General features: G+C 42.1%; 2 protein-coding genes and 1 long non-coding RNA gene across 7 annotated transcripts; 2 read left to right on the forward strand and 1 right to left on the reverse strand.

The window, feature by feature from the left end:
• Positions 1-32,757: 32,757 nt before the first annotated feature.
• LOC124256278 lies at positions 32,758-47,492 on the reverse strand. The gene is made up of 3 exons (XR_006892866.1): positions 47,463-47,492; positions 34,354-34,355; positions 32,758-32,872 (listed from the first exon to the last, which is right to left on the reverse strand). It is a non-coding gene; the product is annotated as an uncharacterized LOC124256278 (long non-coding RNA).
• Positions 37,866-56,905, forward strand: LOC124256275 (cationic amino acid transporter 4-like). 4 transcript variants are annotated; one of them, XM_046690247.1, is made up of 7 exons: positions 37,869-38,111; positions 44,852-45,077; positions 46,244-46,414; positions 48,570-49,768; positions 51,612-51,723; positions 54,199-54,276; positions 55,988-56,905. In XM_046690247.1, the coding sequence occupies exons 2-7, from the start codon at positions 44,885-44,887 to the stop codon at positions 56,029-56,031; spliced, it is 1,797 nt and encodes a 598-aa protein (XP_046546203.1). In that variant the 5' UTR covers positions 37,869-38,111; positions 44,852-44,884; the 3' UTR covers positions 56,032-56,905. The 4 variants fall into 4 exon arrangements, 3 of the variants coding, with proteins under 3 accessions (XP_046546203.1, XP_046546201.1, XP_046546202.1); XM_046690245.1 differs by having other exon boundaries at positions 37,873-38,111; positions 54,199-54,357; XM_046690246.1 differs by lacking the exon at positions 37,869-38,111 and adding an exon at positions 40,951-41,123 and having other exon boundaries at positions 54,199-54,357.
• A 2,406-nt stretch (positions 56,906-59,311) lies between these two features.
• On the forward strand, positions 59,312-61,216 carry LOC124256277. 2 transcript variants are annotated; one of them, XM_046690248.1, is made up of 3 exons: positions 59,312-59,435; positions 59,553-59,610; positions 60,404-61,216. In XM_046690248.1, the coding sequence occupies exons 2-3, from the start codon at positions 59,565-59,567 to the stop codon at positions 61,171-61,173; spliced, it is 816 nt and encodes a 271-aa protein (XP_046546204.1). In that variant the 5' UTR covers positions 59,312-59,435; positions 59,553-59,564; the 3' UTR covers positions 61,174-61,216. The 2 variants fall into 2 exon arrangements, with proteins under 2 accessions (XP_046546204.1, XP_046546205.1); XM_046690249.1 differs by having other exon boundaries at positions 59,322-59,435; positions 59,556-59,610.
• Positions 61,217-72,089: the final 10,873 nt, after the last annotated feature.

A 72,089-nucleotide genomic window follows, 5' to 3' on the forward strand; every position in this document is an offset into this window, starting at 1 on the left:
TCATTAATGATGCTATCAGTTATCATGGAATGTGGGATGCATGCAGCAAGGCTTTCATCTAGCGAAATCTATTTCATATTAATAGCATGAAACTGTGCATGGAAACGCTTAAAATTACAATACAGGCAAAATTATGAATATAAACTTATGGTGCTTATAAATTTCTGTTTCTAATGTTTGATTTATTAAATTCTGAGTAAATAGCAATTACTGCATTGGCTGAGTTTGTGAATAAATGAGAGTGGTATATTTTGTTTATTGATTCATGGGGTGATTCTGCTGAGATGTGTGTGTAAAGGTTGATTTTACATCACCAATTGCAAAAGAATATAAATAATAGACAAGACATGAAATGACAATTGAGTTTCAGTTGTGTTATTCCTTGCAAAGTACAAACAATGATTTAAGTATTTCATAGGGTTTGTCAAATGTTCATGAATGAAAACATTTATCATCATGTTGCCAAATACCCATTTGTGTTAGTTAATACAATGTACATTTCTTTCAGACCAGGGAACCCATTTCTAATAGCAGTAGAGCAGCACCCATCATGATTACTGATGACAATGAACGCACAGGGAGCATTTTTGCACCATGGATTCCACTGACAATGGCTGCAGTCAAGAAGTTAGTAATTGCTTTCTAAACTTAGCATACACTGCTGCATCTCCAGCTCTGCCATTGGCTCCCACATCTACAAATATAAATTTGCAATTTGCATCCACCAATGCCAATAGGATGATAATGAAAAATTTCTTAGTTGAAGAATTCAGATCCTGTATTGTTGGGTGCCCGAATTGCAATATGCTTGCCATCAATTGCACCAATTTCAATGGGGGAACTGCCACTTTGCCATGAATTCGTCCTGAATGTTGCCCCAGTCACGTTCAGTAGTAGGAACCTGAAAATAATATTATCAAATCGTGTATATCGTTGTCTTGTTTAACTCAATTAAACATTATAAACTTAAAAGTTTAACATCTTTTCAAGCATGTAAAAGATTGCATCTGACTTGTTTTCATAGAACTAACTCCTGACAACATATTTTTCAGACATCACACTGCAGTGGTAATGCAGAATCTGTGCCTGTTCAAGAAACAGACACGGCTCAACCACACCCCAAAAAGAGGAGGAATCAAGCAACAGGAAGTCCTGAATTAAAAAATCTAATGTACAAGACATTGGAATTGATATCCCAAAAGAAAGCCAAAAGGCCCCCTAGCCTTAAATTATGAACATTCTGTAACACATGTAAAATATAGCTCTCTTTAGCTGAAACACCATTCCCAACATTAAACGCTTTCGTTTGGATGAACATTAACATAAATGATTCAATTTATATCTACATATGCTTTATTTATGTCCCACTTCTTGTACTCATTTGAATAATACAGAGGTTCACTAATGACACCCATTTTATGATGCTTCGCTCACTCAAGAACATCTACTGATTATCCCTCCAAATACTTGATGCAGAGTGCTTTTTCTTTAGTTCAAGGTGGTCAACACGCGGAAGTAGGAATTGCCCTGTCTTCTGATAATATGTTGTACTGATACGTACTTGAAACCTAACAGAATAGTTGGAGTCTTTGCGAAATGAAACGGCAGTATCTGTGCTTCATTTACACACCACCTAACTTACCGCTTGCTAAATATCGTAATGTGAGTGCCAGGGAATACTGTTTGCCATGGGGGTACACTTCTTCTCGATGTATGAAGAAATTTTCTCCAACAAAATGTCAAAATTTGCTTTGTCCATACGGAGAAAATTCTTCAGTGACCTTGGATCTTCCTGTTCAAGCTCCCGAAGAAGCGAATTATACGCTCCAGCCCCGTTACGGACCCACACCGATTTAGGCTTTCTCTTCTTCTTGTTTAGTGACTGCGATATGTAGACCGACATTATCATGGCTAGCGTTTCTTCTTCACTCGACGAATCCATGTTGCAGAGTCATACGTGAGAATCTCGCGAGATACGAGTTGTATACGACTTAAAAAGTACACAAATAGCAAAGTCGTTACGATCTTTGTTGTTACTAAAAGTCGTATGCTACAAGTTGTTACTACAAGTCGCACCGTGAGAACGCACCTTTAGCACTATTTTACCCCTCTTTTTCATTTCCAACCTATTTGTTGAACGTTACTCATGATTAGAGTTTGGAATTGACATTTATTTTTTGAGTTTGAGCTATCAAACCAACATGGCCATCATACATTTTTCATGTGCAGAGACCATAACAACTTAAAAAAACATAAAAGTGTCTGGTCCCTCTGAGTGGTACCGAACATTGTCTGGCTCATGGCCTAAGATTACCAATCTTCTGTTGTCAAGCGTCTGAATGTTAGTGTAAGCACGATATCATGGCTTGCAGCTCGTTACAACCAAACGGGTATAACAAAAGACCGTTATGACAGATGACCCAAGATCGGTACATCCGGGTACTTCATTTTCGTGATCGTACTGCCACGGGTGAGAGCACTGCAGCTAGGGTGCCTGGACTTCGGAGGTTATCCTGTCAAAATGTAGGGAACAGGTTGAGAAAGATTGGACTGAGAGCCAGTAGACCCCACGTCGGGACCCTGCTACGTAGTCACCATCTCGCTCAACGTCTCTCTTATCTAGAATTATCCACTTGGTTGTATAGACATTTTCTTCTTCTAAACTGATGTAAATATTCATGTACTAAAGTCTATATGTGGACGAATTATACCTGTTTGAAAATACATAACCCAGAAATCTTTTGCGAAAATGTCGTGTTTCTTTTTCTCAATAGTATATTTAAGGCCTCCGGCCCACACACAAATATAAATCTACAAACAATTTACAACATACAAATAATATACAATAGACATAATAGAGAGAACAAAATGGCAGGCAATTGTAAAAATACTTTCTAGCGTTATAATTTTTGGAGAGTTCATTTCATAGTCTCGTATACTATGTTTGATAAATAATGACAGATTAAAAATAACATTATCATTTTGAGAGATCACTAAGGATATAAAGCTAAAGCAGGTGTTTTTTTACAAAAACGGGTGTGGAATGTATTTGGTTCTGAGAATGGAGAAGGATGGACAAACTAGCATAGAGTGGATTACATTCTCAATAACTGCGTATTTACACAACAGACAAATGCTCCTATTCTTTTCTATGGACATTTTCCTGCCTTCATTTATCATTCCATCTAATAGACCAAATCTAACTTTGAAAAAAATATTTTTTAAATGTGAAGAATATAAAATAGACAAATATTTTCAGGCTTAATTAAACTTATAAATGTTCTGTAGCAATCATTCCTTGAGCAATCATAAAGGGTAAAATGTCAATCTTGAAAGAACATATTAATAGCTGGGTTTTTAAAATTATAAGAAGAGACTGATATTTCCAGTGGTTTGATTCATCCAAATAAAACCAAAACAATGAAAGAACAAAAGGTTTCTTACATGGGATGCCCATGGGATTTTGACTATATGTTGTCAAGCTGGCGCAAAAGACAATATACGTCGAATCAAAAAGTTCAGATACCTTATGACTCAACTTTTCGTTTTTAAGAGTTTACGTTGAGATTCATATTTCACATCACTGAAGGAAAATATTACATTTACTTGTAAGTTGTTACAGCATATTTGGTACCGAAAACGTATTACTTCTGACATGATGAGCTTGAATTTTTGTGGTAGTATACATGTATATCGGTTACCGCAGCAAATTGTTCTTCATATATTGAGTGGTATTTCTGTGATGTTTGAATATTTTTGTATATTTTTCACATGTAACGAAATTAAAATATCAATGCCAACTACACATGCAACTCTGAGGCTGCTACACTGTTAAGTCTAATGGAAATTTACAACTGTGACACACAGTGTGCTGTCCATGCATACTTATGTATTGTTTACTCTTTCCGTATAGCAGCAACATGTAGCGCTGCCGCAGAACGTTCCAAAAGCAAAGGTTGCAATTCATTAGATGATATCACAATGTGAACAATTTAATATTAATGTATACACTGATTTGTTATTTTCAAAAGTAACATGCTCTGAATAGAGCGGATGTGTACATTCCTAGCTGAACTTCAATCTGCAAACAAATGCTGATAGAAAAATTGTCTTTGTTCTCAGCCACCCAAAGCAGTAAAACAAAGTCTTCGAATTCCCAATTATAGTCAACTACATGTATCTACACCAGTATTTGCATAAATAACTAACAATAATAACTTTTTGTTCAAATAAACGTGTACCCAATTACCTCTACAAATCAGGAAGCAGTATTGTGTTCATTTGCTTTTTGTTGTTTTGTCTTTGTTGTTGATTTTTCTCTGGTGTTTTTTTGTAGGGGGTGGGGGGGGCGGTTAGGCACATGAATGTGTATTTAGACCAAAGGTCAATCGCTTTTACATTCAATAATAAATCAACATGTGCAAATGTGCATAACATTTCTCACCCCGCCCACTCCTCTTTCCTCCCCTACCCTCGCCTCAAGGTGGCAGACCCTTAAGATACATAAAGATTCAAACAAATTCAACTATTTCTCCAGCACGTTTGTCTTGCAACAGCTCAACAAATTTAGCCATACTTGGATGTTTGTAAACTGACCTTGATATATATCTTTTTCTATAAAGTTCATATTTAGGACCAACCATCACAACATGGTATTCATCTTCAATGTCCTTCCAGCAAAATGGACATAGTCTTTCACTGAATTGTAATTTGGGAGTAAACCATCTACCCTTTTCAACCATTAAATTGTGAGAACTTAATCTAAATTTACTTAATGCAGTTCTATATTGAACAATATCAGTATCTACCAGATATCTTTCAAAACATAGACTGTGCTTAATATGAAAGTACAACCTTGTGTCACTTAATGAGGCTAAATTATGTCTCCACATTCGCTCATATATATCCCTAATTCTCAGACTAAATGATCTACGAAATCCTAGTAAGGGGGTGGTTGCATTAACATAAGTGGGCAAATAACATTTTTGCACGCAAACTATTCAGAGTTGCTACATTATGAATGTGTCAGACTTTGAGTAATTCGGTACGTAAATCCGAACATTGTCAAGGTCAATTTAAACTTACCAGGATTTTTAAACGAATTATTCTTGTTATTTTAATTTTGGCTTAAATTTCTTGCAATCGCCAGCAGCTGAAGTGTAAGACGACGTTGTGCCGTTATAAACGAATGACACTTAAAATTCATGGACATGGAAGGTATTTAAATAAATACAATGAACTGCCTGATTCATAAACTCACTTTAGGACTTTGTTCATAGTTTTCGTCACACCAAAACTGAACTTCATTGTTATTATTGTCTTTAAAACCTCAAGACTAACTGATGCGGGAGCATAGGAGCACATAGACTTGCACAAGTCTCTAAAGTAATAATTAATAGCTTCAATGATAATTTCGAAGAAAATATTAATATCCCTCTAGTAGACTGGTGTCCTTGTAATGTCCGCTTATATAGACTTGCCTTTTTAAAGGATTTGATGTTTGGGCCGGATGTTGCACATGGCAGTCGGTTCCTTACTATTCTGACATTTATTGGTCTCAACCCGGAATAATAATGTGTCATGGCCTCAATGGAATGTCATAAATTACATTTTCACACCTGTATTTAGACAAATTATGTGAACCAGTTCTGTGTTTCTCTGCATTTGTTGAATGTGCGACACGGGAGGACGGAAGTTGATATCTGTGGTATGCCTTCATTGTTTTCGACATTGTCAATATAACTGCATGTAAGATCCATACTGCGTAACGTCCACGTAAATATTAATCAAGATATTTTGCAAACTATATCAATATCATCTGCATATAGCATCAAAGTGACATTTACGCCACCAATTTCAATACCACAGTTCAGATTTTTCAACACAATTACAACTCCAAAAACACAATTATCAGGTCCTCTTCTTTCTGCCACTCCCTGCCTGGCGGTCAGGTGGATACTTCAGAAACGTTCCTAACTCTTTCTTGAAATTTGCTTCGGATGCATTCCCATCTCATTCCCTTGAGATAGGACACATTCTGAAATTTTATATTTAAATACATGAATAAGTTATATGGAAGATATATTGTCTTAAATGATTCAAGTATTTGTTTATTCAATCACTTGAAAGGTTCATTTCACTGCTGTAACTTGGCATGTGAACATATGAACAGCATCAATACAAAATATGACGAAAAGTGTAAACAATTTATATTTTCAACCGAAGGAATGGAAGTTTTCTTAAACATTTTCAAAGAAAATCCTCAATTGCAAGTTGATTATTCAATTAGACTATGAATTACCGGTAGGATGAATTAGACGATGCTTTACTGTCATATATTATTTGCTATGGTCATGATGAAAATGCTGAATACAACCTTGTATTCTTAAAAGAAAACTTGCCGTTATGCCCATCAACATTCATTCTTGACATCAAATTGTTTGACATTGTCCTGCAAAACAATGGAAGATTATTGCTATTCTGTCAAATTTAGTTTGAGGTAAGCCTGTGTGTGGAACATGTGAGGTACACCTGTGTGTGGAACATGTGAGGTACGTCTGTGTGTGGAGCATGTGAGGTAATACTGTGTGTAGAGCATGTGAGGTGAGTCTGTGTGTGGAGCATGTGAGGTGAATCTGTGTGAGGAGCGTGTGAGGCAAGTCTGTGTGTTGAGCATGGGAGGTGAGAATCTGTGTGGAGCGTGTGAGGTGAGTCTGTGTGTGGAGCATGTAAGGTGAATCTGTGTGAGGAGCAAGTGAGGTAAGTCTGTGTGAGGAGGATGTGGGGTGAGTCTGTGTGTGGAGCATGGGAGGTACGAATCTGTGTGTGGAGCATGTGAGGTACGCGTGTGTGTAGCATGTGAGGTACGCCTGTGTGTGGAACCTATAAGGTACGTCTGTGTCCGGAGCATGTGAGGTAACCCTGTGTGTGGAGCATGTGAGGTAAGGCTGTGTGTGGAACATGTGAGCTACGCCTGTGTGGAGCATGTGAGGTGAGCCTGTGTCTGGAGCATGTGAGGTGAGCCTGTGTGAGTAGCTTGTGGGGTGAGTCTGTGTGTGGAGCAGGTGAAGTGAGTCTGTGCGTGGAGCATGTGATGTGAGTCTCTGTGTGGAGCATGTGAGGTAAGTGTGTGTGGAACATGTGGGGTAAGACTGTGTGTGGAACATGTGAGGTAAGCCTGTGTGTGGAGCATGTGAGGTACGCCAGTGTGTGGAACATGTGAGGTAAGCCTGTGTGTGGAGCATGTAAGGTGAGTCTGTGTGAGGAGCATGTGAGGTACGCCTGAGTGTGGAGCATGTGAGGTACGCGTGTGTGTAGCATGTGAGGTGAGCCTGTGTGTGGAGCATGTGAGGTCCGCCTGTGTTTTGAGTATGTTAGCTAAGCCTGATTGTGGAACATATGAGGTAAGCCTGTGTGTGGAGCATCTGAGGTACGATTGTGTGTGGAGCATGTGAGGTAATCCTGTGTGGAGCATGTGAGGTAAGTCTGAGTGTGGAACATGGTAGGTGAGTCTGTGTCTGGAGGCATGTGAGGTATACCTGGGTGTGGAGCATGTGAGATAAGCCTGTGTGGAGCATGTGAGGTACGTCTGAGTGTGGAGCATGTGAGGTAAGCCAGTGTGTGAAACATGTGAGGTACGCCTGTGTGTGGAACATGTGAGATACGCCTGTGTGTGGAGCATGTGAGGTAAGCCTGTGTGTGGAGCATGTGAGGTACGATTGTGTGTTGAGCATGTGAGGTAAGTCTGTGTGTGGACCATGGTAGGTGAACCTGGCTGTGGAACATGTGAGGTACGCCAGTGTTTGGAGCATGTGAGGTGAGTCTGTGTGTGGAGCATGTGATGTACGCCTGTGTGTGGAGCATGTGAGGTGAGTCTGTGTGAAGGGCGTGTGAGGCAAGTCTGTGAGTGGAGCATGTTAGGTGAGAATCTGTGTGGAGCATGTAGGTAAGTCTGTGTGTGGAGCATGTGAGGTAATCCTGTGTGTGGAGCATGTGAGGTAAGTCTGTGTGTAGAGCTTGTGAGGCAAGTCTGTGTGTGGAGCGTGTGAGGTGATTCTGTGTGTGGAGCATGTGAGGTAAGTCTCTGTGTGAAGCATGTGAGGTAAGCCAGTGTGTGGAGCATGTGAGGTGAGCCTGTGTGTAGAGCATGTGAGAGAAGTCTGTGTGTGGAGCATGTGAGGTACGATTGTGTGTGCAGAATGTGAGGTAATCCTGTTTGAATCATGTAAAGTAAGTCTGGGTGTGGAACATTGTAGGTGAACCTGTGTCTGGAACATGTGAGGTACGCCTGTGTGTGGAGCATGTGAGTTACGCCTGTGTGTGGAGCATGTGAGGTACGCCTGTGTGTGGAGCATGTGTGGTAAGCCTGTGTGAAAAGCATTTGAGGCAAATCTGTGTGTGGAGCATGTGAGGTGAGTTTTGTGTGAGGAGCGTGTGAGGTAAGAATCTGTGTGTGGAGCATGTGAGATAAGTCTGTGTTAGAAGCATGTGAGGTGAGTCTGTGTGGAGCATGGGGGGTAAGTCTGTGTGTGGAGCATGTGAGGTGAGTCTGTGTGTTGAGCATGTGAGGTGAGTCTGTGTGAGGAGCATGTGAGGTAAGTTTGTGTGAGGAGCATGTGAGGTGAAACTGTGTGTGTAGCATGTGAGGTAAGAATCTGTGTGTGGAGCATGTGAGATAAGTCTGTGTTAGTTGCATGTGAGTTAAGTCTGTGTGAGGAGCATGTGGGGTGAGTCTGTGTGTGGAGCATGGGAAGCAAGTCTGTGTGGAGAGGATGTGAGGTGAGTCTTTGTGAGGAGCATGTGAGGTGAGTCTGTGTGTGGAGCATGTAAGGTACGCCTGTGTGTGGAACATGTGAGGTGAGCCTGTGTGCTGAGCATGTGTGGTAAGCCTGTGTGAAGAACATTTTGAAACAAATCTGTGTGGAGCATTTCAGGTGAGAATCTGCGTGGAGCGTGTGAGGTGATTCTGTGTGTGGAGCATGTGAGGTAAGTCTGTGTGTGGAGGATGTGAGGTGAGTCTGTGTGAGGAGCGGGTGAGGCAAATCTGTGTGTTGGGTATGTGAGGTGAGAATCTGTGTGTTGCATGTGAGGTGAGTCTGTGTGTGGAGCATGTGAGGTGAGTCTGTGTGTGGATCATGTGAGGTGAGTCTCTGTGAGGAACATGTGAGGTAAGTTTGTGTGAGGAGAATGTGAGGTGAAACTGTATGTGGAGCATGTGAGGTAAGAATCTGTGTGTGGAGCATGTGAGTTAAGTCTGTGTGAGGAGCATGTGAGGTGAGTCTGTGTGTGTAGCATGGGAGGCAAGTCTGTGTGTGGAGAGGATGTGAGGTGAGTCTGTGTGAGGAGCATGTTAGGTGAGTCTGTGTGTGGAGCATGTGAGGTAAGTCTGTGTGTGGAACATGTGAGGTAAGACCGTGTGTGGGACATGTGCGGTACGCCTGTGTGTGGAACATGTGAGGTACGCCTGTGTCTGAAGCATGAGAGGTAAGCCTGTGTGTGGAGCATGTGAGGTAAGTCTGTGTGAGGAGCATGTGGGGTGAGTCTGTGTGTGGAGCATGTGACTTGAATCTGTATGAGGAGCATGTGAGGTACGCCTGTGTGTGGAACATGTGAGGTGAGAATGTGTCTGGAGCATGTGAGGTGAGCCTGTGTGTGGAACATGTGAGGTGAGCTTGTGTGTGGAGCAGGTAAGGCAAGCCTGTGTTTGGAGCATGTGAGTTACGTCTGTGTGAGGAGAATGTGAGGTGAGTCTGTGTGAGGAGCATGGGATACAAGTCTGTGTGGAGAGAGGTTTCCTAAGAGAATTGGCTAAAGTGTTCGACCCATTAGGATTCCTGGCACCATTCATCATTACAGCCAAAATCATAATGCAGGAAATCTGGCTTAAGGGTTTAGATTGGGATGAAGAGCTGCAAACTGATTTGAAACAAAAGGCATTGCTTTGGCTCAGTCAAGTGAACGAGTTAGAAAGTTTTAGATTTCCAAGGTGCTTGCAGTACAGTTTGGACATTGAAGACAGGAAATTGCATGTTTTCGTTGATGCATCAGAAAGTGCATATGGGGCAGTCGTATACAGTGTGACTACCTATCAAAATGGGACATGGCCTAGTCGGTTGACAGCATCAAAGAGTCGAGTGGCACCTCTCAAATCAGTCAGCATTTCTCGAATGGAGTTGATGGCAGCAGTATTAGGAGACAGGTTGATCTTGATTGTTATTAAAGCTCTTGAAATGAATATTGCTGCTGTGACACTTTGGTCAGATAGTCAAAATGTGCTGTGTTGGATAAAAAACCATAGCCGCAAATTCAAAACATTTGTAGCCAATCGTGTAGCTTTTATCCAAGAACATACTATTCCCAGTCAGTGGAAGTACATTCCTTCTCTTCAAAATCCAGCAGATACTCTATCTAGGGGTGCAACAATTGCTAGTCTTAAAAGCAAAGTATGGATGTCAGGGCCTGACTTTCTGGTAGAGAATGTGTCGGCAGAACCGACACAAACGGTGATCACACAAGCATCAGATGACCAGGAAGCAAAAGTGCGCGTAGAAATGAAAAGGCTGTCATTTACAATAGTGACATCTGACTGGTGTTGGCGGCTTGATGCAAGGAGATATTCAGATTGGCAAAAACTACTGAGGATTACAGCATGGGTTTGTAGATTCGTGAACAACAGCCGGTCTGAACTAAGTTTGAGAATCTCAGGAGAACTTACTTATGAAGAGCTTCTTGATGCAGAGATCTATCACGTAAGCCGTGCACAAAAGGAAGAATTTAACAAGGAGGTTTCGGCTCTAGAAAATAGGAAACAATTGTCGGCAAGCAGTAAACTCCTTGGACTGGATCCCAGGCTTGATGAAGATGGGTTGATCAGATGTAGAGGTAGACTGCAGCATGCCACATTTCTACCATTTGATGCAAAGTTCCCCATAGTATTGCCAAGAAGAAACTGGGTAACTAAGTTGATAGTGAAGAAATGCCATGAAGATGGAAAGCACATCATTGGTACAAACCAGATCCTTGCTTTACTATCTGCACGTTATTGGATCATTTCTGCTCGCGAAGAGATCCGTGAATATGAAAAGGAATGTTCATGGTGTCGCAGACTTAAGGCAAAGCCTGTTGTTCAAATTATGGCTCCACTTCCACAGGTTAGACTGAAGTACTCGTTAAGGGCATTTGATCAAACTGGTGTTGATTTCCAGGACCTTTCATAACGATACAAGGCAGAGGAAAACAACGAGTTAAGCGTTATCTTTGTCTATTTACTTGCTTGGCAACGAGAGCTGTGCACTTGGAAATGGCATATAGTCTTGATAGCGACTCATTCCTCAATGCCTTTTACAGGATGGTAAACCGTAGAGGTTTGCCAAGTGTAGTCGTGTCAGATAATGGTACATATTTTACAGGAGCTGTTAAAGAGCTGAAAGTACTTGTCGACAGACTTGATGGAAAATATATCCAAAGTTCATTGGCAAATCGTGGAGTTGTTTGGAATTTCAACCCACCATATGCTCCACATTTTGGTGGTGCTTTTGAAGCAATGATCAAGTCCTAAAAAAGAGCTATATATGCAATCCTAGGCAATGGTGACATTACTGATGAAGAACTAGTCACTGCCTTTACTGGCGCTGAATCGTTGATCAATTCAAGGCCTCTAACTTACCAAAGTACACATCCAAATGATGACGTTCCACTTACACCAAATCACATTCTTCATGGTCAGTGTGGTGGAATCTTTGCTCCACAGTCGGTTGATAATGCAGAATTCTCTCCGAGAAAACGGTGGCGAAGAGTCCAAGAACTGGTACACCACTTTTGGAAACGATGGATGTCGGAATGGCTTCCTTCTCTACAAGCAAGGAAGAAATGGTTTATACCAAGTCGTGATCTTGAGGTCGACGATGTTGTTGTGGTTATCTCCACGCAATCTCCAAGAGGAAGTTGGATCACAGGAAGAATCATAAAGACACATCCAGGGAGAGATGGACACGTTCGAGTTGTTGACATACAGACGAATCAAGGTGTTATGACAAGACCAGTGACAAAGGTGTGTCCACTGGAATGGAAGGTGTCAGAAACTACAACCGAAGGAGGCTTCAAGAACAGTACAGAAGATCAACAGCAGGATTCAACCAATGGATAGAGGAGCAGCAGACGGCTTCAAGAAACAGAAAAATTCATGGATACAGGATTGAAAGAATTCATGTGTGGAGAATTTCGAGGATGAAGAATTCAAAGGATTGGTGGAAGGATTCAAGATTTCATGGATGGACGATTCAGAGAATAGTTAATAAATGGATGTCGCAAAGGAATCGAAGACAGAACAGAAAGTGGTATCCAGACAAAAACATTCAAGGGAAGTATTTCAGTTGATTGTATATTGACATGTTTTTCTTTTCAGGAAATAAATGTGTTTTGTCACAATGAACATTACACTAACCGATGTGTTATGATTTGGAACAGACACGCTTATTTTCATATTTCCAGGACTGGATGATGAACTTTCTTTGTATTTCAGGAAATGTGTGGACTTTTCTGAACTTTAGTTGCATAAGTTTCAAATATGTCTGCATATAATGTGCTATTTTGTGATTGATATGTTCATTTGAAATGATAGACTTGGATTTATCATTTGTAGGGGGGAATGTTGTGGAGAACTGTGTGTGTAAACATAGAATATTCGCGTGCGTTTATGTTTTCAAACAAACGAACATTCGCACAAACGCAATGTACTTCCCGGAAGATTTGATTGCGTGAAACACGTGGAGCTGAACCTGCACGCGGTTTCTCCGATAGCAGTTTTCAACATTATTTGATAGAACTTGGGACATTAGCGGTCGTGCTTTCGACGAACTGACCAATAATAGTTTTTCGTTATAGTAAATGAATAGAGTACTATCTGTATACATATGTGCAAAACAGAATAGTATATTATCTGTATACAAATGTACAAAACAAAACAGAATTAAAGTTGAAATAGATTAGTCACAGTTTTGAAATATTTATTTATAGAACACTGCGTAACAAAGGTTTTAAGTGATTCAATTGATGGATCCCTTTTCGTGGATGATTTTAATATTTCTTGTCATTGTAAAAATATGTTAACTATTGAGAGACAGTTACAAATTTGTCTCAGCAAAATTCATAGATGGTGTCTGGAAAACGGGTTTAAATTTTCTAAATCTAAAACCAATTGTATACATTTTTGCAGAAAATACAAACCTCATAAAGACCCTGAATGATCTTTAAATGGCACACCAATCAAAGTTGTGAAGGAAGCTAAGTTCCCTGGTCTTATCTTTGACTCCCATTTAACTTTTCTGCAGCATATTAAATATGTAAAAGCCAAATGTTTGAAGGCACTCGACTTGCTGAAGGTCGTTTCCAATTCTAAGTACCCTCCTTAACTTATATAGATCACTGGTCCGATCGAAACTTGATTATTGCTCCATCGTCTATGGTGGAGCCTGTAAAAGCAATTTGAAACTACTTGATTCTTTCCATCACCAAGGTCTAAGACTTTGTCTTGGATCTTTCCGAACTGCTCCTATCGATAGTCTTTACGTCGAGGCTGATGAGCCATCCTTAAAACATCGACGTATCAAATTATCGTTACAATGTATCGCAAAGCTATATTCCAATGAGTCCAATCCTGCACTTATGTGTGTTTTTTTTATCATCTGTATGAGGATCTGTACAACAAAATATCTTCTCTTGTTTCCGCCTCTGGGACTAAAGAGTCAAACCTTTCCTTTCTGATGCTGGCATTAAACTAGAGAATATATCTCGTTTTCCTGTCTTCCTCCTTCTCCACCTTGGCAATTGGTTAGACCACAAGTTGACCTAACATTAACATCGTTTAAAAAATCAGAAACTAATGACTTACAATATAAACAAGAATATAATCAATTAAAAAGTAAATATAATCCATATAAATCCTTATTTACAGATGGATCCAAGGATGGTGGAGCTGTTGCTTGTGCCACTGTCATTGGATCCAGAACAATATCTACAAGATTACCGGATCACAGCTCAATTTTCACAGCAGAAGCAAACGCAGTCCTAACAGCTCTTAAATATATAAATAGACACCGTAAATATAAACAATACATAATCTTTTCTGATACTCTTTCTTGCCTTCAGGCGATTCAAAATATTTCTTGTAAACATCCACTTTTAATAGAAATTATAGAATTATATAATGATCTTGTAACTGGCCAATACATCGTCCTCTGTTGGTTACCCAGCCACGTTGGCATTTCTGGGAATACAATGGCCGATCTTGCTGCCAAGGCAGCATTCAACAAATCTGTGACACCACTTCTTATTGCATACTCTGATAACAAAGCTAGCATTAGAATTTACATCCGTCATCTGATTGAGAAGAAGTGGGACACCAAAGTAGGTATCAATAAATTACATGAAATAAAACCCTATATCGGTTACACTTTCTTGGGTTGTCAGTCCAGATTTGAAGAGGTCATCACACGACGATGTAGTATTGGCCACACAAGATATACTCATGAATACCTATTGAAAGGTGAGGATCCTCCGTTTTGTATCCCTTGTGATGATAGAATCACGATCAAGCATGTCCTGCTTGACTGTGTTGAATATTCCATCACAAGGGATAACTTTTTCAATATCAAAACAGTAAAGGACCTTTTTAATAATGTTAATTATCATTTAATCATTGATTTTTTTAAAAGAGATAGATTGGTTAAATGAATTTTGATATATGTTTTGTAAATAGGTAAGGTTTTATAATTGGTAGGTTAGATTATCAACTTCGATTGTTAGTGGCTGTATCCTCAAAGGGGATTGAAGTAGCATAAAATTATTGTTCTCCTGAGAGGGTACGTAAGTCCCAAAGACTTTCAAAGTAAAATTTTTACGTACCGTGTTTTTAAACGTAGTATTCTTGTCATTTTAATTTGTGGCTAAAGTTTCCTACAATCGCCAACAGCTGAAGGGATGGTGTAAATTCAGCTAGCGTCCATGCAGGTAGCAAATGTAATGTAATGTAAGTCCATGGTTCCTAGTATGGTGATCTACCTTCAGTTGTTGGCGATCTATAGCCTGTTTTTATATAGTATTGTCCAAATAGTGCCATTAGTTTTAACTTTCCACGCTAGTTCTAGTTCTAATTGTGATGTTCTATTTGTTTTACTGTCCTTCGATGACAGGTTTTTATAATATACATCTATTCCATTTGGATACCAAATATGTTCGTCACGATATGGCTGCAATATTGCCGATGTCACGTTAAATCCTAACTCACTCAAGTTTATTATCTCCATGGTGCCTGTGGAGAAATATACACTGACTTCGCTGCCAGTCCTCGTGGAATGTGTACGGAGACCGCAATCCATCATCTGCTGAGGTTTAAAGCAGTTTGTAAATGTTGCCTCAGTGCACAATAAACTAAACCCATGTTGTGGAATCATTCCAGACAACGCTGTGTTGCGCGTCTAACATCTACTGAAATCCCATAATTTCAACATGGGGGTGGAGCGACACGTCCCAAATACTCCTTCATGTCGCAAGTGCCAAACGTCTGGTCATTGTGCCAGGACCTGACAGCCTTGCAATCAAGTGTGCCAAAAAGTCCACATTACAAGAGAAATGAAGACAAGACTCAGTATCGACAGAGCTCAGAAAGCATGCAGAACCATGTTGACATCTGATCCGTTTTGAAAAAGGAAGTGTACAGTCAAGAAACAGAACACTTTTGACGAGGTTGACGCCCCTGTGTACAGTGTTATGGCACTCGTAAAACGAGCGGACAGGGTCGTAATGCTTACAGACGTATGTAGAATTCGACCTGACGATCGACGGATCCTGGTACAACATGTGACCTGGTGAAAAGTTGTCAAAACGATGAATTTAATCATTAAATTTTATTGAAAACAAATTTACAAATAGTAAGCAAATATGTTATATAAAGAAGTGTATTCAACACGTGCGCTCAAATTTGGTGGACAATGGGATAAAACCAATTAGGAACATCGAAGGAAACAGGCTTGGCGTATGGAAATAATCATCGTGTTAATGTGTTTGAATCTGTCAGTCCAAAATATCAATACAGATCTCCGACTATGCAAGTTAACCAGCCTCAACTACCGAATCCACGATGCTATGCATTTGGAACTACAATGGGAAATTGTTAACAAAAATATGTTGAACGTTTCCATGAAACTGACTTCGATAGAGTGGAATACTCTTAAGATTCCTAATTTGAATTCAAAGCTTGTTTGAAGGTATGAAATGAATACATCCAGAGTAGCATGGCTCAACCACATCTGTATATATTCACTTTTCTGACACAGGCCGAAAACCGTATGATAATCATCATGACTAAGGCAGGGAGGCTGTATGTGAACCTTTACAGGTATAAAGACTAAACTGGACATTAAATTCTGTACATAAGAGAAACACTGACCTTCAGTTAGGGCTCATTTAAATTTGAATGTATACATCCAGGGCAGCATGGCTCAACTACACCTGTATATATCCATCCTTCTGATAGAGACCAAAATAATTTCATGTGACGGTTTGAGCAAGTTGTAACACAACATGGGTAACTAGTGTTGCCAAACAACAGGGTTGCTGTTTGGCGATTGTGTTATGAAATAGTCAAGAGGGCTGGTGTCCCAGTTAAGCCAAGCGCGTAATTGTTACGTTGAGTTTACATGAATTGTATAATTTAAAAAGGAACAGGGGCTTGAATTGAAGACGTTTGACAGACTTCAGTTGATATGTTCAACTTCATCGTGCCGATAATGATTATAATGATTGTCGTATTGTTGTCTCACTGACTGGTGAGAGCAGCTTGTCCATTGCGTCAGTCCATTCCTTAGATTTGATCTTGGATGACATGCCTGTTGGAGAGAGATGATGGATCATTAGAGATGCACAATAGGTTCTATGAAATATCACTGAACAATTTGACAGATTGGAACCAAATGACACATTGTAGCAGCTGCTATGACAGGTGATATTTTGATGAGCTAAGTAATGTGTAGGATAGCAGCATGAAAGCATACTTTTCTGTGATGGACACATTTCTATTCCTTTGGGTAATAGATTTGGATAATGGGGTTATTTAAGAACTACTGTCTAAGGCTGTAGGTGAATTATAGTGGCATGTGTAGTGATATTTCCGTAGTATACATTGGGTATACAGCTGCTCGACAGGGTTTATCGTTCAGACACTTGCCATAGACTGAAAGGTGGAGGGAGTAATATTTTCTACCATTTACATACATAAGTGCAGTTTCCATACTAACCTTATCAGCTGATTCTGTTCATATACCCTTCTCAGTGGTAGATGCCGACACCATGTCGCAGTACCGCTCATGGTGAGGAAGACATATCTCCAAACTCATTATCCATGACAATAAAGAAACTTTTCATATGTGGTGATTGTTCAGCCAAAAGTAATTTGAAAGTTTTAGAGAAACTACTGTGGAAGACATCAGAACAATCTTTTCTTGCAAAACTTTTTGAAATAATAATAGGCCAAAAGAAGTCTACCAAGTACAAGCGACCCAGAAGATGCTTGAGAATACAACCGAGTCATCGTTCAGCTAGGAGGTATTAGCGGGTATTTCAGGTGGGAATGTGAGCCATGAAACATGAAAGACACCTCAACACCTCAAAGCTGCCGAGTCATCAGTAGGTGCTCACGGGACACCACCTACGGCTTGTAAGTGGTTTATCATGTCACGTTTACACCGAAAACAAAATTGCATTAACATGTAATCTACAGATCGTGCTGGGAATTAGGAAATTGTCTACTTGGACTACTTACAACCTTTTCGGCAAACAATAGTTTATATGGAAATTGTTTTGGATTTCTTAGTCATGGATCCAGTGAATATTAGAGGGAATGAATTCCTGCACAAATAACGGTTTAGGTGGCAATGTGTTCGAGAAGGAACATTGTCTTGCTATCTGAAAACAGAAATAGTATTATTTGTATTTTTTTCGGAATTGTTCGGTTACCTCAATAAAGAACCATACTAATCAATTCACGAGTGTGGACGTTTTTTTAAATGTAGGTTGCTGCCATGTAGCTTGAATATTGCTAAGTGCAGTGTTAAAGAACTAAATTTAGGTTCATAGTAATTGTGTGAACTTTGAGGGAAAGTTGATGCAGTCAGCAATATTAAGGTAACATATGACCTGAACATAGAGAAAGAGGATGGTAGAATAATAAATGATAAAAGATATCACATTGGGACTGGTGCATGTGTACCCGACAAGAATATGACAGAGCGACATGCCCTGCACTAGAGATTATAAGATTATATAGGAAATATAGGCGTAGTTGAAGTTAGGGGTAAAGTAGGTAAACACGGAACTGAAATGTCGGCGAGTGCCTGAGGTGAAGGCTGGCTGCAGGCAATCTCTTCGTAATAGAAGATATGCTGTTGTGATACGCTCTTTGTATAATATCACTGATGTTATATCCTTAGTGTTGTTTATTAATGCTGTGACAATATGGAGACGTCTGTAAACAGTTCCAGTCTTTACTGAGACTTATTTAGCTAACTGCAGCTATGGGCTTTATTACTCACCACAGACAAGAGTGGAGACGGGCGTCGTGGAGGTGGTGTGCACAGCTTTGGCAAGGATATCTGTAAATGTATAGATTTTGATCAATGTTATTTCAAAATCGCCAGGAACAAATATTTAGAATAACATTTGTCAGGGTTGTTCATTTGAGGAAGAGAAAGGCTGAAGTCCTCCATATCTTATAAACGACGCTGGGAACAGTAAGTGAGAGTGAATGAGTTTGGTTTTACGCCGCTTCTTGCAATATTCCAGCTATCATGGCGGGGGACACCAGAAATGGGCTTCACACATTGTGCCCATGTGGGGAATCGAACCCGGGTCTTCGGCGTGACGAGCGAACGCTTTAACCACTAGGCTACCCCACCGCCCCCTGAGAACAGTAAGTTCACTGTTTGAAAAAAAATCAGTTAAGGGCAGTATGAAACTCACCTTATGAATTTGTTGCGTTCAGACATCTTTGAGGAAGCGTGATGAAGCCAACATCATACTGTTGCACCGCACATGGTTAGGAATGACTGTTTATACTATGAAGGATACTGAACGATTTTGTTGAGGTAATTTACCTTTTCAGACACACAGACGTTCAAATACAAGTTACCCAGAAGATGCTCGAGAATACAAACCGAATCATCGTTCAACTAAAAGGTGTTAGCGGGTGTTTCAGGTAGGAATGTGAGCCATGAAACATGAAAGACCCGTCAACACCTCAAAGCTGCCGAGTCATCAGTAGGTACTCATTAAACATCCATGAAAGTTTTGTAAGTGGACGTTTGTGCCAGGTCTACATGCCAAACAGATGAGGTTGATACCACCATGTGGAGATGGAGGAAATAGTTTATAAAGGTGAATATGGAATACATGAAGGTATCAGTTCCTGCACATGAAGCGGTGTAGTTGGCAGGGGTGTTGGAGAGATAGCTGTGACTGACCACACCTGAAGAAGGAATATTTTTATAAAGAAATATTTTAATCATTTCATTAATTTTTTTACATACTAATATGAGCAGTTCATATGTGTTGCTGATCGTGCATTTATACCCGGAAACTCGGCAGATCACTAAGTCAAGAGGTGTTCACGTAAGGTAAGCAGAAGCTCCATCACGATTCAAAGCAAAACTGTTAGCGCAAGAGAATAAATTACTGTGGTATGATTCATGTTTAACAGTCTACTTACTGCATGTGGAGAGGTAATACAAGGTTGACGTGGTGTCTAACGGTGGAGGAGGAAAGACTCATTGCTGGCTTGACATTGACAACACGATGGACCTGGCGACTGGAAGACAATTGGAGCTGGCAAATGATGGTAGGCCGCCAACTCTTGACCGCTATGTGTCCTGATGTCTTAACGTCGGCGACGTCGTTGTTGTTGCTGTTGTCTTTGTTGTTGCTGTCGTTGGCGAATAAATGTTGCTTGTTGTGTCGTAACAACATCTAAGGTGGAACGATTTGAGTGAACATGTGAAAACAGGTAATGAAAAGTATCAGGGCGGAAGGAGCTATAGATGTACATGTATAAGCAGATATGTAGATTGTATTGTCAACACAGCTGGGGACAATCTCTTCTAAGAATTAGGCTATGATAACCATGATGAAATGTAGTTCATTCATGTTAAACAATTTTATGTATTGTATGTTGTTAGTGGACAAAGATTTTGAGGGAGCCTGTTACCTGGATGTCCAGGGAATGATTTTGTTCACCGGTTTGAAGGGTTGTAAAACACATTCATGTTTAAAACACTATTTGGCTCAGCAAACAGAACAACGTGTTGTAGTGGTGCATATCTGATCCTGTACTGTTGGTGAACATTGTCCTAAGAGTGAGTTTAGTTTTACAGTATTACTCGGCAATATTCCACCTATATGGCGGCGGTTTGTAAATAATGGAGTCTGGACCAGACAACCCAGTGATCAACAGCATGAGCATCTATCTGCGCAATTGGGAACCGATGACATGTGTCAACCAAGTCAGCGAGCCTGACCACTCGATCCAGTTTGTCGCCTCTTACGAGAAGCATGGTTACTGAAGATCAATTTTAACCCGGACCTCCACGGGTCTAGACCTAAGAAAACCAGAAAGGGAAATTACTCAAAACATGAGCCATAGGTATGTTAAGCTGGAATATCCTCGACAGCAGCAAACACACGACAGGCAAGAAGATGATGATTGCCGTGGACCGCTGAATGACCGGCAGTCTAACCACGCAGTCCCGTTTGTCATTTTTTACGACACGCATGGGTTGCGAAAGGTGTAAACGTTATCGGTTGAAATGTGAGTGAGTGAGTGAGTTGTTACACCGGTATAGGCACTGTACCAATATCTCGGCGTGGCACAACAATGAGGTCAGTAAATGTTATGGCATAAGACCAGTCTAGAACTGGGGCATGGGCTGGATACCTTAGTGTGATGTCAGACCTAGACCACAGTAACAGGTATGAAGACTTTGCAGTCTACTTACTTGTCAATCCTCCCCAAGCGTCATCTGGAGTACACCAGCAGGTCTCCGAATACGGCCTCTGCTCTGCAATAAAGAAAATACTTTGCCTGTTACTGTAGGTAAGGACTACAAAGTCCCATGTACCAGGACAAACAGAACGATATAAAGTGTAATAGTTTTTGTGCCAAGTGAGTTAGTTCGGGTGTAGTGTACGGGTAAGTGTGGATTATGGTGAATATACGAGACGAGGGAACTGACTATTATGAATATTTATAATATCCAATTGTAAACTTTATGTGGAATGTTCATACATGATCGTTCTGTTGTATGTATTTTTGGACGTAGGAGTTTACTTGGACTGTCTGGTTTATAACGTGTCTGTATATCAATATCAAAACAAGTCAAATGATTGACTGCATTGTACAGGACAATGGGCGAGTAACTGTTGGTTTCAAGGGTGTAGAGCATGATATGAGTTATACGACAGTTAAATGACTGAAATAGTCCAATGTAAGTGTCATAGTGTCATGTGTTAGCCGCTATGTTAAAAATCACAAAGACGTGTGGGTGGGTGTTTCTAATGTTTTCGTTCAGTCTGTCACAGGGACATTTAAATATCGAACAGATTAAAGTAAAATCTCACTGAAGTCAGTCCTCTGTGCCTCGTCGAACTGACGCAGGAGGTCGTGGTAGGGCTGTTGTTGCTGCTGCTGGAGTTGCTGCCTCTGATGTAGTTCACGAGCGCGTCTCTGCTCCTCCGCCCTCTGCTGTCTCTGGCGTTGTTGGTGCTGTTGCTGCTGTTGCTGAAGTCTGGCCTGTTGCCGCTGCCTGTATCTGGCGTCTCGCTGTTGGTTAAGTTGTGCCTGAACCTGAAATAATATGCATGTAAAACATTAGCATAGTAAGATAGTTTGAGAGAGTGAACATTTTACGTCAAGACAAGTCTTTTATTCCGTATTTAGACCACAGGCGCATATACAACATACATACATTTGTTTACAATAATAGATACACTTTAAAGGGCATACATATCCATAATACACGTGTTATTTGTACAAATAGATTTGTTGTCAGTATAAATATAATATTTAATATAAACATATACACACCTTTATAAAAGTTAAAAATGGACAAATCTGTGGTTTAAAGAAAATGTATTGGAGTTTGATTGCTCTGATTTTATAAGCATGAAAGATATATTTACATAAATTTGTTAAGTGTTTCATTATTTGTTGATAACTGACTTTTTTATAGTAGTTTGGTTGTTTCTGATATACATATGGCAAGTATTTTAATCTAAGGGAGTTATATTAAGTACATATAAAAATAGAATGATACCCATCTTCCACACCCAGATTACGCAATGGACAATTACGTTCTGCAACCTCAACATTTAACCTTAATAACTCACATCTAAATTTGATCAAAATATTTCGAAACTTTTTGTCCAAGATACATGATAAATATTTTTCTGGAGTTAACAGACTTTTAAACTCTCGGTAAATACGGTATCGTGTACTGTTATTCAATGTACAATTCCATAATGAAAAAACATATTGATTGTAACAGTCTTGAATGAAGCTGCATCACCAACTGTCTGAGACATCCAGACGTAACCAAATCCATGTGAGAAAAGTATATGAAGCATAGGTCTTATATCCACAGTTATCGTACATTTGCATTTTTTACACTTTCAAAGGAGTTCTATCTTGATGCATATGAATAACCTTCAACCAATATTTTAAAGTTTTACACAACGCGTTTATAAACTCGCCATATACAATAACAGTAGGTGTTTGAGGGTTGACATTCAATAAACGTTTGCCAGCTGTTGGATGAACCCTTTTCTATTTCATAAAATGTATGAATTTCCAAGGTTTCTGCCCCCACACAGTAATATCGGCTGTATCTGCGCATCAAATATCTTAAAATACACACTGGGGTCTACTATTCCAATTCCATTTAGATTACTTATTACTTCAATTAAAGCCCGCTTACCCCTCATTGCTAAATCATTGATGCAATTTCTCATATTAAATGTTGTCGAAAATATAACTCCCAAATATTTATGAGTATTTAATGTTTTGGTTGGCCATTTAAAAACCCCTTATTCCTTTCTTGCTAAGCGCCCTCCCCTTCTTAAAACAACAATATTTGTCTTCTCTAACTTTACTTTTAGACCTGAATATTCAGGGTAATCAGCAATATTCAAGCCATACTGTGACAATCATTTTTGAAAAGCTTTCAGTGAAGGACGGAAAAGCGGGATGAAAGTAAAACCTTGTATGAGGTCAGTGTTAAGGCTAAATCAGTTGTGAACAACAATATTAAATCAGACAATAGATCACAAGTAACTGCTGGCTGCTTGGTTGTTTGTTTAACACAGCAATATTACAGCTTTATGGCGGCGGTCTGTAAATCGAGCGTGGACCAGACAATCCAGTGATCAACAACGTGAGCATCGATCTACGGAACTGGGATATGATGACATTAACCAAGTCAACGAGCCTGATCACCCGATCCCGTTAGTTGCCTCTTACGACAAGCATGGGTTACTGAAACCCATTGAAACCAGCATCGTCACAGGTGAGCAACCGAAGGTATAATGCCACTGAAGGTTTATCTTGAAAATAATGCCATCTTGACAAGACCGACAAACTGAATGTGATCAATGATCTATATCATGGGGGTCCATGATGCTCAATCTACCAGGTGTTTGTGCTGGTCGAAGGAGGCTACTTAATAGATCTGATGGTACAGAACCGACTACCAGTATTCAGTTCCAACCCAAAATCCTCACGGAATAGCAAGTTGATCATACTGTTCTGCACAGATGCTGAAAAGGACGTTCAAATAGAATGAGGAAATGAAGATTGACGGAAGACGGAGATAAACCGTACAATGAGGTTATTTTCTGAAGTTCCTTCGGAAATGTCAGCTTAACAGGGTAAGAGGAGTTTAACTGTTACTGAAATTTTCGTTACTCACCGTTGGCACTGTCGCCAATGTCGCCAGTGTGACTGTCCCTGCAGAGGAGGTCGAGGCAGACGTCGAGGCGGACGTCGAGGCTGAGGTCGAGGCGGAAGTCGAGGCGGAAGTCGAGGCGGAGGTCGAGGCGGACGTCGAGGCGGAGGTCGAGGCGGAGGTCGAGGTCGAGGCGGCGGTCGATGCAGAAGTCGAGGCGGAAGTCGAGGCGGAGGTCGAGGCAGACGTCGAGGCAAACGTCGAGGCAGAGGTCGAGGCGGAAGTCGAGGCGGAAGTCGAGGCGGAGGTCGAGGTGGACGTCGAGGTGGACGTCGAGGCGGAGGTCGAGGCGGAGTCCGATGCCGAGGCGAAAGCCAAGGGCGGATATGTAGGGAAAACCTGCAGAGACAAAACAGTCTTCATCGAGTGTAATTAGTAACATTTACGCACTATACTGCACTAACTTGTTCGGTTTGTACATCACATGCCGTTGGCAAGACCATATGCTGAGAATGAAAAAAAATAAGATATCTCGCCAATATCTAGTATACGGTTAACGTTTGGCAGAGTAGGACGGAAATTCTAGGTGGCCCAGATGGATGTGTCCACAAATTACAGATAAAAAAACAATCATAGGAAAAAAACTTCCAAGAAGTGATTATAACACATAGTGAAGTAATATTGATAGCGCAAAGGCTTATAATCGATTACCTTATTAAGCACAAAGAAGACACATCGCTAACATCTAGGCGGCATCACTGTTGTCCTTTTCACATTAATTTGTTTGGCTTACGTTTGCTTTCAGTCGGCTGAGTTCCTGTTTGAGCTGCCGGTTCTCCTCCTGAGACAGTCGGAGCTCCTCCCGAGACCTTCTGAGTTCCTCTACAAGCTGTTGGAGCCGGGCGTCGACAAGCTGAAACAACAAATACAAGACGGGTCATCCTACTGTAATTATCAGTTTGGATATCTATATTCAAGTACGTGTTCATGTAAACGATTACTGAATTACTCCGCTCTGTTTACAGATTAACTGCGCACCCAGCAATATCTTAGCCACATGACATCTGTCTGCAAGTTAGTCTGAAAAAGACAGACGGGTGACTGGCGTCACAGCCATCAGTCTGCACATTTGAAACCGTGAAAGGCGTCAGCGTACACTGGTGGTTCAAGTGTCCAACTAATAAGCTGACCGATCATCGGGTACACACGTTCATAAATGCTTACTTTTCAGTGCTTTCTCACTCACTACCTTGTGTAAGGCACACAACCATTTTAGACCCATGCAACATAGGAATAAGACAGTAGGCGTGTAATGAACATGGAGGCATATGTAGAACAAGTTGAACGAGTGATACAGAAACATTAAGAAGTATTGTTTTCACTCACATTCATTGCTGTTGCACCTCCACGAGACGCTGTGGGTACCGGTGCGGTTGCCATCGGGGTAGCAAATGGAGTAGAGGACGTCGATGACATCCTCGACGTGGATCCCTGGGTCCCGGGCTGAGACGTCGGGGTTGCCTGGGGTCCCTGGGTGGACTGGGTAGTCTGGGTGGTCGGGGGTCCCTGGGTGGCCTGGGCTCCCTGAGCTGTTCGAGATCGAAAAAAGCTGAACATTGCTGATAATGCGAAGATTGCGAAGAATACTGCTTATAGCTAGGATACGTGCGATAAATCGACAAACGTGACAGAGGTGTGAAGGTATCCGTGTTTTATAGTACGACATCAGGGAGAACCCATTTCAAAGCAAAGGAGGGGAGCTTGATTGTGGTTTGAGATGAGCATTCTCTACTTATGTGAAAGTTCAGTAACTTTTTGCCAAATTAAACCACAAAATGGATTATTAAATGTTTCTATACACACCGCCTCCAGGATTAAGGGACATATATATTCCAGTAAAACAGAGGCTTCACTATATAGGAAATACAGCACCCATCCCCACCGCGAAAATCAAATAGTTGCGCCCTTGCACCAAATAAGCACGTGCGAATCAGCTGAAACTTTGTGCTGTCCTACAGCCTCGTGAAATTCAAGTCTTATGTCAAATCACAAGTGTCTGAAACAATGGAGCACTGTGAGAAGTGCCCGTGCCCCAGACCAATCGGACTGTGTTATGCAACAACGTCCGAGCTGGACGTGAGTTACTCAAGCATTCCCAGACAATGGAAATCAACATCGAAAAGAGATTGCACACACAATGTATCACCCAATATATTACTTGTACAAAATCATGCATGAATCAGTCCCATGTCTCAACATCTACACCCTGCTGCTACCCTCAGTGTTGTCAGGCGAGCAATGATTGTCATAATTTGTGGGCATGTTAGTGATTGCTGAAATTTATACTTTTTAAAAACTAATTTTCAACAGGTTGATGAGCGCAAAACAGTATTGGGGGTTACTGATATATGTATTAAATGAATGCAAGTGTGAGGTAGGAGAAACAGTTTTGATATTAAGATTATTTAGAATTGTACGGAGAACAGCTGTAAGAAATGAACGTAGTTGGGTCGCTAAGCGTTACGTAATCGAGCTTGTCAAACAGTTACACACATTAGAAAGTGTCACTGTGTTCTTTTGTGAGTGAGGATGAGGTTCACGGCGGACACCACAAATGGGCTTCACACATTGTACGCAGTGTTCTTTTGTGAAAACCGTTTATACGATTCTGTTTAAAAAGTTTAGTACATTTTAAGTTAGTCTGCTACTTTCATCCATAGCGACAGTGTCACCAGTTGCTGATAGAAATATACTGAGGGAAACAAATAAGGGAACACTACTTCATGGGAGTGTTCCTTCATTTATTCTCAGATTTCCTCCCACAGCGCTATTCAAAGCTGGTGATGAAAACTGGAAAATGTTAAAGGAATGTTCGAATTGTCCTGTGTTCGTTTATTTGTTTCTCTCAGAATACATGTGTACAATTAACGTGTCGAACACGTACCACACAACCAGCCACCAATACTACTACTACATGTACTACATGTACTACTACTACTACTACTACTACTACTACTACTACTACTACTACTACTACTACTACTACTACTACTACTACTACTACTACTACTACGGACCCATGAAGATCCGGCTTAGAATTGATCTTCAGTAACCCATGCTTGTCATAAGAGGTGACTAACGGGATCGGGGGGATTAAAGCTCGCTGACTTGGTTGACACAAGTCGTCGTATCCCAATTACGTAGATCGATACTCAACATGTTGATCGCTGGATTGTCGGATCCACACTCGATTACTTAAAAACCGCCGCGATATAGCTGGCAAATTGCTGAGTGCGGCGTAAAACTAAACTCATCCACTACTACTGTGCTGTATACATTATCATCTGTTTATCATGGCGCGCTTGTGTAATATGTGGCTGAGAGTATACACCAGAACAAACAGTCTAAATCGACATCGGCTCGAGCATGTGAGGCAAGTCTGTGTGTGGAGCATGTGAGGTGAGTCTGTGTGTTGAGCATGTGAGGTAAGTCTGTGTGTGGAACATGTGAGGTAAGCCTATGTGTGGAACATGTGAGGTAAGCCTGTGTGTGGAGCGTGTGAGCTAAGCCTGTGTGTGGAGCATGTGAGGTAAGCCTGTGTGTGGAGCATGTGAGGTAAGCCTGTGTGTGGAGCATGTGAGGTACGCCTGTGTGTGGAGCGTGTGAAGTACACCTGTGTGTGGAGCATGTGGGGTAAGCCTGTGTGTGGAGCAGCCTGTGTGTGGAGCAGGTAAGCCTGTGTGTGGAGCATGTGAGGTAAGCCTGTGTGTCGAGCGTGTGAGCTAAGCCTGTGTGTGGAGCATGTGAGGTAAGCCTGTGTGTGGAGCATGTGAGGTAAGCCTGTGTGTGGAGCATGTGAGGTACGTCTGTGTGTGGAGCATGTGAGGTAAGTCTGTGTGTGGAACATGTGAGGTAAGCCTGTGTGTGGAACATGTGAGGTAAGCCTGTGTGTGGAGCGTGTGAGCTAAGCCTGTGTGTGGAGCATGTGAGGTAAGCCTGTGTGTGGAGCATGTGAGGTAAGCCTGTGTGTGGAGCATGTGAGGTACGCCTTTGTGTGGAGCGTGTGAAGTACACCTGTGTGTGGAGCATGTGAGGTAAGCCTGTGTGTGGAGCATGTGAGGCAAGTCTGTGTGTGGAGCATGTGAGGCAAGCCTGTGTGTGGAGCATGAGAGGTATGCCTGTGTGTGGAGCGTACGAGGTTAGCCTGTGTGTGGAGCATGTGAGGTAAGCCTGTGTGTGGAGCATGTGAGGCAAGGCTGTGTGTGGAGCAGGTGAGGCAAACCTGTGTGTGGAGCATGTGAGGTGAGAATCTGTGTGGAGCATGTGAGGTGAGTCTGTGTGTGGGGCATGTGAGGGAAATCTGTGTGTGGAGCATGTGAGGTGAGTCTGTGTGTGGAGCATTTGAGGTAAGTTTGTGTGTGGAACATGTGAGGTAAGTTTGTGTGTGGAACATGTGAGGTAAGCCTGTGTGTGGAGCATGTGAGGTAAATCTGTGTGTGGAGCATGTCAGGTAAGCCTGAGTGTGGAGCATGTGAGGTATGCCTCTGCGTGGAGCGTTTGAGTTAAGCCTGAGAGTGGAGCATGTGAGGTGAGCCTGTTTATTGAGCAGGTGAGGCAAGCCTGTGTGTGGAGCGTGTGAGGTGAGAATCTGTGTGGAGCATGTGAGGTGAGTCTGTGTGTGGAGCATGTGAGTCAAGTCTGTCTGTGGAGCATGTGAGGTGAGTCTGTGTGTGGAGCATGTGAGGTAAGCCTGTGTGTGGAGCATATGAGGTAAGTCTGTGTGTCGAGCATGTGAGGCAAGTCTGTGTGTGGAGCATGTGAGCTACGCCTGTGTGTGGAGCATGTGAGGTACGCCTGTGTGTGGAGCATGTGAGGTACCCCTGTATGTCGAGCCTGTGAGGTACGCCTGTGTGTGGAGTGTTTGAGTTAAGCCTGTGAGTGGAGCATGTGAGGTGAGCCTGTTTGTGGAGCATTAAGGTAAGCTTGTGTGTGGAGCATGTGAGGTATGCCTGTGTTTGGAGCGTTTGAGTTAAGTCTGTGAGTGGAGCATGTGAGGTAAGCTTGTTTATGGACCATGTGAGGTAAGCCTGTGTGTGGAGCATGTGAGGTACGCCTGTGTGTGGAGCATGTGAGGCAAATCTGTGAGTGGAGCATGTGAGGTAAGCCTGTGTGTGGAGCATGTGAGGTAAGCCTGTGTGCGGAACATGTGAGTTAAGCTTGTGTGTGAAGCATGCGAGGTGAGCCTGTGTGTGGAGCATGTGAGCTAAGCCTGTGTGTGGAGCATGTGAGGTACGCCTGTGTGTGGAGCATGTGAGGTAAATCTGTGTGTGGAGCATGTCAGGTAAGCCTGAGTGTGGAGCATGTGAGGTATGCCTCTGTGTGGAGCGTTTGAGTTAAGCCTGAGAGTGGAGCATGTGAGGTGAGCCTGTTTATTGAGCAGGTGAGGCAAGCCTGTGTGTGGAGCGTGTGAGGTGAGAATCTGTGTGGAGCATGTGAGGTGAGTCTGTGTGTGGAGCATGTGAGTCAAGTCTGTCTGTGGAGCATGTGAGGTGAGTCTGTGTGTGGAGCATGTGAGGTAAGCCTGTGTGTGGAGCATATGAGGTAAGTCTGTGTGTCGAGCATGTGAGGCAAGTCTGTGTGTGGAGCATGTGAGCTACGCCTGTGTGTGGAGCATGTGAGGTACGCCTGTGTGTGGAGCATGTGAGGTACCCCTGTATGTCGAGCCTGTGAGGTACGCCTGTGTGTGGAGTGTTTGAGTTAAGCCTGTGAGTGGAGCATGTGAGGTGAGCCTGTGTTTGGAGCGTTTGAGTTAAGTCTGTGAGTGGAGCATGTGAGGTAAGCTTGTTTATGGACCATGTGAGGTAAGCCTGTGTGTGGAGCATGTGAGGTACGCCTGTGTGTGGAGCATGTGAGGCAAATCTGTGAGTGGAGCATGTGAGGTAAGCCTGTGTGTGGAGCATGTGATGTAAGCCTGTGTGTGGAGCATGTGAGGTAAGCCTGTGTGCGGAACATGTGAGTTAAGCTTGTGTGTGAAGCATGCGAGGTGAGCCTGTGTGTGGAGCATGTGAGCTAAGCCTGTGTGTGGAGCATGTGAGGTACGCCTGTGTGTGGAGCATGTGAGATAAGCCTGTGTGGGGAGCATGTGAGATGGAAATCTGTGTGGAGCATGTGAGGTGAGCCTGTGTGTGGAGCATGTGAGGTAAGCCTGTGTGCGGAACATGTGAGTTAAGCCTGTGTGTGGAGCATGTGCGGTAGCCTGTGTGTGGAGCATGTGAGATAAGCCTGTGTGTGGAGCATGAGAGGTAAGCCTGTGTGGAGCATGTGAGTTAAGCCTGTGTGTGGAACATGTGAGGTAAGCCTGTGTGTCTAGCATGTGAGGTAAGCCTGTGTGTGGAGCATGTGAGGCAAGCCTGTCTGTGGAGCATGTGAGGTATGCCTGTGTATGGTGCGTACGAGGTTAGCCTGTGTGGAGCATATGAGGTAAGCCTGTGTGTGGAGCATGTGAGGCACGTCTGTGTGTGGAGCCAGTGAGGCAAACCTGTGTGGAGCGTGTGAGGTGAGAATCTGTGTGGAACATGTGAGGTGAGTCTGTGTGTGGAGCATGTGAGGCAAATCTGTGTGTGGAGCATGTGAGGTGAGTCTGTGTGTGGAGCATGTGAGGTAGGTTTGTGTGTGGAACATGTGAGGTAAGCTTGTGTGTGGAGCATGTGAAGTAAATCTGTGTGTGGAGCATATCAGGTAAGCCTGTGTGTGGAGCATGTGAAGTACGCCTGTGTGTGGAGCATGTGAGGTACCCCTGTATGTCGAGCCTGTGAGGTACGCCTGTGTGTGGAGTGTTTGAGTTAAGCCTGTGAGTGGAACATGTGAGGTGATCCTGTTTGTGGAGCATTAAGGTAAGCTTGTCTGTGGAGCATGTGAGGTATGCCTGTGTTTGGAGCGTTTGAGTTTAGTCTGTGAGTGGAGCATGTGAGGTAAGCTTGTTTATGGACCATGTGAGGTAAGCCTGTGTGTGGAGCATGTGAGGTACGCCTGTGTGTGGAGCATGTGAGAGGCAAATCTGTGAGTGGAGCATGTGAGGTAAGCCTGTGTGTGGAGCATGTGATGTAAGCCTGTGTGTGGAACATGTGAGGTAAGCCTGTGTGCGGAACATGTGAGTTAAGCCTGTGTGTCGAGCATGTGAGGTATGCCTGTGTGTGGAGCGTTTGAGTTAAGCCTGTGTGTGGAGCATGTGAGTTAAGCCTGTGTGTGAAGCATGCGAGGTGAGCCTGTGTGTGGAGCATGTGAGCTAAGCCTGTGTGTGGAGCATGTGAGGTACGACTGTGTGTGGAGCATGTGAGGTAAGCCTGTGTGTGAGCATGTGAAGCCTGTGCCTGTGTGTGGAGCATGTGAGGCATGTGGAGCATGTGAGGCAAATCTGTGAGTGGAGCATGTGAGGTAAGCCTGTGTGTGGAGCATGTGAGGTGAGCCTGTGTGTGGAGCATGTGAGGTAAGCCTGTGTGCGGAACATGTGAGGTACGCCTGTGTGTGGAGCATGTGAGCTACGCCTGTTTGTGGAACATGTGAGCTAAGCCTGTGTGTGGAACATATGAGGTACGCCTGTGTGTGGAGCATGTGAGGTACGCCTGTGTGTGGAGCATGTGAGGTAAGTCTGTTTGTGGAGCATGTGAGGTAATCCTGTGTGGAACATGTGAGGTACGCCTGTGTGGAGCGTGTGAGGTGAGAATCTGTGTGGAGCATGTGAGGTGAGTCTGTGTGTGGAGCATGTGAGGTAAGTTTGTGTGTGGAGCATGTGAGGTAAGTTTGTGTGTGGAGCATGTGAGGTAAGTCTGTGTGTGGAGCATGTGAGGTAAGTTTGTGTGTGGAACATGTGAGGTAAGTGTGTTTGGAACATGTGATGTAGGCCTGTGTGTAGAGCATGTGAGGTAAGTCTGTGTGTCGAGCATGTCAGGTAAACCTGTGTGTGGAGCATGTGAGGTAGGCCTGTGTGTGGAGCATGTGAGGTACATCTGTGTGGAGCATGTGAGGTAAGCCTGTGTGTGGAGCATATGAGGTAAGCCTGTGTGTGGAGCGTGCGAGGTAAGCCTGTGTGTGGAGCATGTGAGGTACACCTGTGTGGAGCATGTGAGGTAAGCCTGTGTGTGGAGCATGTGAGCTACGCCTGTGTGTGGAGCATGTGAGGTAAGCCTGTGTGTGGAACATGTGACGTCATCCTGTGTGTTGAACATGTGAGGTACGCCTGTGTGGGGAAGCATATGTGGAAGCCTGTGTTGGAAGCCTGTGTGATGACCCTGTGAGGTAAGCCTGTGTTGGAAGCCTGTGTGGTGACCCTGTGAGGGAAGCCTTTGTTGGAAGCCTGTGTGGTGACCCTGTGAGGGAAGCCTGTGTTGGAAGCCGAATGGGAAGCCTGCTTCAGATCGAGAATGAACAGTCAATCGTCACGCATATGGCGCTGAGTAGTCGAGAATTTAGTTCCAGACATATCTGCATATTCGAACTCTTATTACCGAATAGCGTCGCCTTACACATCTTGGCCACCCGACGCACTTACCGATGTATCGATTTTCGACGACGAAATAGTGATGATGACGATGCCCATACTCCCTTGATCCTACTACTTAGAATATTTATTACAATTGTGATAAAAACCGAAAGGCTTTCTTTCCCAAAGAGTAACCAACATGTACTTTGAGGGCCTCTGCAGGTCGGAAACTCACTAAAGATCCATGCTTGTCGTAGGAGGCGACTAACGGGATCGGGTGGTCAGGATCGCTGCCTTTGGTGAAACATGTCATCGTATCCAAATTGCGTAGATCGATGCTCACGCTGTTGATCACTGGTTTGTCTGTTCCAGACTCGATTATTTACAGACAGACGCATATAGCCTGAATATTCTCGACGGCGTATAACCTGTTTTCCCTGTTCTTGATTATTGACGACGTTCCGTGATACAGCTGGGATAGTGTTGGCAACATTCACACACTCACACACAATCGGATTCGTCATTTACGATGGAAAGAACTTCACATGTTAAACGTCCAGGCATAGGCGTTATTCCGAGTGAGTAGGGTGTATCGCTGCTATGAACACAATTCCAGTCATGCCACGGCGTGTCTGCGAAAAGTGGGATGAAAACCCGATGTAGGTCTACCACGTTGACCACTGTGGTGAAACACCCAAACAAATCTGTCCAAAATAGGATCCGAATATCACCCATACCAGGATATCCACAGATACAGCGTTTTATATAATAAAAAACAAAAATGAAACATACAACTTTATGGATGACAACTTCTTATTTATTGCATAGAGCGACGTCTCGACGTAGATTCTTAAATCATTATCAAGCTATTGAGTCACCACCTCCTGGAATGCCGATGAGTGAGTTTGGTTTTACGCCGCTTTTAGCAATATTCCAGCAACATCACGGCGGGGGACACCAGAAAAGGGCTTCACACAATTTACCCATGTGGGGATTCGAACCCGGGTCCTCGGCGTGACGAGCCAACGCTTTAACCACTAGGCTAATGCCGATGAAACAATTATTACAAAACAAGTTTGTTTCAAGTGAATAAATGTCTGAACACGCAGGTATATGTTACTGTGTAAGTCTCCATACTTGCAGGGGCGGTGGGGTTGTCTAGTGATTAAAGCGTGCGCTCGTCACGCCGAAGACCCGGGTTCGATTCCCCACATGGGTACAATGTGTAAAACCCATTTCTGGTGTCCCCCGCCGTGATATTGCTGGAATATTGCTAAATCGGCGTAAAACTAAACTCACTCCCGATTAGCTGAACTCATTGACCAATGCATGCTGTCGACAAACTAAGACTAGTACTTTATTTCTAGCGAATAATCAGGCTTTTCTGTAATGAGACAGCAGGAGAGAGTGATCGAGCTTCCAAAATGCGCACAAATAATTCCATTATATATTGAAGGATGACCCTGGAATAATCGGTTACCAGTAGCAAAAACAGCTGGCGTTAAAGTACATCTATATCGCCTGGGGGCTGTTGTAATTTCCTCCCGCGATTGGTAATCAACAGTTGTTGTATATAGGAAGACTGATGATGTATATATGTATGTATGTATGTGTGTGTGTGTGTGTGTGTGTGTGTGTGTGTGTGTGTATGTATGTATGTATGTATGTATGTATGTATGTATGTATGTATGTATGTATGTATGTATGTATGTATGTATGTATGATCTGCTCACGATGGCGGTTTATGCAGATGTGGGACAATATTTCCAGTGATTGGGCACCTTGCTTGTCATTTTTAATCACTGTGTTGTGAAAGGTGAGCCAAGCCTTGCTTTAATGTAGCGTCAGTTGTCAGTGAGGATATCACAGCAACGGCCTTGCCTCAGTGTGAACGCCTCATCTGAAACTCATGCCGCCCATAATATCAATATCAACACGCGTGTGGTCATGCTGTCTGTTCCGTCAATAAAGTTTCGTGTCCACATGGATATTTGGTGCTGTCTGATCTGCCAATACAGATACTTGTCACCATGGCCACGTCATCCTGCCTGGTCTGGCAACGCAGACATGGCTCTATATTGATGTTTATTTGGTCATTTCAGTCTCGCTGCTCTGTGAATACATAATTACTTGGCCACGTTATTCTAGTTGCAGTATAGCGCCATGTCTTGTTGGCCTGTCAACATGTGGCATGCACTCGAGGTGGCATTCTCTAACATAGGACACTGCCAACAGTTTAGAATGCTAGTTATGGCATTCTACGACGTTTAGTTGCCCACGTCATTCTGCCTGGTCTGTCAACGTAGAGGACTTGCACTCTTTTGTGATTACTTGGCAGGTGATTGAACCATGAAACTCATATGTAAGAAACGACCGGTTTGACAAGCTGTTGTGAAATCGAAATCCCACAAACTGTGTTTCAGTGTTAATGTGTTAAATTATCCATATTTTCCTGTGTTTCCATCTGTCGCCTAAATTAAATTCCGCATAAAATATTATATAAAGTTGTCTTTTCTCATTTCTTACCTCCGCTGTGGAAATCCATGCCTCATTGTGTTGATAAGTAATCTTATCCCTGTATACATCAGCTTGATCTTTCATGTATTTTTAGTGAAAAAACGAAACAAAGCGACTCGATCCGCATAGTATATCAACTTAAATACTTTAGCTTCAAGTGACAAAATGTTAAAATTTATTGAAATACACAATGTGTGAAAAACATTACTTATAATACCCTATATTCATATAGGCCAAGTGTGTGTGTGGGTGGTGGTGGGGGTGATGATGATGATGATGATGATTTTATATGGGGTCCACCATTTTGTTCTGGCGAGGTGTGTGTGTGTGTGTGTGGGGGTGGTTGGGGAGGGGTCAGCAATTTTGTCCTTCAATTTATTAAAATAATAGTCGTGTTAAATATTGTTTTGAAGAGTATATTCCAGTAATATCCCGGTGTGTCATATGCGAAGGAAAACAAACTTGAAGTCCAGACTCGGAACTGGAAAGCTCGAACGCTCATGGGTGCCATTAGCTGGAACACTCCAGGGTGTTGGTGGATAGGTCGTGGGTGCTGTTGTACAAAACAAACTTAGCGCTAATACGATATTAAATCCATGTTAAGGTATGGGAATTACGGTCACCTTAGCGCTAAGATCGCTTTGTACAACGGTACGCTGGTATTTTTATCATAAAACTGATATATAATACCCTGAAAGCTCGAGGATGGGAAGGATGAAGTCAGCAATCTTTGTGTAAGATCACACGTTTGAGGATACCAAAGAGACAGGCCATCAACTCAAGCTTTGGACCCCTCTGTTGTTTTCTGGGTTGAGGGTCTGTCAACAAATCGCTACCGCGTCACATCTCAAAGTTCGTACTTGCTGTTACCCTGGTGCTAGAGGAGGATCGAACTGTTACAGGCCAGCTTGGAGTCAGTTTACTGGTGCTAGAGGTGGATCGTCACAGGCCAGCCTGGAGTCAGTTTACTGGTGCTAGAGGTGGATCGAACTGTTACAGGCCAGCCTGGAGTCAGTTTACTGGTGCTAGAGGTGGATTGAACTGTCACAGGCCAGCCTGGAGTCAGTTTACTGGTGCTAGAGGTGGATCGAACTGTTACATGCCAGCTTGGAGTCAGTTTACTTGTGCTAGAGGAGGATCGAATTGTCACAGGCCAGCCTGGAGTCAGTTCACTGGTGCTAGAGGTGGATCGAACTGTTACATGCCAGCTTGGAGTCAGTTTACGGGTGCTAGAGGAGGATCGAATTGTCACAGGCCAGCCTGGAGTCAGTTTACTGGTGCTAGAGGTGGATCGAACGGTTACAGGCCAGCCTGGACTCAGTTTACTGGTGCTAGAGGTGGATCGAACTGTTACAGGCCAGCCTGGAGTCAGTTTACTGGTGCTAGAGGAGGATCGAACTGTTACAGGCCAGCTTGGAGTCAGTTTACTGGTGCTAGAGGAGGATCGAACTGTTACAGGCCAGCCTGGAGTCAGTTTACTGGTGCTAGAGGTGGATCGAACTGTTACAGGCCAGCCTGGAGTCAGTTTATTGGTGCTAGAGGTGGATCGAACTGTTACAGGCCAGCTTGGAGTCAGTTTACTGGTGCTAGAGGAGGATTGAATTGTCACAGGCCAGCCTGGAGTCAGTTTACTAAGTCTGGAAGGAATATTCATGTTAAATTGATGATACTATCTGTCAGAACTGCTACATGTATTTTATGGCCGCTTCTGACATTTAGGTGTAAAGCAATGCATACCAGCAGACATTCGTCACAGTTGGACCATCCGTTCAACAGTCTTTTTTTTATGTGTTTCTTATCTCCAGCCTCAACCTGCTTGAGGACAGGCAAGCAAAACACATGTATAATGGAACAAATGTTATTCATTATTTGTGAATTTGATTGTGTTTCTGACGTAGATGAAGTCGCTTTGATTCGAAAGCTCGTCTGTAATAGATGTAGATATAGAAAGGTCAAGCTGGCTACTACACGGGTGTGCAAGTGTAAGAGTAATTCTTTTCATAAACATCAGGGCATAAATTACCACAGCCGCAATGACAGGGCAAGTTTTAATGTTGTTTCACGTCGTAATGTGAAGCAGGCTGGCGTGAGATGGGAAGGACGCATGTATATCCAGTACCTGCCAACATGTCAGTGCTTCGTGATGTAGTGACGCTCACTGGCAGTAATAGAGATTCTATATGTGCATGGAAAGGAACTGTCAAACAGAATGACAACATTTGCCACATCTACAACCAGAGGTAAAACGGTGGCAATGCTGTTATGAAACTGACACATAAAAATAACATGCATGTGACTGAATACCTCGAAGGCGACATAAAGGGAGATAACTCCTCATGCACTACGCGTCTCTTATCATCCGTGACATCTGTGATTTGTGTGTTGTGCAACGCCGCACAATATTCCAGCTATAAGATGGCGGTCCCGACAGAATCGAACCTGCACCAGTCAATGCAGACATACTGGCATAATGAGCATCGATCTATGCAACTGGGATACGATGACATGCTTCGTCCAAGTCAGCGAGCCCGATCACCCAACACGACAAGCTTAGCAATGTGAGAAAGACCATATGTGATTGGTAATGGAATTCGCCCGATACCAGAAAGGGCTCCGGCCATTTCTCAATTTAAAATATGCTCACATTGGGGAAATAATGCAACGTGTTTAGTTTGAAATTATTTCTTGAGAGAGAGAGAGAGAGAGCGAGAGAGAGAGAGAGAGAGAGAGAGAGAGAGAGAGAGAGAGAGAGAGAGAGAGAGAGAGAGAGAGAGAGAGAGAGAGAGAGAGAGAGAGAGAGAGAGGGTGTACTGTACATGTACTGCAATGCCTTACAGGTAGGGGCAGATATATATGAGAGAGAGATCTATTCGGGACAGCAAGCTTGAACCAGCACGACAGCTTGGTAGCTGGCGTCAGTCAACCCAGTCACGATTGACCGCGTCTGACCCCCACACTGAAATAGACTCGTCCAGTCAATAATACGTCAACAGTACACGGAAGACTCACTGTCAACAAACATACCGTGTCAAAGGTCAAAGAAGGCACAAATATGCTGTTATTACGGTGAATATTCTTTCCTAGATCATCTGCAAACCGTTAACGCCGTGTTCACTGTACCTAGCTTGTACAAGGTAAGTTTGAATCAAGTGCTTCTATTTCGATTATTTAATAGGGCACATTCTTCTGCGGTGGCTGTTCCATTGCCTTGCCACGTGGCCAAGGTAGTCACCTCGTCATACCGTAACACCAAACGTCACAGCGGTTTTCTTTTGTTGTAATAGCGAGGTACATTTGACATGAGCGATAGCGGTAAAATCGTGAGGTTGAGACATGAAGTCAGGTAAATATGCACAGCAGATAATCTATTTAAAAGTTGTGTGTGCGGTCGAGCAAGGCCGCTATCAAGGACACGGTGACACAGACCTTGTCGTGACAAGACTCCCGAACGCAATGTTGTACATACGTATTACATGATATTCTCAGTGGTACTTATCTTCCGAATATAGAGCGACAACGTCTATGAATATTCCCAAATGCCACGTAGGTTAACCACAGACTGTCGCTGTGAATGCTTGTTATTTTCCATATGCAGAGCCTAATTCTACTTGCCTGTGACTACAACAAGATACACCGGACTGGTTTAGTGTAGGGCTGTTTGGCTTGTACGTGTACATTACCCACTACTAGATGACAGTCCTATAATACAGCTTATGGTTGCAAATCGGATGTACCTTAATTACCGCCAGTACTGTGACAGTTGTAGGAGTCCTCGCTTAAACACCTGGGCATATTATGCATTTCAGACATGCTCCATCCCAACGTTTATTAGTAAAGGTGATATCACAACAAATCCCATGTGTGAATAAACTACCCACGTTTAATAACGTTTAATAAAGCCCCCTTTTTCAATCGAGAATCGGAGATTGTTCCGTACTCGGCGTTTATTCGAGAATATACAGTAATAGTGAGTGAGTGAGTAAGTTAAAATTTAACGTCACATCGGCAATATCTCAGCCATATCGTGACGAGAACAATTTAATTGATATCAATATAAGAAACAATAAATTGAGAATATAAAAACCTGTCAGCGAAGGACAGTAAAACTACTAGAATGTCACAGCTCTTAATTTAAAACTAGCACACTATCATAAAAATATATCACTATACACTACAACACAATATAAAAACAGGTTATTGATCGCCAACAACTGAAGGTAGATCACCATACCAGGGACCATGGGGACTTACATTGCTTTTGCTACCTGCATGGACCCTAGTTGGACTTACACCATCCCTTCAGCCATTGGCGTTGATGCTGAGATTTAGCCATACATTAAAAACACAAAAATACTACGATTAAAAACCTGGTACACTTCAACTGACTCGAAATATTTTGGGACTTACGTACTACAGTAATAGGGTAGAACGGTCCTATATTGCGTGGCTCCATATTTGCAAATAATCAACAAACTGTACTACATGTTGTAATCATTCGATCATTATCGGTGTTGAACGTACCGTATTTGCTCCGTAAGTGCCCGGCGCTTATTTCTTCAACAGACTTCCATAACCGGCGCTTAGTAGAGGAAGTACGGTATGTGTGGAAGGATGACGTCAGTGAAACATCACCCCTGGTAACATATACACATACGACTGGGTCTCTTTAACTTACTTGTGGATAGGACAAGACTTAGTGATGGTGAGGCGGTGGTGGTGTGATAGAGAGTCGCAATGTCAGACAGACTGCGGCCATTGCTCATGTTATCAACCACTGGTTTTATGACCACACCCGTAAGTTCACTGACTGCGTAATAATTAATTTCTTGAAAGGTATTTAGAAGTTACACGATCATAAATCCATGGCCCGTGTTATGGATAACAACTTCCTTTTTACTTGTCCATAACATGTGTCATGTATTCATGCGTATAAATACATTAACGGTCTTTAACTCTTCCGTCACGTATTTGCGTGTGCGTGTGCAAGTTTCAAATTGTTGTACTGATATAGTTATGTACATGCTGACAGTATCCCACCTATACTTCACGTACAATGGCCACTCCTATATAATTGCCTGTGAAGCTGTCCTGACACCGGGTGTCCCACACATGTCATACTTGTCATTTTCAAAATAATGTCTTATCCTCTTTGCGAACACCTGGTATAATCACTAATTTTCAGTGATCCTCTAGAATGGAATATATAACCGAGGCAGGTGAATATAAAATATAACTGGCTGACCATTATGTACTTCCACATAGTCGAACTGACTGCTTCAAGATCAGACGAAAAGGTCGTCAGCTATCTATTCCTATTGAGCAGCTGCAATGTATTACTTCACGTAATCTGTTTCGATTGCTATCTTTCAAATAGGTAGTTATGAACAAACGGAAAAAAAAGAAAAATATATATATCTTTGTCTAAACATTAATACAGGATAGGGGGCAGTGTGGTAGCCTAGTGGTTAAAGCGTCGACTCGTCATGCCGAAGACCCGGGTTCGAATCCCCACATGGGTACAATGTGTAAATCCCATTTCTGGTGTCCCCTGCCGTGATGTTGCTGGAATATTGCTAAAAAGTGGGTAAAACCAAACTCACTCAGTCAGTAATACAGGATAGATAAATATGCCTGTTTGAAATGAAAGTGTAATATATGTGTAGCTTGTTTCCTTGTGTCTGTATTGAAATAAGTAATTTAAACTCATTTCTAAATATTATTTCACACCGATAGTGGGAATAGTGGGCTTCTGTAGTATTGATTCTGTCATGAAATACTCATTGTTTATGTGTGTATCGTCAGTGTATGTATCTATGTCAGAAACTGATATCTCCTGTGTACAAATAGGTATATAGCAGTATCCCGCAGTTTGGATCATACATGGCGATACTGTTATGTTTGCAGGATATCATAGCACAGCTGTTCGCTGATCGATACGAGCAAATCACTTGTTGCTGAACCTGCAATGCAATAATAATTCATATTGACTATGTCGATATTCATTGTGTTTATTCGACAAAAGATAGTTTTGCAAGTGTTTCTGACTTGGTATATTCATTAACTTGGTGGAGGTACCGACGGCCCACTTACCTCAGGCACTACAATTTGCTGTCCACAGTTACCTACCTTGGGCCCGGCAGATACAAGTGAGTTAATACTGATTACTGGTTTGAATTCCGGTTCGATACGTGAGCACATTATGATTGTGCGTTTCATCAAAGTGGGCAGCATCTCGGAAATTTTAGACGGACACAAATTCATAAACTGATTTCATTGTTCAAAGCATACAGTCTACAATGACTCATATATTAGTACAGGATAACAACTGTATTGATCATGCAGAGATGTTTCACATTGTGAATGCCTTGTAATATCCATGTAATAGTAATAGTCCGCTTATATGGCGCTCATATCCAGGCACATTGCCTGCTCACAGCGCTACGTACATTACTATCCCCGGTCATAGGACACGATCGTACTTTTCGATACGTTTTCAACCCCCTGGGGATCATACAGCCACGCTGCCTGTTCGTCGCAATGAACTAAACACTCACATTGCCAGCACATTCTCACGGGTACCCATGTTACAGCTGGGTGAACTGAGACAATGTGGATCTAAGTCTCTTGTCCAAGGATACTACGCAAATGTGCCCACCACGGGACCCGAACTAAGGTGACTCTACCAGGGATCGAACACGGGCCTTCAGCGTGATAGGCAGACGCCACATACTGCACTATTGCGCTCCACAAAGCCCGAGTTTAGATCTTGAACGGGTGCAGAAAAGACACCTGAATCCTTTTCCCCTCATCCGGTTTACGTGCACAAGTGTATTTCGTTCAGCAGCTGATGTCCAGTTCTTAAATCATATTATCGATATATGTTAATAGAGTCAATAAGTAGTGTCACACATCTGTCGGCAGTGTGCGCATAATTAATAGATTTTAGATGTGAATTCAGAAATTCTTTAAGAGGACAATAATTGCCTACAGCGTCTGGTGCACAATAATCTATTTCAATATCACCATGCAATTTCCTTTATCAGCAGATAGGCGTGTGTGCGTATGAGTGTGTGTGTGTGCATGTCTCCCTCTTTCCCTCCCCCACTCGCTCGCTCTCTCTCTCTCCCTCCCTCCCTCTCTCTCTCACTCATTCGCTCTCTCCCCAACCCTCTCTCTCTCTCTTCCAATCTATGTGTGCGTCTGTGTGTGTGCCTGTGTGTATCGTTCATTGCATAATTATTATAGAATGGCGCACTCCGGTAGGCTTATTCCGAGATTTTCGTAATACGAAGTGGTTGCACTTAAGAAGTGTTCCAGCAAAATCTGTCCATAATCCCTCACACACAATCGGATGAGAAGCACGCTTAGCCGACGGTCGCTACAGAAAATATGTTCATGGTTTGTTTACCTGTAAACACGCACAGAACACTCAACAGGGACGGATCAAGCGTCCAGGCGGGACCAGGCGTGGATGAGATTTACTACCGAGATCTTGTAGCATTTAGGCCATCACAGTTATACAACTATCGAAGTTAAAATATAGACATTTCGTGTCCTCTTACCGAATTGTGAAAGTGGAAAAAGTCATGAGTGCAACCAGGTACTTGGTTTGAGCATGTTCACAAATATGTGTATTCTTCTTGAATACATTCCCGACAATTAATTACATGTATTGTCAACGTGAGTGAGTGAGTGAGTGAGGTTTTACGCCGCCTTTAGCAATATTACAATACTATTACGGCGTGGGACACCAGAAACGGGCTTAATACTCATCGTATCCACATACATGTGGGGAATCGAACCCGGGTCTTCGGCGTGATGAGCGAACGCTTTAACCACCCAACCGCCCCAATTAATGTCAAAACACAGGGAATTTGAAAAGAAACAATTTGATACAAGCACAACATTGTTCAACAATATATTATACTACCATGTTACATTGCCGGTGAAAGTTGTAATAGGGTAATGCTAGTTGGTATTTGCCAGGCAGTGCCCGGAAGACAAGGGAAGTGACTTCACACCAGGTTTTGTCCAGGTGAGTCTGAATTGGATACTCAAATAGGTCACCGTGACATACGCTGTCTAGCAAAGATGTAAATACTGGCAATCTGATATTTATGGTTGAGCGAAGACGCAGTTACCAGTGTAGGTTTTTTAGCCAGCGAGGACGTGCTATGTAAGGACGTGATGAGGCTCGAATTACAGCTGTTGTATAGCTTACATTACCAACTGCTGTACACGTCAGAGGATTAATCTTGAACTTCAGGGAATGTCTGGGGAGAAGGTACGTATTGTTTAAAGTTACACCGTGAAACCACTGTTTCAAGCGAACATTTTAATGCATAATTCGTTCGCCATTAAATCATACACAACCGCGCATTTTGCAAGGCTTTTAACACCTGCAGTACAGATGATACAAACGAACCTACTAACCATGCCATCTGGTATGTAACGAATTCTCCGTGTCCGATATATTCCGTCCGCCTGTGTGTGTTATGTCCTCTGGCTATATAACCGAACTTAACCACAGATCATTTTGTATTAAATGTCAGTCGGTAAAATGCAAGCGCGGCATGGATAGATATGTATATCGCGTTGTGTTGTGTCATATGCCACACCGTTCTCCTATAACTGCTGGTATGAATATTATAGTCACGCAAGCTGTTATTTTGTTATGGGATTCAGTTCAGGTTTTAGAACATCAGTATCGACGTATGTATGTATTTTTTCTGAATATACCAACATCTTGAATGTTGCATGTTTATATGCCACGTTGAAAGCATCTATGTGATAAAATATATCAAAGCATTTAATGATTTCTAGTAATGTTGAGTTCTTCGTTAACAAATGGGGCGGTGGGGTAGCCTAGTGGTTAAGGCGTTCGCTCGTCACGCTGAAGACCCGGGTTCTATTTCCCATATGGGTACATTGTGTGAAGCCCATTTCTGGTGTCCCCCGCCGTGATATTGCTGGAATATTGCTAAAAGCGGCGTAAAACCATACTGACCCACTCACTCGTTAACAGATCCAGTGGATTCTGGGCAGACTTTGTATTCTGCCTCATGTTAATGATAAAAGCGAGATAAAATGTGGATCAGATGTTTATAATGTTGGATCCTGGAGCGTGTAACTGTGTGACGTTTATACTTACTCATGCCATCGGGGATGCTTGCCTTGTTCTGACTCGATGGTGTTCACGTACATGTACCGAGGGATAACCGCGGCGTACATAACACTCAGTCACTCTCTGAGTTCCTTTGATATTGTGTGGGTGTCATCCTGCCCGTTGGTGTCGCAGTATTGAGTTAAATTGGAGCCTACGAGTATAGACTACGTAATAATAATAATAATGTGTCCATTTATATAGCGCCAAACTCCACACTAGGTATGCTCATAGCGCTAACAATCAAGGCACAGCACATTATTACCCCGGATAACCCAAGCTGCCTGTTAAGCGCTAGAAGGTTATAGTCATATGATTTTTTTCCACCGGGTACCCATTTTCCTGCTGGGTGAACAGAGACAATTTTGAACAAACTCACTTGCCTAAGGTGAGACCACATGTGTCACATGTGCTTCGTTGTGGGGCAGGACTCAAGTCCTAGAAACTCTCAGGAGTCAAGCTCATGTTCATGCTCCTCGAGCAGCTGTGAGACGTTAACGCCCTCAGAAGCTCAATACGTAATGGCAACCATGGCAACCGAAATGCCTGATTAGTAAAATTCCAATATTAATATCGAACTACATATGTTGCATGGAAAAATATGAATATCGTCACTAAGGCCTAATTTCAAATATAGCAGTTAGAAAAGAATGATATTTAACCAACGCCAGTGGCAGTACATGTGATTACAAGAAAATACACATTGTACAGGATGCGGAAATAACAAATCCGTCAACGTGAGCAATGGGGGGTGCGAAGGACAGGTTGTGGTTCCTGTTGAACCGGATGAAGAAGAAAAAGGTAATCTCCGAGCACGACCACAGTACGGAGCTGAAGCGATGTCTCACGACCACCCACCTCACCTTCATGGGCGTGGGCTGCACGGTGGGGGTGGGAATATATGTACTGGTGGGCGTGGCAGCTAAAGAATATGCAGGTGAGGCATTACCTGATGTAAGTCTAGAATGTCGTTAGCACTTGCAATTGCAAGTTAATCATTCACTTCTAGTTCAAATGGGGAATTCCGCTATTTCAAATTTGGAAATGCCCTTCATATTTCTACTTTTCTGTAAAACCTTTCGAATGCTTTACTAAGACTGTTGTGACCTTCATAAAACAACGTTCAAGCCAGAGTCGCAAGCCAGTCAATAAAGAACACTGCGAGATGATGTAATTCAGATGAACGCCAAAGGCAGGAACTGTGGAATATTACTCGATATATAGGAGGAGTTGACCAACTCAAACCAGAAACCCACTGCCTTGTCTCACGGCGCCATTGATTGTTTTTGTCAGTCTGAATCTCAATACTTGTGTGTAAATGTGAAACAGATGAGACAACTTCACTTGTGTCCTTTATTCGTCGTTCAGGCGGGTAAATCAGTGAAATGGGATTGGATATGATACAGTAACTGTAAATTGCCTATTGTGTAAACCTTATAGACAAAATACATTTGTATGTCTCTGCCGATCCGAGCAGAAATTCTGCATCACCTCAGGCTTTCCTGCCACATCAACCTGACATATCGTGTTATGCCTGAAGGTCACGTGTTAGCAAGACCACACCAATGCAGGCTGTAGACGATTAACCACATGCATGCTTGTGCGGCTTTCACAGAAAGAGTGTTAGTCATGGCGTGACTAGGGGATACACGTGCGGCGTTATTCGCCGCCGTTATACACACAAGCCAATCCTTATCCTCGGCTCTTTATATATGCCATATTTACCTCAACAAATATACAGGAACGGTAATTTTTTTTATCAGTTTTACGAACTTCATGTGTGTAGCTTTACTTATTTACATATTACCTATTTGGCTATCGTTAACCCAAAATGATGACTGCATTTAGAACAACATACACACATGTGAAGTCCCTTGAAGTAAATTGTTCATGTGTCTGCAATATTTGGTGAAATGTGTGACTTAGCATAATAAAGTCTTTCCATTGTAAAACAAACATGGCACGGCACTGTGAAAAATGAAATGAAATACACCAACTGTGTATTGAATAAACGATAAAAGAACAACTCGAACGCTTGTCACGAAGTTGGGTCTACAATTTAGAAGAATCCCTGACTGACCAATGTGCCTCTTTACCCCCCAGGACCAGGTGTGTTGCTGTCCTTCCTCATGGCCGGTTTAGTGACCGTCATAAACGCTATTTGTTTCGCGGAGTTCGGCGCAAGGATACCCAAGACTGGTGCAACATATACCTACGTCTACGAGAGTGCCTCCGAGCTGCTGGCCTTCCTTGTGGGCTGGATGACTCTCGTGGGTAGGTACACGCACCTTGAGGGAGACGTCTGTATGTTTGTTGTTTAACGCCGACATTCCAGTTTTATATAAATAATCGAGTCTGGACCAGACAATCCAGTGATCAATAGCATGAGCATCGATCTACTCAATTGGGAAACATTGACTTCTGTCATCCAAGTCAACGAGCCTGACCACCTGACTTGGCAGGTTATTGAAGACCAATTCAAACCCGAATCTGTACTGGTCGAGGAGAAGGGGATGGTGTAGGATAGGGGAGGTTCCGAGGTAGATAGGATGGGGGAAGGGCCGGATAGGACAGAAGAATGGCCCGGTCGTGTCAGGCCCTTACGTCTTTTACGTACACCCAAAACCTTGATATCGAATTCAGGACAAGCCCTGAATATTTTGTTAATTCTATACCCGATGTCCTGAGTTTCACCACTAGTGTGGACATAATCCCTCAATCACGTCCGCGTTTTTACACATCCAGCTCCTGTATAATGACACCTTTCAACACATGCAGTAACCGTCAATGACACACTCGGCTCATCGAACGTAACTTTGAGGTGGAATGAATTGTGCGTTGTACTGGAACACTCATGAAACGTGGCAGGGGATCACGTCATGCACGTATAACAACATCACACGTCAACCTCTGTCTATGTGGGCATACATTCTTCATGCTCTCTAATTTCACAGTCTGTATTTTGTTTTCGGTCTGCATGAAACAGCACAGCTGGTTTGGAAAGTCTATCCATTATTTTATATATCTCGTCACAGCTGCTCTCACGGCTGATATCGATTGTGCTTTGAACTATAGACAATCTGATGACTGAACCCGCTTAAATAATGAAGAACCCATGAAGATCCGGGTTAGAATTGGTCTTCAGTATCTCATGCTTGTCGTAAGAGGCAACTAACATGATTGGGTGGTCAGGCTCGCTGACTTGCTTGACACATGTCATTGTATCCCAATTGCGTAGATCGATGCTCATGCTGTTGATCACTGGATTGTCTGGTCCAAACTGGATTATTTAGAGACCGCCACCTTATAGCTGGAATATTACTGAGTGCGGCGTTAAACAACACCCAGCCAACCAATTGTGGTCAACCAAATGTTGTAGACAGCTATAGAACTGTATCGTTGATATCTATTGCATGAGGTTTTGGTTCACATAATATTACCGAGCCTGATGTCTGGGTTCACTCACTCACCCTCAGTTCCCCTTTTACTTTCACTGCCTTAGGTCTCAGTTCACTTCCTCACTCTATGGTCTCGGATCACTTCCCAAAGCTTAGGGCTGGCTTCACGTCCCAACCTGTCAGTCTGGGTTCATTACCTCACCCGTAGGTCTGGCTTCACGTCCCAACCTGTCAGCCTGGGTTCATTACCTCACCCGTAGGTCTGGCTTCACGTCCCAACCTGTAAGTCTGGGTTCATTACCTCACCCGTAGGTCTGGCTTCACGTCCCAACCTGTAGGTCTGGGTTCATTACCTCACCCGTAGGTCTGGCTACACGTCCCAACCTGTAAGTCTGGGTTCATTACCTCACCCGTAGGTCTGGTTACACGTTCAAACCTGTAAGTGTGGTTTCATTACCCCATCTTTAGCTTCCTGTTCACGTCCCAAATCTGAAGTCTGGGATTACATCATCATCCATACAGCTCATCTACCTCAGCCTTTGGTCTGGGTTCACATCCTAACTCATAAGCCTGGATTCATGTCCTCACCCATAGGTCTGGGTTCACTACCTTACCATTTGTTTTGGGTTCAGTTGCTCACCCTCAGTTCCCCTTTCACTCCCCGACCTTCGGTCTGGGTTCATTTCCTCACCCTCAGGTCTTGGTTCATTTAGTCCTATAGGTAAACTGTTTGATGACAATGATATTTTAGACAGTATTGTATTGTATCATACAACCAAACTTTCTTACACGCAATAGTTTTACGGCAATATGCCGGCTTGATACATAGTTCAATTATATGACACCGCTTTGGACCAGGCAAACTAGTTACCGGAATTATGAGCAACGCCCCACATAGTGTGACCAGCTTATCAACGGATTTGCCCTGTGTATCAAATACCGGTTGCTGGAGATCAATTCTTAACCGTAATCCCTACGCCGGTGAATACTGACTCAACTGCATGTACTATACATATTTCCTGTTTCTCTAGGTTACATCACAAGTGGCGCCATTGCAGCTAGAGCCTGGAGTGGCTATCTCGACTCGCTCTTCAATAACTACATCCACGAATCCACAGTCCATACTCTCGGCAAGGTCACACTCGGACCGCCATTTAGCGAAAGTCTGGACTTCCTGGCATGCGCATATGAGATCGTGGTGATCGTAATTATCTCCCTTGGAGTCCAAGCCTCTGCTTTCATCAGCACAGTGTTGGCGGGTGTGTCGGTGTGTGTGTTGCTGTTTGTCACCATCATGGGTCTGGTTATCGGCGACTACAGGAACATCACCAACACCGAACATGGGGGATTCTTGCCGTTTGGCATCGGAGGGGTAATGGCGGGGACTGCAGCCTGCTTCTACGCATTTCAAGGCTTCAACATCATCTGTATGTCAGCAGAAGAGTGCAAGACGCCTGGGAAATCCATCCCAAGAGCAATATTCTCAGAATTACTGATTGTAACCCTGCTGTACGTAGGGTCATCCTGTGGACTCATCCTCCTCGTACCGTACTCCAAAATTGACATTCGGGCACCTCTTCCATCTGCGTTCGCTTACAAGCATATAGAGTGGGCGAAATACGTGGTCAGTATAGGCCCGACGTTAGGTATCAGCAACCTTAATATCTTAAACCTATATAACATATCACGACATGTATACTGCATGTCGAGTGACGGACTGTTCATGAAGGCCTTCCTGAAGGTGAACAGAACCACCAAGGTGCCTGTCAGGGCCGCAGTGGTCATGGGGCTCCTGGTATCTCTATTCGCCCTTCTCTTCGACATTTCCAACCTTGTCAGCTTCAACGTCATATCTATATTTCTAAGTTTTGTTATATCAAACGGAATTCTATTACTTAGTAGGAGAGAGGAACGAAGTACTAGTTCAGAGGATGCAGAAAACCGAAATGTTAGAACGGACGAACGACCCCTACTGTCGAGTGATGGACGAGTAAGTGAACCCAGAACAGGGTTTAGTGGCTTAGCGGACAGGATAGGGTTGCTGTATCTCGTGTGTCTTGTAGTGTTCACATCTCTGGGTCTGGGACTTCAGCTTGTCAGTGGTATTGACGACCTCCTCCACGGGCGTGTGTTGGCGTTCGTGTGTCTAGGACTTCTACTAGGGCTATTAGTCTTCCTGTCCGTGCTGATGTCAACGCAAACCGGGTCGGCTAAGCACAACGGCTTCAGTGTAAGTACTGCACACTCTCCAATTAGTGAGTGAGTTTAGGTTTACGCCACTTTTAGCATTATTCCAGCAATATCACGGCAGGAAACACCAGAAATATTCTTCACACATTGTACCAATTGGTCTACGGCTTGACAAGCGAACGCGTTATCCACTAGCCTACCCCGCTGTCCCTCTCGAGTCAACATGACCCGCATGACCGTTGTCATTCAAATCTGGATCAAGGACTTCTAGGTCTACATGTACATGTCCTTTAACAAGGACTAATCTAGACACACCTTAATAATTGTTATTGACACCTGGTGTTAATATATAAGGTGTAAAGACAACCCCATTGTATAAGGTTAACTTGGGTTAACATGAGATGTTTAGGTCATTTACAAATGTTCAAAACCCGTGAAGATCCGGGTTAAAATTGATCTTCAGCAACCCATGCTTGTCGTAAGAGGCGATCGGGATCGGACGGTCAGGCTCGCTGACTTGGTTGAAACATGACGTGGAATTCCAATTGCATAAATCGATGCTCATGTTGTTGATCACTGGATTGGCTGGACCAGACTCGATTATTTGCAGACCACCGCCATATAGCTGTGATATGCCGAGTGTGGCGTTAAACAACCAGCCAACCAACCAACAAATGTTCAAAATGTACATAAGGAGAGGGACAACACAGGACAGAACAACAACGGAGGCAGTTTTTGGTCAACAAATTTGTCTCCATTATGACCTTTGGTCGGTGAACAAAAACTGCGCTAGTTAACATCGGAAGACCAGTTTATCAGATGATCACCCCAGACAATTGATTGACGCACTCTCACTGTGTTATATCATGTGTGTAACATATGGGGTATGTTGTAAATCTCTCTAAATCTACACTTACTGTCACGAGGGGAAAATACCTCAATGATAGCTAACTCAAACGTGTTATTTGTGACAGTGTTGTTCTCAAGTTATGGCTACATACCAATCCAATGTGATGAGTGTTCACTCCTGAAATCAGCAACGACAGTTGACATTGAACAAACCATGATGTTAATTGGTCGGTGAACAAAAAACTGCGCTAGTTAACATCGGAAGACCAGTTTATCAGATGATCACCCCAGACAATTGATTGACGCATTATTTTTGTTAAAATGTGTATGTTTATCTCACTGTGTTATATCATGTGTGTAACATATGGGGTATGTTGTTAATCTATCTAAATATACATGTTCTGTCACGAGGGAAAAATACCTAAATGATAGCTTACTCAAACGTGTTATTTGTGACAGTGTTGTTCTCAAGTTATGGCTACATACCAATCCGCGAAGTGTTCAGCAACGACAGCTGACATTGAATACCTCGTGCATTCAGGTGCTCAGAACATACTGGAGTAATGTCATATTTGAACAATAGTTGTGTTACCACAACAACGACGACGACTTGATACAAGAGGTCACGCAGTGAGCGTCAAAGTGCTTTACTTCAATCTTTTATAAACTTAAACGCTTTGTGCCATTGCGTGACAGCTTGGCGTCCACGCAAGAGAAACTACGCTCGTCCCTGTTATTGTGTTGGTGGAGGTGATGCTGTTACTACATTGTTAATGCAAAATATACAACAACGGTCACGAAATGCAAAATATACAACAACCAAAATGACAATGGTCATGACTTGCATCCCCAAGCCGTAGTCCCCTGGTTTGGGTTCAAATCCCAGATTTGTCATGATTTATTCTGTAATGGTCTGAGGACCTTACTCGTGCTCATAGGTTTCATCAACGTCGTAAACGTCAACGACCCGCGTCTTATCTACTACGGCTCAAATAAGTGCAGTTTTCACTCACTCTACAATGTTCTTTAAACAGATGCCGCTGGTGCCTTATCTTCCAGTCCTGTCCATCGTCATCAACATCGTGCTGTTGGCGGCGGCGGCCAACGTCACGGGGGTCATCGGCTACGTCATCCTTGTTGCTCTGGGTATGTCACTGATAACAGAACTCGAAACCTCACATACATGTCTGAGATTGACATTTGTGTGTTCAGATTTACGGCCGTTCATGAGCAGGTTGATACGCGAGAGACACGTGAAGACCCGGCTTTGATTTGGTCTTCAGCAATCCATACTTGTCGTAAATGGCGACTAACGGGATCGGGTGGTCAGGCTCGTTGACTTGGTTGACACATGTCATCGTATCCCAGTTGAGTAGATCGATGCTCATGTTGCTGATCACTGGATAGTTTGTTCCAGACTCGATTAGTTAAGGTCGCCATAAACCTGGAATATGGGAGTGTGGCGTTAAACAAAGGAGAGGCTAGAAGTACTAGAAGTACTAGTCAGTCAGTCTCAATATGAAGTGGTTGATACAGTTTACGGTTTGTGAATATGCGAAGGACAAGCGTCAACATAATTATATGCAAAGTGTGCAGTTTACCAGAACATCATCACCTGTTTATGTACACATCAAATCCAATATCCCCCTTCACTCTCACTTGGTTTATCAACGCTAATCTATGTGTGTTGGTGTTGACAATACAACGCGGACAAAAGTGGTCAAGTCGTGTGAAACGGCGTCATTCTCCGTGAAGATTTAGGTCCCTTCAGCAGACAGACAACTTTGATGGTGGGTTTGATTAATGATTCTCCCCGATTATGTTTCCAGGTGTGTCAGCATTATTCCTTCCTTGTATCAATAACGTAAACGTCTTATTCCTGCATCACTCCTGACTTTCATCCCCCATGAAGCTGACTCGCCGTATTATATACTAACCTCACTCTCACACTCACTCACACAGCCACTGATACACCCACCCACCAACTCACCCACCCACCCACTCAGACCTATAGTATGACCAGAAATTTTTGAGAATTTTAGGAATATGTTTAATTGAATTTCTAGTATAAACAACCTTGACCAGCTATCAAGTGCTTGGTTTCATTCAGAGACACAACTCCGACAACTCCGTTAATCCTTTTTCATTAGTTTGTGTACAGTTATCCCCCTTTGTTTACTTGCTAGCAGACGACATTTTCAGTGATCCGATCAGTATGGATGATTTAGAGAAGAGGAAGTTGATTTTAGAGTATTATAACAAGGACATCAGATCAGCTAAAGTGATTTCAAGTAGAACAGGCATCCCTTTGTCCACTGTTTATCGTGTTTTGAAAAATATTGCAAATGGATATGGCATTGAGCACCAGGGAGGCGCAGGTAGGCCCAGATAATTGACTGTCGGTGACAGGAGGCGGCTTAGTATTCCTGTTTCTAAAAACAAACGAAGTAGTTTAGAAAACTTAAGGCTGGATATGATTGATAGAGGAACTGTGTCTGGCTGTAAGGAGACAATTAGAACTGAGCTGCATGCAATGGGTTAGCAGAAAAGTCGAGGAATTCCATCACCGATCATGAAACCTGAACAAAAGGAGCGAAGGTTGAACTGGTGCCTACAGCATAGAAATATTAACTGGGACAATGTGATTTTCTCAGATGAAAGTTCTGTGTGGCTGTTTCCTAATACACTGAACTTCTGGACCAAACAAACTGAAAAACCTTTGTATCAGCGCCCAAAGTACAGTCCGAAATTTAACGTGTGGGGTGGCATATCTGTGTTAGGGGCAACGCCCCTCTGTGTATTTGAATGGAATAGGAACAGTGAGCGGTACACAGATATTCTCGAGGGACATATATTTCCATCTGCTCACGTGTTCTATGGAAAGTTGTGGATTTTCCAGCAGGACAACGACCCAAAACATCGCTCAAAGCTTTCACAGGCCTCGTTTCGGACCCAAAATATGACATAAGATCTAAATCCAATCGAATCTTTGGGGACTTAAGAAGGAAAGTGTCAATAAGAAAAATCTGACAAAATATTGCTGAAATGAAAGAAGAGGTGGTCTCGATATTGGGACATCATGGACAACGACTTTCTAACTTCTTTGATCAGTAGTATGCCCCGCCGCATTAAAGCCTGCATTGCTGTACATGGTGACTTGACAAACTACTAACTGTTCACCTGTCTTTGAATCTGGGGTTATGTTATGCTCATATTCACATTTAATACGTGAGTAATGAGTGATAATAATATAAAAAACTTACAATCTTTAAATTCTCAATAATTTCTGGTTGTACTGTGTACATCACCTCATGCGTTTCGCCCACATCAAGCTAACACACTAACTCGCGGCATCACCTCGGCGTTCCAACCAACATCAAGTTCACATTCTGTGATACAGCGTGAATACTGCTCACCAAAAGTCACTCCCTCATACACACTTATCAACTGCAAGTAACCAATCTATATAAGTACTATATACCTTGTCAGGTCTGCTCATTGATGCCTACCAATATTAAATGTATCGGTAATACCTTCACTATTACAACAGAGCCAGCACTCACTAACCCACAGTATGTGCTATCACTGAAGGGTGTTGAGTTTGATATATTGTCTCTCCAGGTTTTGGGATATATGTGGCGTTAGTTCTGTTCTCCACTACATCCAGCGGACAGAACTCCTCCTCCAGCGTCGTTGAAGGTAAGCATGAGGAGGAGACGTCGTTGATGAACGCTCAGGACGACGACGACTACGACTAATGTGACTGCTTGTCATCGGGGTGTGAGTATGGGCTTGGTTTGCATAAAATCGCTGCAGTATGAACGGACGTACTTACCTACTTCAGGTTCAAGGCCGTAGTTCCACTTCATTCATGCATGCATGTACTAACCTACGTTAAAATTCACGGCAATGACTCCACAGCGTGTATGCATGAAAGTACTAACTTACTATACGGTGAAAGAACATGCATGTATTAAAGTACTAAACTACTACAGTGTTCGCGGATATGATTCCACTGTATGCATGCATAAAAAGAAATAACATATATTAGGGTCCACGGGCTTGATTCCACTGCATGTAAACATAAAAGGACTAACCTACTTTATGATTCACGGGCATCATTCCACTTCATGCATGCATAAAGGCACTTACCTACTTTAGGATTCAAGGGCATAATTCCGCTACATGCATGCAATAAAGGACTAATGTACATGTATTTCGAAAACAGTTTTGTTCTAATTGCCTCTGGAAGACTTCTCGTTTCGTGCTGTTTACTCAGCTATCAGTAATAACGGAACCCTACTCAGGCGGCCCTCGCATACTAGTGATTTAGCCAGGACACAGGTGCTTGATTCCCATGTACTCTATCCACAACACTCCCTGTAATTACACTCTTCACAAAAGGATGTGAGTACAGTATTTATTCCCAGATTATCATTATGAACATCATCCATGTGGTGGTTGGTCGCTAAAACTTTCTTAATTAGCCTGTGCAGCTGTGACATAACCGAAACCCTATGATCACGTCATTAAACTAACGGGCACAGTATTACACTGAATCTTTTGTTCAACTAACGCCTCCAGATTTCTTTCAACCACTGCATCTGTGACATATGTCCACGCTTTGCTGCATGGTGACATATTGCCAATAACGTCTACCCCATGATGCATTTTCTGTGATACATTGTCAGTAAATGTACATGATAGCTGACATGTAGCTGTTACAGTGTACTGGCCATTGCAATAAACTGTGTAATGTACTGGAACACTCACTTTCCTCCTGCCATCTGCTGTATGTCTGCAAGCATGTAATGTAATGCAGATGTTCTACTGGTTAATTAGCGTGGCAATAACTACCGAGGCACCGTTCCATCTAATTAAATCTGAAATCTCATTGCAGTCAGTGATTCGAAAGATACGTGTTTGCAATGTACACTTTTATGTACATAAATGTGAATTTATCGATTGGCATGTATGTGACTGACAGTTTCTAATATTTAATCAAACAGACACTGGAACTGTCCATGTTCAGGAAGTTCATGTAGTGTACGGCGGTCACCAGTTCCTTGTTACACAGGACACATAAGTCAATGTGTGATCGTCAGTCCATCCATTGTGATGGCACTTCATTTGAACGTCACCTGTACTGCACGATATAATTTGTTCCCACTGATTTTACGATTAAGCTTTTTTGATGCTTTATAAATACTATCCATTCACATTTTGAAAACCGAAAGTAGATGTGCACTCTTTCGAGAAAAGGTGACCATGTCCTGTAGCATCGCTGACACCTTCCACTTTTTAAAAACGGTGTATAGAAGGAAACACAATCGAGTCGTAGTTATATATATGATTTGTATCAGTTATTCTGTGTTCTGTTTCTTGTCAAACAGTAATATTACCTTTTCAGATTGGATCGGGGTTGGCAAGAAGTCGAGGGAACATTTGATGTGATCGTGCAAATGGAATGGCTGGGCGCTCTAAATGGTTACTGTCCTTGTCATGACTTGTCCAGGAGCTTGATCTAAACGAAGGCTGTTGTTTGTTTGTTATTCAACACCCTACTCGGCGGTATGACGTCGGTCTGTAACTGTATATGTCTTGACCAGCGGTCATTTAAATTATATGTCAACGTATCTTGCCACAAATATGATATTTGAGATTACACTTTGTCAGTAAAGTACAGATTCTAGTACTTTTGTTGAGTTGAGAACCCACATCATGCCGTCGGATAATGAGAAATGACTATTCGGATGTGCTGAGACCTAAGAACACTACTGTATATGGTGAAATGTGTAATGTGTTTGGTGTTAGTAATGAGACCTGTTCCAGAGATTGCTCAATTATAAGTCCTCCAGCTTGTTCACCGTCCTGTTCACACTTTCTGTCAATTATCAGAATATTTAGCACCTCCAACTCTCCCGTCAAGTGTGGCTGCAATACTGTTGATCTCACGTACAATTGTAATCTACCCTCCATAACACCGTCGTGAAAATGGGGCAGAGTTGTAACTGCAGCGTTCATTTTTATCCTCCTGAATATATGGCAGCAGTATTGTCAAAAACGTTTTATCATGTTCATTAGAATATCTTCATGATATTTTCGATGAATTTTGTCGATGTACATTTTAAGCGTGCTCATCAGAATAGCTTGACAATATGGCTGCAATGTTGTGTATGTGACGTACGGTTTTAGGTAACATGTCAGGGTGGGCACAGTTGTAGGGCTTGGTTCGTTATGTGAAGCAGTATCATGAATGTGAATTCGCTGCGTACAGATCTGTACATATTCCTTATAATTGTAACAATAAATTATTCTTTGACGATGACAAGAGTGAATTCTTTGCATTCATCAAGTCAATCTGACGGGTCCTGAGACAAAACGTATTAACTCCAAGAGATGAGGAAAGTCTGAGATCTGGTGAGCACGGGTCCTATCACCACACCATTGCATCAATATAGCAGGAACATCACTACGATGCCTTCACTAAAATACCAAAAACATCACCAGGTGCTCTGGCTCTATACATACCAGGGCCCCGTTTCACAAAGCTGTCGTAAGCCTAAGATCTCGTAACTTCTCTCGTGGCATTCGTACCTCCTGTGCTTTACGAGATCTTAGGCTTACGAGAGCTTTGTGAAACGGGGCCCAGTACTGTGTCAACTGGAGCTGCTCTGCCCGGATTAAGGAGGTTTACCGTGCATGTATGGTGTATGTCGCACACATAGAAGACACTGTGAATGTACTGTGACCTTGATAAATAGAACAAGTGGTATATAACGCAGTCGACGATTTTGACTTTGTCACACCGAGAAGGGAGTCTAGTGGGTAAAAGAAGCCGTTAAATCCACTTTTTTAGCCGTAATCAAACGTCACACGTGTGGTGTGTACCAATGATATATTGATATCCTGAGCAGGGAACAGTCAAGTGGGTAGTGCGTTCGCCAACAGCACAGGGTCGATCACCTCCATTGATTTCAACAATGCTAATTTACTGTATGCCTTTGTAAACACCTACGTTATTTCACTGCATGCCTCCATGTGGCAGTATTGATGTGTATATTCAGTATATTGTACTGCTAATTAAACAGACACAAGACCTGTAATAGTTGAGTTAGTGATTAAATGACCACGGTATTTTCTAATAATGAATATTTCATTGTGTGTCAGAGTGAGTGAGTGAGTTAATATTTAACGTCACATCGGCAATATTTCAGCCATATCGTGACGAGAACATTTTACAATGAAATGGAATATGTGATTATTATAAAACATGTCTTCGAAGGACAGTAAAACAACTAGATTGTGTGTCAGAAGAAGAACCAATTTCCGAGGTATGAAGATTGTGGTTAACCCCTTGATATACACAGGTACCCGTACACACGCACACGCGCACAAACGATGTTTACCAACTTGTCTATGTCCATATTGAAACAATATGAAGTTAACCATGAATTCTACCATGACTTCAGTAAATACTGGATTGTGATTGGTTAAGACAATCAGAGGTATATAATCATGTTATATACCTCTGATTTTCCAATACAGTATGTATTCTTTTTTTAAATCTTAATAATGCGGTTATGGAGATAAACGTTGCGTTCGGTTTTAAATCAAATTTAGAGCTATTATAATATCGTTATATATCTCTGATTTTCCAACACGGTATGTTTATCTCCTAAATCTGCGGTAACACAAAAACGATCTGCGGTTGTATACATCAGAAAGGCAGTCCACATACAGTATAATGGAAGAAACCAAAAATGGAATTTTAATAAAAATAAGTCAGTGTAATAATATTCACCTTGCACCTTACTCAGCTTCCATAATGGAGCTAGACTGGTTAGTCAGTGCGAAAAGATGATCTTCTCAGTACGGCTGGTGTTGACGTAATGTGAGATTATGAAGACATACGATTTCCCTCTGATCGAAACAGTTTAAGATTCCCAGTCTGCAGCGCAGCACAATCCCCACTACTGACTTTTACCGACCCCCACCCCCCATCAGAAACTTAAACCTAAGTGATCTTGTGTTCGAACTCCCTATCGCCCTGCAGTACATTTGTAGTTGTGTTTAATCAAAGGTGCAAACGCCTGCATCACTTCAGCCTGTCCTTACGCTTTTACAAAAACTGTGTTGGAGGCAATGTTTAACCTATCTGCCCAACTGTATTTGGTTACGACAAGCTTACTGTCCACGTCCAAACTCACGTTTAAGGTAGTATGTATTGTTACCTTGCCTGTTGCCAACAATAAGGGTGTTATGCAGGCCTTTTCGACTCAGCGTCAGTATGTTGTGACTTCGGTTTCCTACACTAATCCGTTTTAGTGTCTCGGCCGAAACAGTGTCTGTGCCACTAGATGTGTCTCGAGGACAAAATATCCACCAGTGGACATACATGTATAAGTAAAAGATGGTGTTAACAATACATCTTCCACAAGACGACCGTTCTAGCCCAACTCATTAACACTTGTCACGATTCCAGCAGATCGTGCATACAGCTAATAGTGTAGATAACGACAGGCAGATCACTTTTCCGACCAGAGAAAAATCACGTTGTGTTGAATTGAAGCGCCAGCTGTTGTATCTGCTGTAAACAAATCTTAAAAAAGAAAATCCTTAAAATTTTTAAGATTCTACTCACTGCTTTGTCCAAATATGTCACATGGATGATTCACACGATATGTAATTTAAAAACATTCCATGGCAATCGAGCAGTGCCATATGGTTAGAACTTTTGGAAAGGTTACAAGCGATTTTGTCACGATCGTAAGCCTTTATCGTAAGCACGTTATCTTCTCCAAGAACATATAAAGCAGCAGCCATTCCGAGTTGGATCGGCGTGTTCTCTGCTTCATGTGAGTACATTCAACCCCTTCTTTACAGTTGCTTGGCATGGTTGTATAAAATGTAGAGCAATTTATGTTACTCTCACACACATGCACATACTTTAACATGTACTTTAATTTCCTCAGCAGTCGGTGATCATGCAGGCAGCTATACTTCTCCTGTGTTGTCTGGCTCTCGTGGATGGTATGTCACCTCTTATCTTGTCAAAAGTATATAATATACCACAACGTGGGAATGGCGTTTAGGATGATACAGTTATGATTGCATATAGCAGAGCGTAAGTAGGTATGGTAGGCAAGAAACCAGGAACATGACGAAACCAAAAATACAAAACATACTTACCACCCAATTCCGGAATGAAACTTTATGTGACGAACTGATACTTTCCTAATTGCTCATGTTCACCACAGTGTTTCAGGGAACAATATAGCAGTTTAATTGACAGTGTAACATCAGCAGCAAATGATTTGTCTAGAAGTTAAGCCGATTTGTCTCATGTAAATAGACAAAATTGTTAACACTGTAAGTAATATCGCTGGCGTCAAATTTGAATGTTTATCATTAATATATGAGCGGCAAATCGTGCCATATCCCGTTTAAACAAACGTGAAGATACTTAAATTCATGAATTTATGTAAATGTGTTATGTATTTGTATCTCACTGATGTGTCAGCAGCTCTGTTGATGTAACACAAATTTCTGAAAAGTATTATTCCATTCTATTCTATTCTTTTTGGTAAAATGTGTAATTAAAAGGATGAAATGTGTAAATATAGAATGGAATTCCTAAAGAACTATCCATTTTATTAGTCCCCCCCGCCGTGATATAGCTGGAATATAGCAAACAACGGTGTTGAACCATACTCATGCACTCACTCACTCGAGCAATAACGGTGGGGACGACAAACACAGGCTTTGACAAGATCAAAAGGTATGCTACGTTGAGCTTTACATCATATCATTCTATCACACACAGGGAGTGTTCTATGGACGCATAAGGAATTCGACTCGCATAACTACCGCAATGGTATGCATGCGCTAACCTCCAACGACTACGACCATGGATCTGGCTCCGTCGTCACTGACCCCGACGGAGGAAGCAACCACGTTTTGAAAGTCTGGTACGAGAAGGGCCGCTACAGTAGCCATGGTCCGAATGAGGGTGTCCAGTTCTTTGCAACACCGACAAGTCCTAGAACTGTAATGACCTTCAGTTATGACCTGTACTTTGACAAGAACTTTGACTTCCGGCGCGGAGGTAAACTACCGGGACTGTTTGGCGGATGGACCAACTGTTCTGGCGGAAGACACTCCGACAACTGCTTCTCGACCAGATTCATGTGGAGGGCGGACGGAGATGGAGAGGTGTACGGCTACATCCCCGACTACCACCATCAGGTGTCACATTTCTGTGACCATAATGTCTGCAACTCCGTGAAAGGTTATTCAATGGGAAGAGGGAACTGGCGATTTAAGCGAGGGTCTTGGCAGAACATCGCGCAGTCGGTCCACCTGAACACTCCCGGGAAGACAGATGGCTCCATTAAAGTATGGCACGACGGGAAGCTGGTGTATACCATCGACCATCTTAACATCCGGTCAAAGTCTCTCAATATTGATGGCATCTTCTTTGCAACATTTTTCGGCGGCTCCGACAGTTCATGGGCTCCGACGCGTGATTGCTACTCCTACTTCAAGAACTTTGTCCTGTCTACCGACACTAGTCATCCAACCATCATAGGATAATGTGATAGTTGTCATCGTTGTAGAATAAAGATCGTTGCTACGCCTCAGCGTTTTCCGTTTTGCTTGAACACATTGAGCATCGTACGCAGGTAGTTCTTTCTTATAGCCAATTAATTAGAACTTGAACCTGTTGCCTTTCTTTGATAAACAGTGAGCGGGTCAGTATGGTTTCACGCCGTATGGAACGAAAGAATAGAGCTGGGGACTTGCCGCAGTGAAGCATGAATACCCCACTCAGACACATTATACTGACTCGAGCCGACCAGTCCTTGTTAATGGCGAGCGACAACTTTAACCACCACGATACGAGGCGGCGACTCAGCTTTCTGGAACCGACTCCTGTCTTTTCACGGTTACCAAATGATTGCCCAATAGACTTTTGCGTTTATAAATGATTTTAGCGGCATGCACCATGTCTCATGATCAGCTCTTACACTTCATTTAATTGATTGGAGTCTGGTGAAATATATTTCACAGGATGATTAATGGCTTATTTTGGGCAGAATGTAGCAAAATGCAGTCGTGTATCTGAACTAGACGCTTTCTAATACCCAACGCTAAAAAATGTATGAAACAGTTAATATCCATTTTTCACATCTTACTGTACTTTATTATACAGTAGTGTTAATTACCTTACCGGGAAAAAAATGTCAGAATCGACAGCACCATCTCCTGCTTGTTTTTCCGCAATATAAATGGAATATTGCAGATTGCAGCAACAAACAAATCTTGCTTGTTTACCGAACTGGAATGGTCAGAGAAGTGTCTGTGACCACTGATTCTGTTTAAAGGCTGAGATGGACATTGGTCACATATACCACTTTGCTGGGATCCATGTATTAGCAGACCTCCGTGATGTACCTTATTCTTCCATGATTTGAGTAAATACTTGACTGTGATTGGTCAATTCAGAGGTATATAATCACTTTCCGATTTCCCAACACAGTATCTATATTTTTTTAAATCTCAATAATTCGGTTATGGTAAATGGAGATAAACATAATGAGTTGGAAAATCAGAGGTATATAAAGAAATTATAATAGCTCTCATATATTTTTAATAGTTTTTTATCAAATTTAGAGCTATTACAATTTCGTTATAAACCTCTGATTTTCCAACACAGTATGTTTATCTCCTAAGTAGTGTATCTGGAATACTACCCACAGCACCTTGACATCACCAACCAAAAAACTTGCTGTTTTGTCTGAGAGAGTTATATAGAAAAACTATACTACTCTTATTTCATCCTGCTGAAGGATGAAAGATGCGAGTACATATTAAACGAAAACGCAAGTAAATATTTCATATTATTTCCTGAAACAGATTCCATTTGGATCAAAGCTCGAAACAGCGGTGATTACTATAGGAATAGGTCATTGTAAGTCAGTGATGACACCAATTAATGTATGTGTGTGTGCGCGTGCGTGTGTGCGCGTGCGTGCGTGTGTGTGTGTGTGTGTGCATGCATGTATGTACGGATGGATGGATGGGTGGATAAGCCTTCCCAAATTGACGCTCCCTCTGACAAGCCAACAGACGGAAATTGATTTGGCTTCTTCTGCAAGAGGTCGCATGGGTACCATGAACGTGCATGTCCCTCTTTGGTACGGACTGTACATCAATTGAGGTGATAGATTCAATCACTCAATCAATCAATCTTTATTCAGTACTTAAAAGCCACAGGCCTATAGTACATTTATATACACAACATTTACAACTGAGCAGCAGAAAAGCATATGTCAAATATTTACAGATTACAAATTCAAAGCAGATTTTCTGTGTATGAGTGCAAAATAGATATACATTGACAGGTTCTGTAATTCCATAGTATTTTCATTTGTTTATAGTATAGTCATTTATTTCATTTGGATGGGTATAACAGTAGGATGTTAAATATTTCTTTCTAAGGCGGGGCAGATGAAAAGAAAAACTTCGGGCATATATTTCATACAAATCTATACCTTTGAAACAGATGCTCATCGTACATTTTCGTATGCACAAGTACCTCGTTCATATATGCCCTGACCGGATTGTCAGGTATTTCCAAACAGGAATTGCAAAACAGATACCCCAGTAAATACATGATCATACATTATTTCCGATGCATTCCTTCGAATTTCAATGGGCACTGAAATTTCCCATTTCCCATTTCGTTCTAAGATTACTCGGGGTGGAAACATGTAAATTTACTTAGGTGGGGAAACACATGTAAATTTTCAAATTTGTAAAGGTTTACACACCTTAGATATTTATGTATCATACATAAATTTCAGGGGTATGAATATGAAGGGTTCATACATCTTCATGTTACCTATGCTCAAGCAAGATGATCATATGTTTCCATCATGCGAATTACTTGGTTCATGTAATTTCATTTTCAAACATTTCAGTACGTTTGAAATCAACGTTCACGTGACCTCATTATTCTTATCACCGAAAGCAGTATTACGCAAGCTAGCATGCCTTATGAAGCTGCACTTGCTCTTGCTACCAGTATCAGTTACGCCTTGCCTGCGGTGTTGGCAAATCTTGTGAGGTGGTATTTTCGAGGGATTAAAAGGTTCAGTGGTGAACAAAGGGCGATGAGCTACCCATTTGTCCTCGCAAGTGTCCCTAGCTATCTCTATGGAATACCACTTTATCTCTCTTATAGAGTAACGCTTAGTCCCTGAATATATATAATCTTGATAGTAACAAATAAACCCATTTAAATTGAAAAGGAGCCTCAGGGAGACCAGAGGTTCAGGAACCTGAGGAAATCTAGACTTGCGTCATTTAGGGCTTTAGCATTGCAGGGGGACGAGGCAGTAGGTAAAATAATGTGGATCAGGGACTGTAAGACAGACTATCTCTCTAGGAGCACAGCCAAATACGCTACACGAACCAACTCGTAATTTCTTCAGTCTGTTCAGCCCGCGCATCACCACTGTAAATATCTTTTGGCAGAACATAATTGGAATATGTTTGCACTGCATGTGACCTTTTTCAATAGTTTCACATTGCCTAAAACCATGCTATTTCTCCTTCCGCCCAGCCTTTGCTGTAATAACGCCATGCATGAACTTTAAACTTGTCCACATTCGTTTCACGAAAACAAAAGTATACGATAACAAACAATGCCATATCAAATTATATATTCAGTGAGACATGAAATGAAAAATAGTTTTTATCGCGTAGCGATTATGACCGAATAGCACAGACGGGTTCGTTCTCTGAGTATACCATAGGCATGTTGGACCTCCGTCCTTTTGTGAAATTCGTCTTGATTGTCCTGTTTAACTTGATGACCCATAAACTCAGATTGCGGAAGCATATGTCACACAAGTAAATGTGATGTTGCATTGCTGTAATTTTCCCGTCGGAGAAGTCCTTCTCACAAGATATATATTCCGTTGTTTGGAGCAGGCCTATGACTATTGCGCCCCAGTGTTGCTAAACATCTTGTAGACCTTTAGCCTGACATAACGCAGACCTCGCATGTTCAAGTTCAGATCTGACAAGTGCCGAGATAATTGGAGAACATTGGAGATAATTGTATCGTTGTCCTTCTGATATTCCCCCAAACGGAAGCCCTACCCATTTAGGGTACAATGTGTATGTTACAGAATTGTTAAGACTTTTCTACTTTGACCAGGATTCTTCGAAGTTGCAACAGTCATTGGAGAAAATCAATAGAGAAAGGGGTAGTGCGTGATGTATCTGGCGGACGTTTATGGAGACAGTTTGAAGAATGTTACTGTATAACAATAATAGAAATACCGGTTATGTTTAAATAGTACCCTCAGTCTGATAGCCAGAGAGACTGGTGATGTCAGCAAAGTTTATGTATGTCAAAGTCAAAGATGTTTATTGTACAAAAGGCCTCCGGCCCATATACATTGGAGTTATACATATACATTATACATATGGTGCAATAAGTAGTAATTAGTAATCCAGACAGCAAATCATGATACAGGCAGTAAATTATGTACAAGTAGTGAAATACGATGGACATACAACACTTTTTATCAGATTGTTACGTGTAATAAGAGCATAATTGATATAGTACGACAGCTTTATTATTACATGCTGGTCAGTTGATGAAAGAAGTAGTTTAAATGCTAATGTAGGTGGCTTACGTAGATAATATTCAGCTATATATTTCGTACGTAAATCTTTATACAAAGGACATACAAGCAAAAAATGGATTTCATTTTCCACATCTATATTACACAATGGGCACATTCTCTTGCATCGTTCAATATAAAAACGTCTTCCTTCGTTTACCATTATGTTGATCAAACCTAACCTAAAACGTATAAATGGATATCTTAATTTCTTTGATGTTAAAAACGACAGATATTTCTCCGGCTGGAGTAGTGATTTGTATATTCTGTAAGAGTCGTACCGTGAACTATTATGTATTACTGAATGCCATTCTTGATTAAACATATTAAGACTTCTTTCTCGAAACTGAGTTAAAAACAAACTTGCATCACCAACTGACTGACTTAACCATACAAAACCATAACCATGTGAAAACAGATTTCTTACATAAGATGCCCACGTCACTTTACCAATGTTGTCCAAATGAACAAGCATGTTATAAGCCTTTTTGGGTAATCTATGTTCTTGCATACACAATATCTTAAACCAGAATTTTATACATCGAATATGAGCATTTATATACAGGGATACCTCCCACATTCACCGTACACCATACAATTCGGTGTAGAGGGTCCTACATTTAAAAATTTCTTACAGGCCATCAGATGTATTTTTTCTATGCATTCATATCTCTGGAATCCCCAAATCTCGGATCCATACAAAAGAATAGGCTGAATTTGACAATCAAATAGTTTAAAGTAAATACTGGGCGTCAACACACCAATTTTACACAAGGCAGATAAAAGACTTATCAATGCTTTCTTAGCTTTCAATGATAATTCAGTAACAGATTTTTTCCAGTTCATAGCAGATGTAAACTTAATACCAAGATAAGTGTAATGATCAGAGACAATTACAGGTTGGTCATTAAAGGACCACCTTTCTTTAGAAGATATCCGGCCACCTTTTCTAAATATAACAATATTAGTTTTATCTAGGTTAACGGATAAATCCCATGTTTTAGTATACCGTTCCAAAATATTTAACTGGGTCTGTAGTCCAACTACAGATTCTGATAAAAGAATTACGTCATCAGCAAATAAAAGAATAAAAAGTTCTAAGAGATCTGGAAATAGTTGGATGCCATGCTTACCATTTGCAATGATATCGTAGTACAATTCGTTGATAAACAGGGAAAATAGAATTGGACTCACAACACATCCTTGTCTTAAGCCAACGGGGCAGTCGAAAAAATCAGTCTTATCATCACCACAACGTACACAAGCTATCACATTAGTATACATTGCTTTTAAAATTGAATACATTCTACGTTTCAGGCCAGCATTACTTAAAGAGTACCACAATTTAGAACGATTGACAGAATCAAATGCTTTACGGAAATCAACGAAAGCTACATATAATTTACGCTTACGACGAGATAGACATTTCTGGGCTAGTGCAAATAGTGTAAAGATATGATCAGAAGTTGAATATTTCTTTCTAAAGCCTGCTTGTTATTCGGGAATTTTATCTGTCATACTTGCCCATTTAGTGAGTCTGTTATTTAGAACAGATGTAAAGACTTTACCTAAAATACCAATAAGGGAGATTCCTCTATAATTATCTGGATTGGTGACATCACCTTTCTTATGTAAGGGAACAATAATTGATCGCGCCCAACAACGGGGGAAAATACCATTTTCAAACAATTTATTAAAGCACTTATTCAAAAAGGGCATGATAACAAACTCTGAACTTTTAAGCATTTCCACCACGACGAGGTCAAGACCAGCTGATTTTCCATTTTTCAAATGCAATAACGCTTCTGATATTTCATTATCTGTTATGGGTGAGTCTAATACAAGTGAATCGACGTCTGACATATCTGCAGTTAAAATATCTGGTGTTGCATCATCCTGCAAAGGACAATCATCAAAAGAATCATTAAAAACAAAATCATTACGAAATACATTTTTAAAATGATTTAACCATTCCGCTTTCGGAACTACATTTTTTCGTGTTGGTCGACCTTTTAAATATCTGATTTGTTTCCAAAATGAGGTCGGGCTTTTTGTTGCCTTTGTTAAGTTGTCGACATTTCGTTTACTCAGGTCCGATTTAAATCTTCTACAGCAGTTTCTGTATATATTTCGTTCTTTACAATATAGTTTTCTATTGATATCGTTACGTTTACGTCTAAATGTCTTTAGAGATTTTCGTGCAACCCGCCGTGCAGCCTTACACTCAGCATTTAAGGGTGGATTGTTTCGCGGCGGTGCGCTCGATACACGTTTCTTCATACAGCTTGCAGAATCTAAAATCATACTTACAAAATCATCACTAGCATCTTCTATATTACTATCAAGTTTATTAAACACCGACTGGAAACCAGCTGCAGTTCTCTCTTGAAGATTTCCTAAAAAAGTCTTACATAAAGACTCATTCCACACAATTTTTTCATTAGAGGAGATATCCGCTGTTGATTTACCTTTAATCATGTTCATTTTAGGAAATCGGCATTTGAGCTCTAAAGGCAGATGATCGGAATCTAATCGATTCCCTATATTCAACATACTTATATATTCAAAGAGATCAGGAGAACAGATGAAATAATCATTAACACTACAGCCATGCTGTCCGACAAAAGTATATTCACATTGTTCATCTCCAAACACTCTACCATTGACAATAAATAAATGAAATGCATAACACATGTCTATCAAAATTTGTCCGAATATATTTATGACCTTATCATGTGATTTACGATCCCCAATGTATGCAGTCTTCGATGAGAGAGTGAGTAGTTGAAGATTTGTCCATGCTCTGTTGCATCTGTTCACCAGTGTGAGCATTTAACTCACAATCGGGGTTTTTTCATCTGCTTGCGACAACCTCGGCCTCACAATAAGTAACAAGAAGACCGAAGTCATGTACCAGCCTCCTCCAGGTGTTCCATATACTGAAGCAAATATCGAGGTCAAGTGCACAAAACTACATGCAGTCGACAGCTTCACATATCTTGGCAGTCCCTATCATGTTGTGTGCATATTGACATATTGACGATGAGGTCAACAAACGCACAGCAAATGCGTGCTGCGTCCTACTGGATGGGATAAAAGAGGTATCTCGGCCACAACTAAACTCAAAGTGTACAAAGAGGTGGTCCTCGCCACTCTGCTCTACGGTAATGAAACCTGGACTGTCTACAGTAGACATGCAAGGAAGTTGAACCATTTTCACACCAAACGCCTCAGAATGATTCTCAATATCCGATGGCAAGAGAAGATCCCTGATACAGAAGTACTAGAGAGAGCCATTCTCCCCTCTATCCACACTCCGGCTGCCCATGTGTATCTGACACCAAAATTACGAAGCAACTCATCTATGGGGAATTAGCGTCTGGCAAGAGAAGAGTTGGAGGCCAGAGAAAATGGTCGGTTTCAAGACAGCTTGAAGGCATCGCTAAAGTCCCTCAACACAAACTGGTAGAACTGGGAAATAACTGCCCTTGACCGAACGCTCTGGCGTAGAACACTCAAGACTGGATATACCATCTCAGAAAAGTCACGTACCCAATCTTCACTATAAAAGCGTGCTGCACGAACAGCTAGGACTGCAAGCACTTCAACTGCAGTGACGGACTACAGACGTCCAACCTGTGGACGCTACTTCCGTGCCCAGATCGGATTGACCAGTCACCCCCGGACACACAAACTCCAATCAACTGCGTGAAGCCGTGGTCCTTGTAGACGACAGACGAACATTGAGTGAGTGAGTGAGTGAGTGGTTTTACGCCGCACTCAGCAATGTTCCAACAAATCAGACAGCAAAAAACAAAAGGTAGTAAGCTTTCAACGATTATCGAAACTACTTACTTATCTAAGTTTATGAACTAATTGCCATCACTAGAATTTTCTATAACCTACCCAAGAGATGGAATCAAAATAGGTGTACAGTTACTGTATATTCCGTCGGGTAACTGAAATTTGAGAAAACGTCCGTATGGGATACATTTACAACAGTAATTTACACAGGGAATCATAAATACATTGTAATAATCTTTTCTGAAAGTATAGATAATGAAATTTGTGCAGCTATGATCAATCGGGTAACTCATACAACTCTCCTTGTATGTCATATATAAAAAGTGTACCTTATGTCAGTTATTTAAGCTGTAATGTAATTTCCATTACAAAAAGTATAAACGATTTTACCTACTCATCAGAACGGCTCATCAGTACCCCACCGCCACCACCCCACCCTAGGCCTACCCCATCCCACACCCTCTCCCTCTCACACACATGCACACACACACACTCCCTAACATACATATCGCTCTGGCCCACAGACCCGATATTTGAACCCTTTAAACAGACATCATGTGTATGGCAAGAAAGGCACGCACGTTACTAGTGGTGCTCAGTCATGGGTATCACTTTGCCATGTGTTTCTGATGATCTCAGTGCATTATGGCGTGGCTGTATGCTCTAACGAACCCGATGTGACAGTTATATTACAGAACTATTGAAATACATGTTAAAGTAGTGTCAATCTTGTAGCACTTTATTTACCCATTACCAACCATTTACGCGTGTACTAAATGTATGACAAACCTAACCCTGGTCAGACGAGATTTCAAAGGTATTGAAATGCATGTCCTACAATCACAGCATTTGCATATGTTACCAATGCTAGAAATAACATGAAAACAGTGGCTAGATTTACACATCTGTGAAATACATGTAAATGCAGAGTTGAGTGTTCGTTTATTTTAACACCCCTTTAAACGTGTCAGCCAGATGACACGTAGATTTCAAAGGTTGTTCATATGCAATATGGCCGCCAGATGAAACGTATATTTCCTAACGTTAGTAAATTTGGGTAGATCATTTTGTGTGGTGAAACGACTCGTGCGATGAGTAGCGAGAACGGGATAAAGCTACACGGAATATCAGTGATTTAAAAAAAATAATATTCTTGGCATAGCGCAGATTTCCAATGTTTATAATACAGACATTTAGAGGATAGATAGATTTCTTCAAGCCATGTTTGTTGATAGATGCCTTTCATTCTTTGGGTCAAGTAATATACTTTTTCTGGTTGGGCGTTTTGATTATTCCAAACATAACCATATCCCGGTTTGAATAAACATTCCCTTACGTCAGTTACCCATTTTTATTATATATTATCATCACTGCCACGAGAGTGTGTTTTTGTCATTTGTAATATCACATTGATTTAGTTATAGTTATTATGGGTCACAATGTTTAAAATGTTGAGTGTGGGCAATAGTAATTTTAGCGGTACGACTTTTTGAGATAGCGCTTCAGAATTAACTGCCCTTGCCAATCTTTTGTTTTGACTTCCGGCTTTCATCATGTCGAGTAGTATAGGTAATGGGGGTTTTGGACCAGGTCCAACAAAAGCCTCTGCAAAGCCTTATTTCCCAAATAAGGCTTTGGTCGGACCCTTAGCTCTTGCTACCATTACCCCTACTGCTTTCCCAACCTATAAAAATTTCAAGCAAAATGTCCCCGGCAGCCACAATTCCCAAAGGGAGAAATAGAAATGTATTGCGCTTCCTCCCTTGGGAATTGTGCCGGCTGCCTGGCCCATCCCTCAAGTAGTACAAGGTAGGTTCGTTTTATCTATGTCCACGTGCCGCTATGTCACGTTGGCCTCGATGAAACAGTTTAATGTGAATCGCCTATGATCTCTTTGGTGTTCGTTATAAAAGCTTGCCGGGCTTTTTGTATCCCCTGTTCTATATACTTTTTTTTCTCGTCCTCGCTGATAGCAGACTTACGAGACTTGGATCGAATCTCTTGTTTCATTTTGTCATATTTTGTGAGTTCAGAGAGGATTGAACGAAACTCCTCCTCCGAGATCTTACTGTCAGTGAGTGCCGTGGAAATACGCTCACTCACCGTGTTCAGCTTTGCTTCGGCCAGAACCCTGATTTCGTCGTGTTTCAATGCTTTACGATGCAGTCTGCGGGATACAAGCTTAAGCCCCAACCCCAACACCCCTGTCACCCCAGCTGTTATTTCGAGCCCCATCACTATAGGTGCGGCCACGATGGTAGCTAACAACCCAACACCTGCCACCCCTAGGCCCATGCTGGCTGCCATAAGGGTAGTATCGGTCCCGTCCACGGCATTGAAAGCTCTATGGTACTTCTTATATAGTGCTTTCCGCTTGTCGCGGTCTTGTTCTAGTTGACGTTTTACATTGCATAACTGTCTCAAGCGGAACCCGTCTCACGGTTTCCAGGGTCTTCGCTACTTCCTCTATGCCTGGGTACAGCCCCATCCTATAATATATATTACTAAAGATAATTTAATTGGGCTTCAGTTAATAGTTGGCCAACGTACCTGAGGCTTATAAAACTTAGACTCTCGTATGTGTAGATACGGGAAGGGTCAATAGGTAACTTCTGGTCTATCTCAACATCATAGCAGTTTATTATGTGGGGTAGTAATCCCTGTTGGGAGTCCCCCAATCGTATCACGAATCTGCAAGATAAAAAACCTGATGTTAAGGGGTCGTTACCCCAACGTATTGTTACACCGGGTAAAAGTTCCAAGTTTGGGGATGGGTCAAATTCATCCAAATCAAACTTACCCTTGTAAGCGACTTCTACGATGAGTGTGGAGTTTGTTTCCATACCCCTAACCCCTATTATGGAATGATGGTGGTGGGTGGCTATTAACTGGGACTTCCTGGCTGAAATTAACAGGGTGTCCCTAGGCCAATATTCAGAGTTAGAAACTATCTTCCTTTCAGTTGGAATGAAAGACGTGAGCAAGGTACCGTTGTTCCTAATTTCA

This window comes from Haliotis rubra, unplaced genomic scaffold (genome assembly GCF_003918875.1).
Source record: "Haliotis rubra isolate DU_JTF1 unplaced genomic scaffold, ASM391887v1 Scf622, whole genome shotgun sequence".
NCBI classification, from domain to species: domain Eukaryota; kingdom Metazoa; phylum Mollusca; class Gastropoda; order Lepetellida; family Haliotidae; genus Haliotis; species Haliotis rubra.

Excerpts from the sequence above, each read along its gene's own strand:
- LOC124256275 (XM_046690245.1), top strand. The coding sequence starts at position 44,885 with ATGGGGGGTGCGAAGGACAGGTTGTGGTTCCTGTTGAACCGGATGAAG. Across the intron at positions 45,078-46,243 it reads GGCAGCTAAAGAATATGCAG|GACCAGGTGTGTTGCTGTCC; the intron begins GTGAGGCATTAC and ends TTTACCCCCCAG. Across the intron at positions 51,724-54,198 it reads CGTCATCCTTGTTGCTCTGG|GTTTTGGGATATATGTGGCG; the intron begins GTATGTCACTGA and ends TTGTCTCTCCAG.
- LOC124256277 (XM_046690248.1), top strand. The coding sequence starts at position 59,565 with ATGCAGGCAGCTATACTTCTCCTGTGTTGTCTGGCTCTCGTGGATG. Across the intron at positions 59,611-60,403 it reads TTGTCTGGCTCTCGTGGATG|GGAGTGTTCTATGGACGCAT; the intron begins GTATGTCACCTC and ends TATCACACACAG.